Below are 72,089 nucleotides of genomic sequence, written 5' to 3' on the forward strand. Positions count from 1 at the left end.
AAAGCTTAATAAACGACATAACCTTGATCTTTATTGACGTTGCAAACAATCTGGAGCTACTTATTGAGTTCTTTGTGTATTGTCTTTTTAGCACTTTGTCTGATGAATAAAAATTTACATTGGTGTCAGAATATATTACTTACTTGAAGAACCAGCCAAAACCTTAGGCCTAAAACTCTTTGCTGACTTAGCCCAGTCAGTAAAGGTTTTGTGCCGTAATAAATTAGAGACTGGCAAAACTATATACCACTGGCTAGTACACAAAAAGATGTACACTTTATACAAAGTCCCCTAAAATCCCTTTGGTGCTTCTCCCCCTCCATGCAACTCAACGTTAGGAATTGCAAGGTTTTACTAAATCACACTTATATCCAAAATGGTTTATTCGATTACCATATTTAATGAATTTACCATATGGGGAAAAGCTATTACCGTAGTACTCATGGTAGTCCCTGGACCCGGGATCGATTTACCTTTTCGTTTTGAGGTCCCTAGAGGCCAAAAACACAATCCATTAAAATTCATATACAGAGTGATCAACTCAAGGAGGCCACCGTTGGGATATCGGAAACGGTTAGTGTTAGGGCCTAAGCCTAAAAAAATATTAATTCAGCTATTGAATTTCCTTTCCATCCATCCCAAAAAATGTGGTGCTACCAATTTGAATTTGCCGCCAAGATACAGCTGATACTCAACGCTACCCCCTCCCTCAAGGACAGGACGACGCCACTTGCACTCGGACTCCTTTACCTTTACCTTTACCTTTACCTTCTGTCGTGAACTTTTACCAGAGAAGACTGGATTGTTCATGTCAATAAAAAAATTAAAACATCACTTCATACATAAAATTGAATATGAAAACATTTAACTATCATTAATATTTACAGAGTACAAATGGCGAGCAGGGAGGAGAGTGAAATCGGCAAAAAACTCGTCAATTGAGTAAAAATGTTGCAGTGACTGGCCGCCCCCACCTACACGCTAGTGCCCACCGGCACTATGATTTGTCATTGCCTATGTACTAAATATATGTTTTAATATACAAGTTTACATAACAGTCTAGCCTATTACATTTCCCCGGCATCTTTGCCCTCACGCTGACCCAGAACGAGACGCCGGATCCACGCTCCACGCTGCTACCAAGGAACCCCGCTCGTCTTGAAGACATCTGTAGAAGGTAGCACCACACCAAACCTATCTAAATAAATAATTTTTAATTCCACCCCCAAATTTTTTTTGCATTTTGCATTTTGTTTGTGTCGAAAGAGCCGAAGCCCCTCAACTGCAACCCGATAACTATAATAAACATACCCGGGTCCCATGGTGTAGGCCGGAGCATACGCACCAACCTTGGCACACCATAGGCGGATGACTTAAGGTCCTCAGGCTCACTGGCTGCCGAAGCAACCCTTCGGAAAGAGGGTTACCCCTCAATCGTAACGAGGGATACCGGCTACTTGGTTAAGCGTCACTCCACCTGGAACCAGCAGGTACAAAACCTGAAGTCCCATAATGAAATGCCCTGACGTATTTAGTGCAAGCAACACTCGGGACCTATCCAATCCCTGACAGGCCAAAACCCACCATCAAAGCGAGGAGGAAAGGGACCGCCAGCAAGCTGATGGGGGAACCCCAACCCCCCATTTCCACCACTACCCAATCGCGGCCTTACCCAGTTGCTGGGAAACCAGAGGTGACCAGGGCGATAGATCCCCGAACACCCCCAGCTGGCTTGAACCCAGCACCCGATCTACTTCGTTTGCCCATCTAGCCCAACATCACTGCCAGGCCATCAGGGTTTCCCAAAAGGAGGCAGGAATAGAAGTTGGTCTTACCAGGATGAACCTATCCACCAAAGGTGGCGACACCCTTAACTCAATTGAGGTTCCAGGGAGAACCCCCCACACTCTAGATAACCATACCTTCCGGGCTAAGAGACAAGGATTGGCTGATGGAGTGCGTACGATAACATTGCATTAAATGGCGGCACGGCAGGCATGACCGGACTGTGGTGGGGGGAGCTGTCTGTAACCGTACCAATCGGCTGCTACACAGCGCGTATTCCATTGTGTTTATATATCGATAAGATTGATTGACAACAGGTTAGTAACCTCATTTTATGTCAGAAAATTAATCCTGGACGCAGATTCCGTACACAAAAAGAATGCACTAAGGGTATCCCAAACTTTTATATTGATTTATTCTTCAATAAAATAAGGCAACACGTAGAAGAACAATTGTTATATTTACAGGACATAACTTTAGGTGTTAGAGAACATTTTGCAAAGAAAGAACTCACTCTTAGCATACAAGTGTGCTGCACAAAATTTCACACTTCTGGGCAAGTCAAACGTGTACAAGTTGAACAGCATTGGGCCTAAACAACTACCTTGAGGAACACCACGCAGTTTGCAAAGCGGATCTGACGTCTCACTCACACTTTAAATAACATGCAGTCGGCACTCTAAATATGACCGGAACCAACAAACATCTTTTTTACTGCAACCATAGCACTTCATTTTGGCCAATAATAATTCATGATCAATAGAGTCAAATGCTTGAGAATAATCTAGAATAGCTAATTTGCTGTAGAGTCCTTTATCTTTTAATTTTTTATTTGACACTTTTTTAAATTTAATCTATAACCGTTAGGCATACAACAACGCTTCAATATACTAAATTATCTGTTTTTTTAGCTCTACAAAATGGTTTGAAATGAAATTGAAAAGTTTTATGTTTTTAGGTTTAAAAATTAGAAAACCCCATTTTCATCCCATAAAACCCCCCATAAGCCCCTCTTGCCATAGTCCGATCTTACTGGTTCGCTAACTCGTTTGAATAAACCTAGGTTTACACGTTTGATTTTAATTTTAACAAAATCGGATTATTTTTTCTCGAGTTATATATATATATGTCCATTAACATGATAACTCGAGAAAAAATAATCATATATATTCAGCTAAGACCTATCTCTGTGTTTCCTGCAATGTCAAAAATAATGGAAAATATAGTAACTAAACAGATTGTTTCATTTCTAGATGAGTATAATATATTGTCATTGACTATATTGTCCTATATATATAGCACCTATATATATATATATAGACCTATATAGTGAATGTAGTCAATATACATGTATATAGTCAATATACCTATATATACCTGTAGGTATACATAGTCAATGAAATTGTGTTAGCTACAGTCAGGGTTTAGGAAAAAAACACAGCACTTGTACTGACTGATATGTTTGCGGATCTATTCGAAGCCAAAGATAAAGGACTCTACTACAGCACATTAGCTATTCTCGATTATTCTCAAGCATTTGACTCTATTGATCATGAATTATTATTGGCCAAAATGAAGTGCTACGGTTGCAGTAAAAAAGATGTTTGTTGGTTCCGGTCATATTTGGAGTCCCGACTGCAGGTTATAAAAAGTGGGAGTGAGACGTCAGATCCGCTTTGCAAACTGCGTGGTGTTCCTCAAGGTAGCTGTTTAGGCCTGGTGCTGTTCAACTTGTACACGGTTGACTTGCTCAGAAGTGTGGTATTTTGTGCAGCACACTTTTATGATGACGACTGCCAACTTCACTTGTCGTACAGGCCAGACATGGCATCAGAAGCAATTCGGCTCATCAATACTGATTTGCACAGCATTTTTCAGTGGTCGTTCACGAATGGGCTCGGATTGAATGTTGACAAGTGTGTTGTTATGCATACTGGACTACACAGTCTGATAGAGGAATTGATTAAATCTGCTATAGAAGTCACCCTTGATGGCATGAGATTGTCTCTTTGCAACACTGTCAACACAGTTGGTTTTGTACTTGACAAAGACCTCTCTTTTTCTGACCATATCACATCTGCAGTTAAAGGTACAGTGGGTAGACTGAGAGGTATTAACAGATTTAAAACTTTACTGCCAGAATTTGTCAAAATGAAACTCGTGCGATCCTTGGTCCTTCCAGCATTCACACATTGCTTCCCTGCATGGAAACAGCATCTCTAAGGAGGATATGGCAAGAGTTCAAAGAATTCAAAATTCTGCCTTAAGGTTCATTTTTGGCCATAATAACTTTGACCACGTGTCCCAAAGGATGACATGTGCAGGAGGTTTACCTGCTGCCTGGTCCACAAAGAGCTCAGGCTGGGAGAGCCTCGGTACCTCAGCGGGATGCTTATTTACAAGGGGGAGATCTGTCTGCTTGGTACTCGTTCCGACCGCAGGCCCCACTTTACTAAAGTGAGGTTTGAGATTGGAAGAAAGTATTTTTTTATTTCGGCCCGCAGTTGTGTAATGGCCTCCCTCAAGACATAAAGACCTCCAAATCCTATTGTTCATTCAGGGCTGCAATGAAGAAAAAACAAAGGTTAATTTTAAATTGTTCATGTTTTTCCATGGTAATTTTTGTATATATGTGTAAATATTAGGCTAGTTTAGATTTAGTTTTTGACTTGAGTTAGTTTGAAAATAATATAATATGAAACTTGCTTGTACATAAAGGTATTTTTATTTATTATTTATATATTTATTTATTGTTTGTCTGACCTTATGACAACAGCTAACTCACCAGCAACAAAAAGCTGTGATACAAATTGAGAACTGTCTAAGTAGGATGGTTTATAGATATGTTTTTTTTTTATTATCTATTACATGATTTGCGATATTTTGTGAATGTGGCACTGAATACTACAAAATACACTGAATAGGCTAACTTTTGGTACATTAATGATCAAGTTAATGACTTAAATGGAAAGAACTAATATCGTAGATGTGAAAGTTCGGATTATATCAATAATTTTTCCATGAATAGGGCCAATATACAACAGGCTTATGGGACAGAGTAATTTTTTATTTTAATACTAGGAAAATTCGTAGGACACTACCCTGACGGCTTGCAAAGTTTTAATGGTATTTTATGAGTACACTTAATATTATACAATCCAAATTGATTAATACGTGTTTAAAAATGATTTCGTTCGTGCTTTACCAAAATTGTGGACTTTTATTTATGAGTTATTTACTTTTTATACATCATATTCATAAAACAAATTATTCTCTTTAGCATTCTCTTCCCGTTGCGAAGCATGGGTATGGTGGCTTGTAAGCAATCCATGTACACCTCCTTATGAAACATGGGAGCTTTCAAAGCCACTGAAGCACACAAACGTAGTGTTCGCGTATTAATGGTATAGATTTAACTAAAAAAAATATAAAGTCAGGCACTTTTCTTATTTTAATAATGGTACAACGGGATTTTTACTGACGTAAAACTACAAATCAAAAGCTTCGTACTTTTATAACGAGTACAATGGTGGAAACCACATTTAAAACGAATAAGTATCAATAAAGACATGACAGTTTATGGCTATTTGCACACACACCGATTTTGGACGGTCGGTAATAAGTTGGTCGATATTTTATCGGATCTTGGTGTTTGCACACATACCGGATTTTTATCGGCGAAACGATCAGTCTCTGTTGTTGTATCGAGAACGAGACGAGATTACTAAGATATTATTCTAAGAGATTATTCTAAGTTCAATTAAAATGCATATTATATTATTTTGACCTAACCTATAAATGTAATTGTGTCCACCTGGTTCAATAAACGAGTTATTGAGTTATTATTGAATACTTAATCCTAAAAGAGTTGTTGCTATGTAGTTATTGTATCGACGTAGGTATTAAGCGCTGTATGATTAAACGTATCTTCTGGATTTATCCAATTAATAAAAGCAGAGAAAAAACGGGAACATTCCACACACTTTTTTAAGAACTATGGCTTGATAGCAGTAAAATTTTCAACTACCTATTTCAAAATGTCAATAGCATCCTTATCTATTAAGTCACCTATTTAAAACGTTATAAGCACGCACTACCAAAATTAATTAAAAATGTCAGAAGAGCAGTGGCTTGAAATGGAGGATGGTGTAGCGAGAACTGCCAGACGGTCGGCAAACAATCGGTGTGTGTGCAAGCTTGTATTTAGCTACGTACGCCACTGCGTCGCCGGCACATCCCCGGCACCGGCGGTATGCAGTGGCAGTGGCCGGCAGCTCATCGGCTTTTTACCGGCGCCGATCACCGGTCGGCGTGTGTGCAAGGTCCCGTTCCCGCCTGTGGTTCACTATTGGAATTTGGACGACCGGTAAAAAACCGGTCGTCCAAAATCGGTGTGTGTGCAACGTGCCTATGTCAATGAAAACACGGTCTCCCCGTGCAGCAGCAGGAGCAGGAGCACTGTTGCATTGTTGTGGCAGACTTTAGCCGCATGGCTCCTCAACTAACCTCCAGCGGTCACGTATCACTAAAACAACTGCCATATCTCAGTTATTATACGTCCAATTGTAAAAATTAAGGTGTCAATCGGTTTGTAATAAAATTACCTTAAATAAGTTATTCTTGTAAAATTGTCATAAAATCGATGGTTTTTGAGTAATTTAAGAAACAAAATTTTAAATGGACGCCATTTTGTTTTATGTATTCGGAAAATTGTCATAATTTTTCTGTAGCTTTGTCTAGTGGTCAGAAATGTTTTTGCAAAGTTTCAATTTCGTACGTTTAACCATCTTCTTTTAAAAAAATATTAGAGGAGAAACAAAATGGCGGCTGTTTGAGTAACTAAAGACTTCCGGACTGTTTGATTATGATATTTGGATATGTTTCTTACACAGGAATAATACCCTAAAATATCCGATACTAATTCTGAAACACCCTGTATATAAAAAATTAAACATTCACTAAACATCATGAAATAATAAAAAAAAAAAACCGAACGTTTTAAAGTTCTAAAAAAAAATTGAATAATTTTAATAAAATAAACGTTTGTTACATTCAAACTCACTTATTCCAAGTCGGCGTGGCTTTCACACTGCAACTATGAATAAAATAAAAGATAGGGAGTGTATTTTGAAAATCAATAAAATATAGCTGGATGACATAAATATATAAAATACCCCCGCCGCAGCAAACCTGCAGACTAAGCGAATTTCCATTTCCCTGAATGGATTTATACTAAAATGTCTCCTTAAAAATATCACATTTATTCCCTATTTAAAAAGAATCAGTTTAAAACATACTTAGGTTTGCTGCAACAGGGAGGGTAAAAGTGTTATTTATGTAAAATGTGAATAGTTGGTAAGTAATAAAAACATTTTCCAAATTTGGGCAAAATATGTTAATAAACAAGCAAACTACAACAGTTTAATTATCTATACTATTATAAAAAAGAGGTGGTTGCTGTATGTATGGGAAAAGTAAACGCGAAAAATACTGGCCGGATTGGGCTGAAATTTGGCATGATGATAGCTCACATTCCCGATTAACATATAGGCATATTCGTATTTCAAAAATCCTTTCGGACTCCGCCCCAGTGGCTCTGGAGTTTCCCATCCCATGTTAACCTTATGAGAAATGAAATTATTGAATCTTAACAGCTGTTTCAATTAAACAAGTTGGTTCTGTTCTGTGATGTTCAATAGCATTAAAGTTACAAGGATTACCAACAGGGTGCAGCACTAGCACTATTATTTCTTTTACATTTATGACAACAGCTAATTTGCAACCAAAAGGTGAGTGAGCGTAGCGAACGAACTTCAACCTGGAGGCGAGTGAGCGTAGCGAACGAGCTAACCTGAAGGCAAGTGAGCGTAGCGAACGAGCTAACCTGAAGGAAAGTGAGCGCAGCGAACGAGCTCCAACCTAAAGGTGAGTGAGCGTAGCGAACGAACTTCAACCAGGACGTGATTGAGCCATGCAAACGAGATCATCTTGAAAATTAAGAAGTTAAACGGGGCAAAGCCCGCGGGTTACAGCTAGTTCTCTATAAAAATAACATGGAAATTTTAAATTTACAATTTTTTGAAATTTTCTCCGTAACTATTAGGCGCATTCTAACGCTTCAATATACTAAATTGTTTGTTTTTTTAAGCTCTACAAAATAGTTTAGAAAGAAATTGCAAAATTTTATGTTTTTTGGGTCAAAAATGGGAAAAACCCATTTTTACCCCATAAAAGCCCCCATAAACCCCCGTTCCCATGGTCCGATCATGCTGGTTCGCGAACTCGTTCGAATAAACGTAGGTTTACACGTTTGTACCAAATTTCATCAAAATCGGATCATTTTTGCTCGAGTTAACGCGCTAACGGACACACATATATATATAAATAAAAAAAAAAAAATATATATATAATATACTAGCTGTACCCGCGGGCTTCGCCCCGTTTAACTTCATAAGTATTCGCATGGCTCATTCACGTCCTGGTTGAAGTTCGTTCGCTACGCTCACTCACCTTTAGGTTGGAGCTCGTTCGCTGCGCTCACTTGCCTTCAGGTTAGCTCGTTCGCTACGCTAACTCGCCTCCAGGTTGAAGTTCGTTCGCTACGATCACTCACCTTTTGGTTGGAAAGTAGCTGTTGTCATAAATAAAAAAAATAATAGTGCTGCACCCTGTTGGTAATACTTGTAACTTTTATGTTATTGAACATCATAGAACAGAACCAACTTGTTTAATTGTAACAGCTGTTAAGATTCATTAATTACTTTAAAATATGAAAAATCATAAGATTAACATGGGGAACTACAGAGCCACTGGGGCGGAGCCCGAAAGGGTTTTTGAGATAAGAATATGCTTTAATGTTAATCGGGAATGTGAGCTATCATCATGCCAAATTTCAGCCCAATCCGTCCAGTAGTTTATGCGTGATTGAGCAACACACACACAAACACACACACAAACATACACACAAACATACACACAAACTCACAAACTTTCAGATTTATAATATTAGTAAGATATATATATAAATATATATATATATATATATATATATATATATATATATATATATATATATATATATATATATATATATAAATTTGAACGGATGGTTTTTTGGCCTCTAGGGACCTCAAAACGAAAAAAAAATCGGTCCCGGGTCCAGGTCTTACCATGAGTACTACGATAATAGCTTATTCCCTATATGGGAAATTCGCAAAAAAAAAAACATATGAACCGTTTTGTTGGATATCAAAGGAAGTATTTACTTGTATTTAATGTTTACTTCTGAATGAATGCATAATAAAACTAACACACACAAACTTTCTATTTGAATATGAAAAAATATTTTGATATTGTGATAGGCAAGAGAAGCTGATTTAGTATTAAAAAGTTCTTTTTCTTACAGTCGCCCGACAAAGTTGGCTTCCTTGTACTGTTTATAGTACAGAAAGCTGCTAATTGCTGCATATTTATACTTTGCCGTACGGTTTATACTTTGTCGTACAGTTTATAATTTGCCGCACATCAGGATTCCAACGAAACAACACACAACAGCGTGGTTCTATTATGCACGTAATCCGAGTACGCTTGGAAATAGCTTGGCAACACTTAAAGATAATAATACTATGAGCAGCTGATTGACTATTATAACTACGATTTAACCTGTCGTTTCGTGTTTATAATTTCGGTATTTCTGAACTTTATGGAATTTTCTTTTAAACGTTTTTAAAACATTCTTACGATCTTAATAAACAAGAAAATACCTTTAAAGAATTTTTTAGGCACGGAAACCACTTCAAATTACAAAAACATACGGAACTATATTCTCAAAACGTGGAGCACATTTCTTGCCGAGGAAAAATAGCGGAGTGATACGGATCGCGGGTACTACTTTCTCTAGGGCACCATTTGTGTTGCCAGCTGAACCTAAAAACGTATTGTATAGTGTTTGAAAGACTAATTATTTATATGATTTATAGTGACTGTAGGAAAAATATAATGTGTAACACGAGTGAAAAAGGCCTTTGCTGCACTCGAGATCATTCGGCTCGTGCGTAAACATTGCTCTCGTGTGCAGCAAAGTGCCACTTTCACCACTAGTTACACAAATAACTATTTCTAAATTAAAAAACATTTAAATGCATCATTTTTAAAAGATATTTGTTAATACCATCATAAGATTATAATTTATTATCGTGTAAAAAATAACTTTTTGAAGGTATGTGCCGATGATAGGTTACAATGATAAAATAACACCCAACGCATAACTCTGGAAAACATAATGATTGACACCTTTATTGATAGTTAATCTCCTGCAATGTGGACATCCTCTTTATATGTTCAGTTTGTTGTGTAGCCAACTTGAAATTCGCGAGGTTAATTATGAAAAAAGTTTACATTTAATTATATTTTTACTTTCTGCCCTTATACCATTGTTGTTGTGTTGGAGAAAGTATTGTTTTCGTCAACATTTTCGAGTTTGAGTTTTGAGTGGATGTATTAGTTTTGGGTCCCCCTGGACCCAAAAAAGTGGTTTTCGAAGTGATGTCTGTGTGGGTGTGTGTGTGTGTGTGTGTCTGTATTCACCGAATAGTGGCATCCTTCACAGGCACACGGCCGTACTGTGGCACCTTCAAAAATTGTGGCACCTTTTTCAGGGTGCCACAGCTAATTCCATCATTTTTAGGTTTTCCAGCATTATTACGTCGTTTAAACATCACATGCCACAATTGAGTATTTTTGAACTCGTTGATGTGAGTTTAAGTAGCGCAGGTACACACCGAATTGTGGAACACGAAACCATACAGGTAGCTAGCGCGCCTCGCGCCGTCCGCCGGAACTATAACTTTCCTAATGCCACGTTGCCAATTCTCGCGCCAGCTAACACTCTAAATAGTGGCACCATGCCGCAATTCGGTATATATCAACAGTGTGTGTACAGGATGCCACTTAATGAGTTGTAGCGCTTGAGCAGTGTGTAGAACAGTGCAACAAGCAACTAATAAACTAATAATACTGTACTGCCACGTACTATAAAACAATTTACATACCATAAATAATATGCTTTTGCTCCGAGTGGTGAACAATGTTTTACATTAAAAATAATTTGTGTAGTTAATAATTATTTAAATTGTTTTTATGCCACCATTAAAAAATGTATTTTTGTTTACAAACATAAATTGGTAACGTAGTTACTTTGTATCAATTGAATTTTTACATTGAAACAATAACAATGTTTTAGGTTAGAACACTATATAAGTTGTCTATGCTGGGATTTTTTATCTTACAAACTATTTCGTGCTGACATTTATTTTATTAACATTTTAGTCATGTTGACAAAATATTTTACAATTAGGCCTACATCACTCAGTAAAGGTAGATTTCGATGCATCATTGCTGAAAGTTATGTTTTGCTTCTCACTCTCAGAGTATTCCAAAGACATCTAATGTTTCAATCCATGTTCAAATGTTATATGAGGTAAACATATAACCGAATCAATTAAAGTACGGTACTTAAATTAAAATACATATTATTACTAGGGTTGCTTTCAGAGAGGTGAAAGCCAGTTGAGCGGAAAAACGTGATTTGATATTTGTATAAGTAACTAAATGTAAAAACTCAATAGATGTACTAATGCTGGTTTTATTGGTTAAAATTATAATAATTCAAATTTGTTTTACTACATCTTGTTATTCAGATACCTCTTCCAGAAGTGCATTATGGTAGTTTTGACCAGGAAAATATTACAGTAGTTGGAATCTGATATTAACATCCAAATTTAACTGTAGCCCACAACAAAAACATTGGGCTTCATTTTTCACCCTTACAATCGGTTAAAGTATTGAAGTATAAAAAAAACGTAATTATTAAAAAAACTAGTATTAAAATATAACAACAGGAGGGGAAATTTGACATTTAAATTCAACTGTGCAACATAAACAATTGTCTTCATTTCAACCCTTGCAATCGGTAAGCTCAGCTTTCATTGCTGGAAATAATTTATGATTGTTAATACCAAGTATTCTTGATATGATGGAGGATATTATTGTAATGTAACTAGAATGTACGTCTTCTACCATTATTAGGACGATTTAGAGACAGCATTTTAATATTGTTCTTAATAATGGCCATTGGATACAGAAGATTTTGATGAAAAAGGCTTGCTACAAATTTAACATGGGGATGGAATGTCTGTAAGTTGTATTGATAGTCAAAGATAAAACATAGGCCTACGAAAAGCTTAGGGCTATTTTAATGTGAGACTCAAATGTAAAACACCTTTAAAAGACTAAAATGAACTGAATTATCAATTATATATTTCAATGTGTAAAAATGTAAAAAATTCAAAAAGACTTACTTATTGAACAACAAAATAAGATGGCTGAAATGTAGGCCTAAACATAAGTAATAAGTAAACATCGCATTCAGCTGATTTAAGTGAAAACAGAATAACAATAAGAAGGGAAGACATGTCTTAAATAATATACAATGTAGATAATATGATGATTAGAAATTCGTAGCCTACTTCTGGACAGGCCTAGCCAATTATCCATACCGTGGATAAAAGTGTACTTCTATTAGCCCAGGTAATTAATTATTTACTTATTACGGTTGTAACTGGACGTATGTATAGTCCGTGGCTTGGCAATCAAATAACAGTATTTAAATAGGATAGGCTACTGTTATCAACTTTTGAAATTACTGGATTGTTACCAAATTACTGTTTCACAAAATACAGATTCCATTTTCAACCGAGCCATTAAAATGAGGATTTGCCGAACAATTATTAATATTACAGAATAGTATTTAATGCTATACAACTTTTCACATTTCATAAATTAAAGGTCCAAATCCAAAAATGTTCTTTTCATTTGGTTTTAATGTAGTAATTTGATAGAATCATTGACTTTATATCAAGTCAATGCTAGAATACTGTAGATGGCTTGTTAAGACCATAACGCAAGCATTTTTCAAATCGTTTACCCGTTTAACCAAATATTCCAAAAGATGAAAATTATATGGTGCAACACAAATAAACAGCCCGATCACCTACCTATAACCTACACTTTACCTCCCTAATCCAACCTTACTTTAAAACACTTAATGTAGTCACGAATACTCATAAACCCCGACCTACCTTCACCTACCACCTACCACATGCCTAAATTAGATCAGTGTTTAATCTGCGTTTTAAGTGTAATAACTTACTGCACCGTCGATGTAATTCAACATAATATAACCTGTGAGGTATTATCGGATTAAATATCGATTTCGATGCGGTTAGATATATAGCTTATTTTTTTATCAGAATTTATTTTACAATCGGTTCAAATATGAGGACAATAAGTAAAACATATATCAAAACAATGTCAGGAAACATTAAACAAGCACCTGTTCATCAACAAGCATTGCCAAAAATTGGAACAATCATTTAAATATTTACAGAAATCTGTAGCTTAGGTCCAGCACATGCACAACACTTTTTAATCTGGTAATGCACTGACTATTGTCCAGCAGATTAACAGCAAGACTGTTCGAAATCCTGATTTCTAACATTGGCTGTTTCTAATCAGCCGGCAACACAAATAGGTTCCGAGGAAAGTAGTCACTGGTCCGTATCCCTCCGCTCCTTGTTAAATATTGGAAATTTTAAGTTCGATTTAAATTGCATTAGCATTATCTAATTGAAATTTTTTTGTTTAAAAACCATCTCACTATTAGTCTAAGTAATTTTGTTAAGTTTGGCTGAAATGCGTTCAGCCGTTATTGAGTGATGTTTCTCTATTTGTTGCATTGAAGTTGATCCCAAAGAGCTTCGCTCGCTCCGCATTGACAGTAGCTGTTTAAATAGTATTTTCTCTTTGTACCATTTTTTACAGCCAAAATGTCGTGTTATTTTCAATAATGTTACCAAACCAGTGCGCTAAAGTCCGTAATATAGGCAGGTGCAAATAATTTGTCAAGGTGGGTACCATTTTAGACAAAGTTTCTATGTTTGGATTTTATTAGAAACGATAAGAGCAGATATTTCTACATAAATATTTGATATGTGTAGTACCGTATAATATGATAAAATATAGGCAAAAGTGGTGAAAAAGGCAGACACCAACCCGTGCAAGTGATATAAGATAGTTCAATAAGAAATAATTTAAGAATTGCTGTGATAAAAGGACTTTCCACTGATTTCGTAATGGGACGTTATATTGCAAAACACGACATGATAAAGAAGAAAATCAATTTTAAAATCTGAAAATAAGATTGCAAATACTTATTTGGTAGAATTCAGTAACTCCCAATAAATGTGTGTTGTTTGAAATACAATTTAAAAATGAACAGCTGTTTCATTAAAAAGTATTATTCACATGGCCAAAATGTAAACAGCTCTGTGGAGGGATCTTTAAAGGCTTCTGGGGCAGAGTCCTAAGGGATTTTGATTAGTATTTCTTTTGATACCTAACTCATCTACAGACCAAGACGTTTCTTTGGATACCCCTACCAAGTTTGGGTCTCTAAATCCAACGTACAAAAATAGTATATTTCGTACCTAGGGCCGAAAATGAGGTTTTGCCGACTCGAGATCGGGTTTTTAGTTCGAGACGAATTCGAGAACGTGAAACTATCGAGAGCTGCAAACCCATTTTGGCTCGTGGTACGAACGCTATTTTTCACCCAAGTATGTTTTGCAATATAACGTCCCTCTTATTTATGTGAAATATTTCGAGGAATCAGCAAAATCAAAAATAACAATAAATAGTTGTCTAGGCAGCTGTGACAAAAAACAAGTCTATTGCAATGCCATGGATACAGCTTGTGCATTTAATATACATTAATGTTTTAAGTAAATAGGCGAACAAGTGATTTTGCGGCCCTAGGGATGTAAACCCCTGCTCGGTCCCCATATGACGATGACAGCTGGCATGGCCAGCAAAACGTAACTTTCAGCCACCAATATAAACCAGCTAAATGTATGTAAAACAGCTAAAAACATCATAGTGAGGTGAAAAATTCGTTACGCATACTTTTACATTACCAAGAATTAATTATATGCATACAGAAAAAACGGAGTCATACTTATTGCGTATTTTAATATAAACTAGTGGCTTGTAGGGACATAGTCCCTATAAAGCTTAAACGGAAAAGGAATTATTGTTGGAATATTTAAACAAACTCAGAATCAAATTATCTATATGTCAGGATAGGCCTAGATATCCCACTACAACATATCTTTTGTGAAAAAAAAACAAAACAGTTTGTTGTTTGTCTTTGTTTGCTTTTGTTGATAACGTTATGTTCAATAAAGAATTTGAATGATTCCAGAGGTTTAACTGCTAAAGGCAGCAAACATGTTTATGAATAAATATTGGTTTAGTAAGGTAGCTTTGGTTTTTTGGTTAATGCTGATAACAAGGCTTCCCCGATTGAAATACAGTATTGGAAATTGTCTTCGTCAAATAGGAAAAGGCAAAAAATGGTGTGTTGAGATACCCTACCCAGTTATTATTTCTAAGTCTATGCTCATTTTGTAAAGGTTTAACAAAATTATTCTTAAGTAAAGGCATCCCATTGACAGAACTTGGACCTAAATTTGATTGTGATCAACATTAAAAAACCACTATTAGCCTAGTGTAAGTATATGTGGTGTTAATCCTCCTAAAGGTGAGATTGATTTACATATTCTACCAAAAAAGGGCCTAGTCAACGTCTAATTACTTATCTATTTTGCGGCTAGTTAGGGTTCCATTACCCAGTTATCGAAACTAATCACGACATAGGCTAAATATTTTTGGTTCGTTTAAATACCTGTACGAACCTACTTCATCTCTATTCCCAAATTGTTTTCTAAGAGTAACCGTTGAGGTTATTCCACTTCATACAAAATATTGATTAAACACTACAATAAATCTCAAATATAAATGTTAGTAAATTAAAAAAAAAATTGGAATAAATCTTTTACATATGTTTTGAAATAAAAACAAAGAAGATCTTCTTTTAATCTTGAATCGTTTCTTAAATCTTGAAAACAATTTATTTCAACTTTGACATAACTAAAAATTCTTGATTATTAAAGGTAACGTTATCCCTTTATATAGTTGGTTTTATATAGTATACATTACATTGCAGAATTGACTGGCAAATGAGTAATCCAAATTGTAAGCTTACTTGCTAATGATAAAATCACGATCAGCTGGATTGAAGTAAACAAAAATCAGCAGTAAATGCCTTCTAATGCTATTCTTATGGAGAACATTGTACGTTATATCTAATTTTGTGTTAAGATTTTGGGAATTTCACTATTTTTCCCGCCGTCACGGGATAAAGACCTTTAATTTGAGCCCTCTCACGTCGTTCTACGACTTCCCAGTCGCCCACAATTTTGACGCAAAGAATCGGCTTACGTAATTAATATATAGATAGAATAGATTTCTTGTATATTCCCATGAAACTGATGATTTACCCAGCACATTAAGGCCTTTATTCCAAGTATCTCAGTTCGTAAACCATACATACAATGTGACGATAAAATATCAACAAAATAGCATGTAGTTTTATGTAATCCTCACGACATTTCATTTGGTCCATTGACTTTAAATCTAATAATTGTAAAAATTATTGGAGCTTTGAAAAAAACTTCATATAAAATCCTTACACTAATAAAATACGACGTCATGAGCGCGGGAAATGAGCTACAGCGGCTAGGGCATAGCCACATGAATACAGAACGGAATGAAGGAACTAGAACGGAGAACTGGCAACAGCGCACGCGAGAAGTAGGGGGGGCGCACACACCGCTCAAGCACTACAACGCATTAGTGGCATCCTGTCCACACACTGTTGATATATACCGATTTGTGGCATGGTGCCACAATTTAAAAACTGGAATGTTAGATGTTAAAATGGAGTGTTCATTAAAAATATCGATGCAGACATGTTTCTACCACCTTCCTTCATCCACTGGTGGCCGCAGGTTGAAAGATGCCACAATTAGGTGTTTGCGAGTATTCGGTAAAACCCCGTACGTGTGTGTGTGTGTGTGTGTGGATGTGTACAGAGCTAGGGACTACACCTATGGTCCGATTTCGATGAAATTTGGTTTGTAGGTTCTAATCCATGGTATCTACAGGTATTTTTTCATTTTTTGAAATTTTGATTTTTAATGGGGATTTTCCCATAAAAACCCTAAAAACCGGAAAAATCGGATTTAAACAAAAATGGCCCGAACGATTTTGATAAAAATTTTGTATGTTGTAGCCATTTAAATTTTGAATAAAGTTGTAAAAATCCCATTTCCGTATATTTACTCTCACCGCTTACACATGATAAAGGTTGTTGACAAACTTATGGGAGAAAGTATGTGTCAAAATGCTGATACCGTTTATTTTCATTTTTCTTTTTTTGCATTTTAAGTAGTTTTTTTACAAAAATAAATTATTCTTTTTGAGAATAGATTACATGAGACTTCTAGACAAAACTTTTTTTCCTCCATAGCCTTCATTAGTACAATAATGCTATAGTATGAAAAATGGTTAGTTTTCTAGCTCCACAAGATGGTTGTAGTTAAAATAGGCACTTTTATGTCTTAAGGGTAAACAATTAAAAACATTTAAAATTTTCAAACCCCATAACCCCTTGTTTGTGATCCGTGCAAACTCACCCACGTTAAAACTGCCACCCTACACATTCGTGCTAAATTTCTTAAAATCTGACCAAAAATCACTCGTTATCATGCAACGGACAAACAGACGCATTTATTACTATCATCATCATCATTTTATATATATTAAAACGTGACAAGTTTTTTTTTATATTTCACGATTCTGAATCAATTACTTGACGGATTTTCACGATTTTTTGTGTTGAAAAAAGATAATTTTTAGAACTAGGGAATGTCGAAGCCATAATTTTAGTTTAGGGTATAAGTTTTTAAGAAATTAAGTTTTATTTTTTTTTTACTCTAACAGCTGACGTAGACATTCTAGACTAGCTTTTGCTATAATATCATTTGCTTTACGTAACAGCTGTAAGCATTCAGCGTTCGCAACACAAAATCAGTATTTGGATAAAATGAAATTGCATACGTAGTTTTGACTTATTTATACTATGTGTAAAGCTATAATCATTTATACCTTCATTTATTCGGTAAGAGGATGACAGATTATTTAAATGTACATAGTAAAATACTAGATCATCTCATTTATTTTTGTGAGCAGTCTTTAAAATCATTAGTTTGTTTTAGTTCAATATAATTTTTTATAACTAACAGCTGGTTGAATATAAAAATATTCTATATTCTATAGAACTATGAGGTGATTTTATTTACTCTGTGATTTTGTCATTGATTATAGGAAATAAGTAAGATTCTATAACCATTGCTGTATACGAATCGAAGCTCACGATCTTTCAAAAGAAAGTTTATGAAAATATATTTTTCCTACAGTCACCCGTCAAAATGTGGGCTTCCTTGTACTGTTTAGAGTACATAAAGCTGCTAATTGCTGCATATTTATACTTTGTCGTACGGTTTATACTTTGTCATATGGTTTATACTTTGGCGCACATCAGGATTCCAACGAAACAACACAAAACAGCGTGGTTCAATTATGCACGTAATCCGTGTACGCTTGGAAATAGGTTGGCAACACTTAAAGATAATAATACTATGAGCAGCTGATTGACTATCATAACTACGATTTAACCTGTCATTTCGTGTTTATACTTTCGGTATTTCTGAACTTTCTGGACTTTTCTCTTAAACGTTTTAAAACATTCCTAAGAAATTTAATAATCAAGAAAATACTTTTAATGCATTTTTATAGGCGCGGAAACCACTTCAAATTACAAACAAATACTGAACTATACTCTCAAGTCGCGGAGCAAATTTCTTGCCCAGGAAAAAAGCGGGGTGATACGGACCGGGTACTACTTTCTCTAGGGCATCTATTTGTGTTGCCAGCTGAACCTGAAAACGTGTTTCATAGTGTTTGAAAGACTAATTATTTTTATGCTTTATAGTGACCGTAGGAAAAATATAATGTGTAACACGAGTGCAAAAGGCCTTTGCTGCACTCGAGATCATTCCGCACTCGCCTGCGGCTTCTGCGTAAACATTGCTCTCGTGTGCAGCAAAGTGCCACTTTCCCCAATAGTTACACAAATAACTATTGCCACTCAAATTTTCGAGGTAAGGTTGGGAAATAACAATGATCACATGTGTTAATTCATCTTGGCAGCTTTTTCTTTACAATAGATTTTGAACTGCTTAAACTGTGCTTGAATTATATAGCCTATACAGTTTTAATTGACTACTCCATTCCCGTACGTAGGACGGGCCGACAACTCGTATACATTTAAAACAATTTTAATGAGTAGTTTTATAGTTTTTAATAAGCAATATTATTAGTCCTAGGTTTACCAAATCTTTCATACGATGATACTTAATAATTGTTATAGCTACTTTCGTTTGGTAAAACTCATCGTATAAATAGCTTTGACTATGTTGAAAATTGCAACATAAGGAAAAAAAGGGGGAAAAACACGGCTTTTACAGCTTAGGCAAATTAGACATAATAATGCATCCCAAAAAATCGTCTAGAACTATTGTCTGTCATCGTTTACTTTATTATTATCACCATTGCCATTTAAGATGGTACCGCCTCCTAAGTGCGTATTTTAACCCAAATGCGGAGTGAAGGATGACTGTAGAATGGAGTGAGATGCCTTGTGTAGCTTTGTTACTGACCAAGATCAGCTGTATCATAAGTCACGACCATTTTATTGAAAGCCCAATGATCAAGTACAGCTGGGTCCAGTTTCGAACCATCAAAAAACAACACACTTTTCTCAGGAACAAACCGGCGACCTCTGGATTACTGTTTGAGCACTATACCCCAAAGATACCCATCAATATATAATATTATTTTATAAGGAATCGTAAGACAAAAACTGTAAAAAAGTATAACATTTTGGTAATGCTAGTTAAAGTAACACATCTTAGATAAACTACTGCGACTAAACTGCTCAGCAAACTTTGACATATTTTATATCAGTCACACATAATTTATTGCGCTTGAAGAACTGACTAATAAAATGACCATGAAATGTGGCATTTGAGGTTAATAAGCGAAAAACCTCAAATAAGTGCAAAACGTTCGCAGTTTTTCTACTCCCAAAACGTAATCACACGTCAAAATCTTTTGCAAACTCAACTCTTATTTTGGACCCCCAAAAGATATTAAATACTTTCTAGTTTTAGACGATTTTCCGGGAAGCACGATCTATTTTTGGTCTAATTTTCCTGGACTATTATCCTACAGTTTCACTTGGCATCACGTTTACCTCAAAATCATTTATGACTTTTTTACAGATTAAGGCTGCAGCCGAATTTGCCAGACACAACGTACACAATGGCATTGTTTTAGCTCTATATGCTGGCGTCCTTGTTACAGAACGATTGGATCCCATGACAAAAGAAATCCTTGATAGACCTGGACGCTTTTTTTATTTTGAAATGGAAAATAAGGTATGTCCGGTTTTTTACTACCATAGCTTTAATAGAGTTGAAGCATACAATTCTTGCAACTAAGACAAATCCAACGACTTTGTGTGTATGTGGTATATGATGTTTAAAATATACAATTCATTATACTTTGAACACATCAGCTGTGTGATCAGCATCAGCTCATCTTTAGCGTTGATTGTATACTTAGATTAACAGCTCTTGAAAACATTCCCTACTCATGTCTCTCACTCAACTGACAAGGTTGGGAAACCGTAAGTATGAAAAACCAATGAATACTAAGCAAAATCCATCCTCACAGAAATTTTTAGTCCACAACAACATTGTTGTTATACTTTCTGTTTAATTAATTCATCATTCTGTGCCTTATCCATATTTTATGCAATAAACTTCTCTAAAAAGTTATAAACATTAAGACCAAGAAGTGATCTTCATCCAGGGAGGTCTGCTTTGTGAATAACAAAGCATTGTCCAATGGAACCTCTTAACAACAAAACTGCATAGTCTAAATAGGATTTTTGACGCGGAACTACATACTGCTTATGCAGCATATGTATTCCAATAGTAATAACTGTTTAGAAAGGGTCTAAAGGTGGGAAACCATCGCAATCAAATTAAACGCGTTCTTATCCAACAAATAGTTCCCTAGTTGACTGAGCGCGATAAGACGACTACTGTTTTTGGAACAAAAATGCTGACCGTAGTATCACTCCATATTCGCAAAACATTCAATTCCTTATACAATAATAGCATCACACCGAGCCAGACCTACACTTTACATAACAGACTGCATCAAACTCGATCATACCTGTATCTAGGGGAACGCAGAATTTAACCCATAGTATAAATTAGCTGTACATTTTAACATCCTTCCACTATCTATGAGGAATCCATCTCGGGGGAGCGAGTCGTTCTAGTGGTAGAGCCAGACCTTTGGTCCCTGAGGTCCGGAGTTTAAATCCCACCAGATCACCAATGGGTTTTATCTAATAGATAATGCCACAACCCTTATGTCTAGCCTAAAAGAAAACCTCCTTCCAGAAAAGTAAATCAAGAAAGCAACCAAATCCCCTTCAAGAACAATCTGATATACTGGATACTAGTAGAACCCCCTCTACGCTGAAACAAAGTTAGTTTACCACAACTTATATTATAGTAATTATTGAATAAATCTGTATTACTTTTCCTATGGTATTAAAATACATCAATCTAATTTATCTGTAAGTTCCATGTGACGCCTTTAAGCTATTTTACATGAAAACATAAGTAAAAAATAATGGTTCTTGTCTATAGACGTTATTGCGCAAACAAATCTATAAAAATGTACCGTATCTGATGAAAAAACGATCTAAAAAATATAGTCTGCATTAGTGGGATTTGAATTAAAGGTTTACTAATATGAAATTATCACATAGAAAACTCTTTACAACCTTGTAACCGCGGTATATAGAGTATAGTTTATTAATTAGTTAATTATTCCCACATTAAAAAATATATTATATTTAAATCGGTTAAACCCTCAGAGAAGGTTTGACCTTTACAGTAATACTAAATTTTGTCTGGTGACAAGGAAATATGAGGTGATGTTAATATTAACCTTTACCTTTTCCTTTACCTTTACCTTTACCTTTTCCCTTTACCTTTACCTTTACCTTTACCGGTTCTTCATCGTTGCCCAGCCATAGCTGAATAGATTGCGTTAAATGAAAAAATTAAAACTTTAAAACTTTGTCTATATACACTATATACAAGGCGGTGGATCATGATGTCCAAACTGAGTCAGGGGTTTCAAAAAATTTCCTGATAGAGTAAAGGGGCCTAGTCTTCAACTCCCTAGACATGTGCGCTACGAACGCTTTCACTGGCGGCCTCTGATCTCAACACTGAGACTATTATACAGCTTTATGGCCATAGTGGGGAAACTGTTTGCAGTCTTACAGAGCCGATGGGATGGAAGGTCAAGTTGGCTACGGTTACGAGTATTGCAACTATGAAGGTCACCCCTTGAGCTAAAATTATTTAAGTTTTTCTTTATGTGTACAACACTGTTTAAGACGTACTGGCTGAACAATGTCATAACTCCCAAACCACATCTAGTAATCAATCGATATTTATTACATGACCATTACTCCTGTGGCAATACATGCATTGAAATGTTTAACGGGACTTAATTACAACGTTTTACAGGTTATTAAAATGTGCACCTTTCTCGCGCCGAATTTTACACATTCGCACTTCAAACATCATGGACGAATCGTAGCACTTTAATTCACGTGATATTTCAAGTTGACATATGCATGATGAATTGTTACCTTTGCAGAATGAACGATAAACTGGAAGTCACGGGTAATGAGACAGATGCCCTTCCCGATATTCTATACAATCATATTTACAAATTACATCGTACGAGGCAATTGCCCCTTACGACTCGATACGTGAATTAATCTAAAGAGGGTTTAATTGACATGGATATATTATCGACATGTGAGATATGTGCCTTACGCGGATTAAAACGAACAAAGTATCCAATAGACCACCGCACTTCTAAAACAAAACACAGAGGAAAATAGCTCAAACTTACGACTAAACGCCTATTCGGACAGATACGCTCAAAGGTACGGTGATATCACTACGCGAGATACACCCCACGCGGAATATTACGCGTAACATGACATGTTATCCACGGCCGTACTCAATAGATACGAACTTGTTATCACACAATTTGCCTATCAATTGTTTGTTTAATGGTTCTGGAATTCTGTTTACTGGGTATTGTATCTATGATGGTGCTAGGATAACCATTTTTAACTGCAAATGTTTTAGGATTAAATATTCATTCTTGTAATTATTTTTACTTTCTCCCCCTATACGGAGAAAGTATTGTATATTGTTGTATATGAAGAAAGTATTGTTTTCGTCAAAATTTTCCAGTTTGAGTTTTGAGTGGATATATTCGATTTGGGTCCCCCTGGACCAAAAAAGTGGTTTTCGAAGTGATATCTGTGTGTGTGTGTGTGTGCGTGTGTCTGGATGTGTACAGAGCTAGGGACAACACCTATAGTGAGATTTTGATGAAATTTGGTATGTAGGATCTAATCCATGGTATCTCCAGGCGTTTTTTATTTTTTTTAAATTTTGATTTTAAATGGGGATTTTCCCATAAAAACCGATGAAAAACCCGGAAAACCCGGATTTTCTAAAAATGGCCCGAACGATTTTAATAAAAATTTAGTATGTTGTAGCCCTTTAAATTCTGAACAAAATGGTACAAATCCCATTTCTGTAAACATTACGATTCAAAAGTTATTGTAAATTATGTTATTTTCCTATTAAAACCCTATAAAATAATGAAAAATAGGATTTTCCCAAAAATGGCCAGAACGATTTTGATGAAAACTTAGTATGTGATAGTCCTTTATATTCGGAACAAAATGGTACAAATCCCATTTCTGTAAAAATTACGGTTCAAAAGTTATTGTAAATTATGTTATTTTCCCCTAAAAACCCCATAAAATAACGGAAAAATTGGGTTTTTCCAAAAATGGCGAACGATTTTGATAAAATTTTTGTATGTCCTTTGAATACTGAACAAAATTGTACAAATCCCATTTTCGTAAATTTACTCTCACCGCTTACACATGATAAAGGTTGTTGACAAACTTATGGAAGAAAGTATGTGTCAGAATGCTGATACCGTTTATTTTGTTAAAGGAACCTTCGATAGCCAGTTTACAAAACTATTGTAGGCAGCCATTTTGTGGGAATGGGGATGGTTTGACGTGGCTTGTATCGTGTGATCAGTGGCCGTCGGTTTCCAATATATTTTGTATTTGAAGCTGCTATTGTCTTTTAATAACGTCAGATCCAAAAAAATTCATGGAATCATTCTGTTTGATCTCCAAGATCTCCTCTGTCTGATTTTCCCCCTCCCCCGAGGCCAAGGTCAACGTCTCCAGGGTATCGGCTAACTTTTATCAGTCAGTCAGTCAGTGTACCGGTCGGTGCGAAGTAGTTTGTGTAGGCTGGCCTAGATATTAAATTTTTCGTGTAAACATTTGTGTATGTGTATGTACGGCACTGAATGTCCTGTGATCACTTCCTAGAGCTCCTTCCACTCTAAAGGTTATGGCGGGGGTTATCTATCTGACGGTGGCGCCTGACGGACTCTACGACAGATCTTAGATGTACTTATCTAGCGGGAAATTTGAAATTCACTGTCACATCTTAACATTGACTTGCTACATTTATATATTTGATAAAATCTTATTTTGGCCCAATTTATCCCTATAATATAGATATAGTTAAGGGAAGTTAATATCTTGTATGCTAAAAATAATATTAGAGAGTTCCCTACAAATGATTTGTAGAACATATCAAGTAGGTTAATGAAAATATTGTGATGAAAACTGTATTACGTTGCTATACATGTATTTAATGTTGATGGTAATAAATTGATTTGATTAGATTTGAGAAAAAAACTCCAAATTACTATGGTACCGCAAACAAAAATTAAAATAGGGCTATTCAAACTTTTACTATCATGCCTACAGTTTAGTTTCATAATTATTTATATTAATATTATAATTAAGTCAATTATTTTTTAATCGCTTGTTTACAGTTCCAAATTATCGATGTTGCTGACAAGGTGAGTATATATATATTTTCTCAGTTTGTATACTATGCGTTTGGTAGAGAAGTGAAAATTAATTTTAGTGCATTTGAGAGAGAATCAGCCATAGCACCGATTTATATAGTGCCGAATCATGTTTTAGTCCCAATATACCGAATATCACGTTCGTAGTTGTAGTATTTTTATTCCTAGAGCGCATAAAAAATGTTTGCGTTAGGCCTCTCGCCCACTATGCGATTTCGGTCGTACGACACTGTGTCGTACGATATTCTTATCATATGTGTGGTCCTCGCCCACTTTACGACACTTTGTCGGATAAATGACCAATTTGTCGGTAGCCCTGGAAGAGTGAGATGTGGGTGTGTTGCGCAATATCTTAAAACAGTGGTTCTGTATCAAATAGTAAAACAATGATTCCGTTACGTGTTGTTGCAATGTGGCTGCTGCGGCGTAAATTAAGCGATAGTGACCAATGTAGGCCTACAGCATTAAAGAAATATTTATTTTTATGTGTAAATTATTTTTTAAGTTAATATATTTAAAGACATTTTCAAATTATATTAGTCCATGCCTTTTACAAGTTTTTAAATTTACCATAACTATCATAGGGTTTTTGGATAGTCTGGTAAAAAGTATGTATGTTAAAAATTTTTGGATTAGTTTTGAAATATTAATGATTTAGTTTTATTAATATAATCTACAAAAAATTTATTTATAGGTTTTAGTGACACTTTTTTACACAATATAATTAATAATTAAGATTATAAAATAATAAATTATAGCCAAAGTCGCATTTTTTCAATAATTATTTTGGTATACTTACTCATAAGTGATGCAGTATTTAAACATAATATAAAGAAAAATATGAACAATTTGTCAAAAATAAATAGGAAGATCAAAATTACGCAAAATAATGGTAAAAAAATAAAACCAATTGATATATCAAACATTATAATAAAAAAAAGTATGAATGAATTGTAAAAAATATTTATTCACGATAAGAAATACGCAAAGTGATATAACAACTATAATAATGATGAAGTATGAGTTAATTGTAAAAAGTATATATATAAGACTACTGGGGAGAACGCACGACATACGATAAAAATCGTATAGTGGGCGAGCGCCCATTTGATCATACACGCCACTGCGAGTAAAACAGTCGTACGACAGTCGTGTATCACAGTGGCAGTGGACGACTGCTTCACGACAGTTTGTCGTAGTCGTGAGATTATCGTACAGTGGGCGAGCTCTCATAAGATCCAATGGTTCACTGGGGAAATGTTGTCGTTCCGACACAGTGTCGTACGACCGAAATCGTATAGTGGGCGAGGGGCCTTACAGAACTGTAATATTTTTAAAAAAATACAACACCATCGAACAAACACTAAAAATATTTGTCAGTACCGAATTTAGAGTCATCACTATAGCTCTCAAAGAAAAATAAATTCTGCACTACCAAATCCAAGCTTCGGCTCTATAGGGCGTTTGGAACTTTCTTTCGGCGTTGTGGCACGTTTTGCAAACAAAATCCTTACCAGCCGACCAATAGAAACCCCACTACCTTCTCCCATTACCTAATCAGACCGACTTTCAGATGGATGATCTACATCCAATGAAGTTGCGAAAATGCACCAGCGGCCGCCGCTTCCATCAAGACCACCTAGTGGTGACGCCCAGGAGAATCGGTGTGATCACTGCGGTCCCTTGTGGAGTTCTCTGAAACGTATGATCTGGGCATCCGTTTAATATCATCTTTGCGGCCAATTCAGGAACTATAGTAGTTCAGTGAAGTGAAAAAATTTAATGGTTTTTACCAAGAACGAAGCTCATCTCAACAGACCCTTATGCATTTTCATTTTTCGCGTAAAAGGTTTCTAAAAGTTTTATCAGAAATAATTTTCATTACAATTAAAAACAAGATCAAAGCCACCTTAATAAACCAGTATTTACTTACAAACAATTATATGTTTAGTGTAATTAGTGGAATAAAAACTATAAGAGTAGCCTAATAAACTTTTTTTAACTACCAAAATCAAAGCAACAATGATATTATTTCCTACATAAAATATTTGGTGTATAGGGGTGTTAACCCAAACACAAAGATTATTTGCTTCGTGGTATGTTTAAACTAGCTGTTGTACCCGTGGTTTGCAACCGGAAGAGGGGGCGGAATAGAAACATTTTTATATTTACATCTTTTGTATAGAACACTGACAAATCCGCGACTCTTAAAGAAAAAATATCCAACTGAACCGTCTCGTTTGATGAATGTTTGTGGCCTTTAAATCAGATAAGTAGTGAAAATCGTAATTTTAGTTGGATTTATTTTTAATCTTGCAATATTTCTCAATATCATTTTCATAAACTTGAATCCCATTCATCTCCCTCATTTACTTTTTTCTTTATTTTCCCAATTTTTTATTTAAATCTTTAAGTTTCAAAGCTAATAGCTGTTTAATAAAAAAAAAAACAAACATTATTATACGTACCCACACCAATATCCTTTAAATCAAATTACAAATCCTTTATTGTCCATTCTCCACTCACAATAAATCATTAAAACCCAAACATTAGCTGATATAAACTACAAGTAAGTTAATTTGCCTTATCAACAGTGTTTTTCAATATATTGTAGAAACAATATTTACTATTAAAAATTTGAAATTGTTAATTTACCTCGTATAAGTAATAATGCCAATCAGGATTAATTTTAAAATTAAAAAAATAAGAAAACTCTCATATCTCTGGTACATATTAATAATTAACAAATGAAATTGATCATTGAAAACGACAAACAAAACAAAAACATATAAAAATAACATATATTTTACATATAAAAATAAAATAGCATATATCTAGTTCATCACTGTTGATGGAATTACACAGCCCTTACTATTGTGTTGAGTAGCAAACACATCCCTAGGTTCGTTCTATAGAATTAGGGGAGGGAAGAGAAGAGCAAACGCGAGTGTGAATTGTGCCTGGGCAACGTAATCATATTTGTTTTGTTTGTTGTCTTCAATGCTCAATTTCATTTGTAAATTTATAATAAATTAATAATATGATTAATAATATATACCAGATATACAACGATGAAATTAGTTGAAATTAAATATTTACTATTAATTGTAACTATTGTGCCTGTTGCTCGAATTCGAGCAATTGCGAAGCATTACAGGCGACTCTAAGATTATGGAAATACTCACGATCTACTCAACAGTTAGATATAATCAAAATCCTTTGTAAATATCTTATCTTTTTTCAAAAAGCTGATCTTGTTTTTTAGTGTGTTTAGTGTAAAAATATACATTATTTCTATTTCTTCTACTTGGTTGTGTTCTATGACTTTTTCTATGTTTCCATTGTTTGCAAATCGGTTATTTCAATGATTGCTCAAGAAATTTAGCACAGTGTTAATTCAGTTTTATTTTTAGCCTATATCAAATTGTCCAGGATTTCTCGCTCTTTTCCATTGCAATTATTACCTACACCAACCCAAGTATCGTCTACAGATGCAATATGCCAAAGAATATCACCTACGTACAATCTCCAAGAAGTGGTAAAGAAGGCAGAAATCAACCAATAAAATAGATATAAGTTAACTCCATAAGAAATAATTTTAAAAGTTATTGTGATATTAGGATTTTCCACTGATTTGGTAATATAACATTATATTGCAAAACATGACACGATGCAGAAGAAAATCAATTTTGAAATCAGAAAAATCCATTGCAAACACTGTACTTCATTTTGACAAATTCAATAAATCACAATTTAAATACTAACAGCTGTTGCATTAAAAAGTAGTGTAGAATTATGCATATGGTCGTAATGTAAACAAATCTGAAGAGGCAACTTTAAAGGCTTCTGGGGCAGAGCCCCAAGGGAATTTACATCTTTCCTCTTTTGATGGCTCATCTACAGGCCAAGACCTTTCTTTAGAGACCCCTACCAAGTTTCTATGCCCAGCCGTTCTCTCAAATTAGCTGTGACAAAAACCCCGTTTTCCTCCATAAGAATAACATTGGATGGGAATTTAAAGGCCACGGGGGCAGAGCCCCAAGGGAATTCACCATGTTTCTCTTTTGATGGCTCATCTACAGACCAAGACCTTTCATTAGACACCCCTACCGAGTTTCTACGCCCAGCCGTTCTCTCAAAATAGCTGTGACAAAGAAAAACAGTTTCAAATTAATATATAGATTTACATTCGTACATATTACAATGTAAAAAATCTAGAAAGCCTGGACAATTTAATATATTTTACCATATAAGAAAAATGAATTTACATAGTACTGTATTTCTTGAGAAATCATTGAAACACCCAATTTGTTAACCATAGAAACATAGCAAAGTCATAGAACGCCACCAGGTAGAAGAAATAGAGATTTAAAAAAATTTACTATCGTTATCAAGCTATATTATGAAGAACACCTACAGCCACAATATGAAGATTCTCACAAACAATGAACAAGGATGTTAGCCGTAGTGCTACTATTTTTTAGGAAACCTGGACTAAACTTTATGATGATTGGCAAAGGAAAAGTGTGAATTAAACTGGTACGACAAGGACATTAATCATTAATTATATGCTTTCATAAAAGTCAAGTGATTTTAAAAGAAAGTGATCCAAGAAAACATAATAAAACTTTCATTGAAGGATTCTCATTATTCACGTTATTATTTACATTTAAGGGGGAAAAACATCTGAACGACATTAGGCCTTTCAATTCTGCATTTTTTCAGGTATGTATAATTTACGATATAACAGTAACTAGCCAAATGAATGCCAATTGATGCAAATAAAATTGCTACAGAGGGGCTATGCAGAAAATCAGGTAATTATTAGTCATGTAAACAAAATGTTATCGCTAAAAAAATGACTAAAATTTGTAAAAGTACTGGCGACAATGGGTGGTACCATGCAGACTACATTATCATTGACGAAGATCAACATGGATAACCTAATACGGCTATAAGTAGGACACATTTAAAAAACCGGATCAGCTTTTGAAAAATGATAAAATATTTACAAGAAATGTTGATTATATGAAACTGTTAGGTAGGTACGTAATCTATGAACTGGGTCTTTTAAACTCATCTGATATTATAATGACTTTTATTTGTTTTTAAATAACTACTTTACTTCTTTGCAATTGCTCGATTTCGAGCAACGTGTACACTAGTTATTACTTATACGAGGTAAATTAATAATTTCAAATTTGAAATGGTGTATTTTGTTTCTTCAATATATTTCAAAACACTATTTATAAGGCAAAACAACATATCTATAATAAATATCAGCTAATGTTTGAGTTTTAATGAATTATTGTGAGTGGCGAATGGACACTGTTGTAATTTGATTTGAAAGAGATTGGTGTATGTACCTATAATAATTTTTGTTTATTTAAATTAAACAGGTATTAGCTTTAAAACTTTAAGATTTAAATTTAAATTGCTTGCTAATTAATACATAGGATTCACATTTTAGTATAATTATAATGTTGGTATTGTATAACTAGCCGCTATATCCGTGCCTTTGAACGGGGTCAGTATGCAAAAGAAGCAATGCTGATTTTAGAAAATACTTAAAAAAGGGTTCGCACCCACCATTTACTCTAGAAACGAAATTGAACTGTATTACTTAAATTAATAATAATAAGTTATTGTTAACTCAGACTGTAAACAATTATTGAGGCTACCTATGATCCAAAATCAATGATAGATGCTTAAGTTATAATCAAATAATACGTTGAGTACTCTTTACTGTTTACGAGAAGCTGTCACACTAGTTCCAAACCTGTCAAAAGTGTAATATTCTTACATTTTTAAGGATACATTTTAGTGAAAATATAATCAGGAAAACGGAAGTTCACTTTGCCTGTAGGTTTGTTGTGGTGGGAGTATTTTATTACTTAAAAAATTAAACTCAGGATAACATCCAAGGTAGATACGGCAACGGTATTGGAATATAACTTATTTCACCAATTTACATTATCAAACACTTATTCGATATGAAATGCTAAGTTATTTCTGTATAATTTTTTTTTTTAATAACTGTGTAATCAAATGCATTTAACTATTCTGCTTATTTACTTTTTAACATTATGAGTTTGCTATTCGTTACCAATCTATTTATCAATTTTAGTTTTTTATTTATTTTATAAACTAAAATAAAATAAGTAAATGTAAAACTAAATTAACATAAAGAATTAATTTAATATTTTTTAATCCCATTAGGTATCATTACAATAGTTTCGCATATAACATATAAAATATGAACTGGGGTGGAAGGTAGGCGGTACTTAATTGACTCATGTAATTAAGTGAATCACAAGAAATTCAAACTATTTAAGAGAGGATGGACTTAAGTAAGATGAATGGTTTATGCTTCTAAAGTTTTTTTTTTTAGAAAAAAGTAACCTTAGACAGTGAATGTTGATCTTAACTTATTTTTAACAGGATATTTTTAACGGTTAGGCCTGGAAACCTACATAAACTCCAGAAAATATAGAAAGATGGTATTTGGTGACTCTTAAAAATTCTCATGATAGCGAACCTAGAGTACCATATTAATATTCATCTGAAATTAGAGCCTAACCACAGTTAATTCAACTGTTGTATATCTCTTTGGGGATTGTAGGACGAATTGGAGAGGAGACATGAACAATACCAAGGTTCACTCATATATACTCTCTACTACGACGATGATGATTTTGTCCGTGTTGGGAAGGATGGCAAATTTCTGGAGCAACCTCTAAGTAGATTTATGGTGAGTATTTATAAAACTACTCAATTAATAATAAATTAATAATAATTCATAAATAAACAATCTACAATCCTCTTGACGTACAATAGTCAGTCCATAATAATAATAATAATAAAAACATGCACAAACCCCATGCAGAAAACACTACAGTATATATAAAATAAGTAAAAAAATATTGATACCAAACATGCCATGCAAGAACAGGCTGCTATATAATAACTTTATTCAAGTCCAATCGTCATTGGTGAGAAATCTGCTTCATTATACTCACTTAGGCTATAGAAAGGGGTTTCTAGGAGCCAGTTTTCAATGATCTTAGCAAATTTTTGACTTGGCAGCCGTCTTACCTGAATTGGTATTCTATTATAAAATCTGATACCTACAACAGTTTCAGTACTTTATCAAGCCTGCATTTAGATACATGCAAATTACCACAAGTTGTAGTGGAATAGCTGTGCACATCTGAGTTGAGAATATAAACATGCTCATTTGATTTAATCGCTACAAGACACTAAAATATAAATACATTGTATACAGTCAGAATCTGACAAGCCTTAAATAGAGGCCTGCAGTGTGCAAGATGATAAAATCCACACAGCACGCTGAGTGCTCGCTTTTGCAACAGCAGAACTTTACATACCCTTTGTGAGTGACCCCACAGCTTACTGTCGTAGAGTATGTGCGTCTGGAAAAAGGCGAAAAATGCTAGCCTAACAAACTCACAAGGAGTGTCCAATTTTAGGCGTCTCAGAAGGTATTTGATTCTGCTGAGCTTCATACACAGATTGTCTATATGATTCACCCAAGTAAGCTGAGGGTCCAGTGTGAAACCCAACAGCTTTACAGGCTCATTTCCATATAAGTTTGTACATAAACTAAAAACAATCTCCTAAGTTTTAGATTCATTTAGGGACGATTTGTTTTTTCGAAACCATGCTATAGTAGTATCTAGCAGGTTACGAACAGAGGACTTAGCTGTTCCCCAGTCTGAATGACTTGAAAAAAGAGTTGTATCATCAGCATAAAATAGAACATTGCCTGATACCTTCTAGTACAGATCGTTTATGGCTACAATGAACAAGAAAGGACCTAGTATTGACCCTTGAGGCACTCCATTAATTACATTCAAAGGGAATGAAAAACAACGATTCCAATCTACCACCTGCTTTCTTTGACACAAATAAGATTTTAATAGATTCGAGGCAGTGCCTCTGATTTAATATCTCTTAAACTTTTCGACTAACGTTTTATGAGAAACTCAGTCAAATGCGCGTGAAAGATCACATAGGAGAACCGCTGTGGAACACTTCTGCTGAAAGGAACCCAACACGACCTAGAGGAGGGAGTCCATTGCCGAAATAGTGGACCTGCCCCTCCTAAAGCCGTACTAAGAGACGGCAAGTTTCGAAATATTCACACAGCTGCTTCAACATTACTGATTTAAGAATCTTTGCAAAATCAGGTATGATAGATATGGGCCGGTAACTAGATACCGGCTTTTATTTCTTGGACCCTTTTTGAACACCGGTACGGTTCTGGATATCTTAAGAAACTCAGGGAAAATCCCACTACTCAGACACTCATTTATAAGAAATGTAAGAATTAGTGCAATGATATGACTGACTCCCTTAAGGAATTCCACAAACATTTCGTTGTAGTCTCTGCTTTTGGAGGATTTAAATTGATTTATCAGTTTAACAATATCAAAAACATTTACCTTTCTCCATTCAAAGGAAGTAGGACCTATAAGCCTTATTGTCAGCCAAAATAAAATCAATCCAAGCAATGTCTAGAAATGCAGTTAATCTGTTTGTCTATCTAGTTGCCAATGTCGTTGAAAATTGCTGTCCTATATTTTTTGACATTTTTCAGAGAGATCAATATTTGGATATTAGTCAGATGTACGCCAAAATGGTATTGCTCAAAGTACGAACGTCATCTGTTCTTAAAGGTGACACTGAGATCTTTCAGAAAATATGCAAAGCAAAGGGAGAGCCAAAGCACTATCCTGTGGTGTACTTTGAGTCCTACAAAAGAGTAAGTGTTGAACCTATAACTCTAAACTTGAGTATGATTGTAACCTAAAGAGTGGAATTTAAGTTGGAAATTTTTTCTAATGATTCATTTGTTGTTTTTCTATGGGTAAATTATGTACTCAACGCTTCCTAAGTTTTTGAACCGATACCGTAGCTCATCCAAGGACTTACAATTCGATCTATATAATTTTAATAATTTACGAATCATTGGAAAAACTCAACTGAAACCATGCGAAATTACAGTCCTGTTCTATATGAAAGCTTGTTAAAGCAACTGCTTTTTTAAAATGCTGAAAAAAATTTGTCACATTCTGTAAATGCGTCAAAAAATATCCTCTAATCCTGGTTGAGATAATTCATAGGGCAAAAAAAGGAGTCTCTTAGCTTCTTTTTATACCCAGGCTTGATAAAAAATAGTGTCCTTATGATCATCAGATTTAGCAACTAAGAGGACTATTAGGCCATAATGTTCACCCACAATACCTGAACCTTTTGTTTGAAACATTTTCACCGGCCTATACCCAATAGGAACATCCGCATAACTGTTGGGAGTGTCCTGATCCCATTGTCTATAATGATGAGCCTACTTTTGATGGACTTGTTGGACAGAACAACATTGATATTTTAATTGATAAACTAAAGTGTTACGCACTTGTTATTTTTTGATAACTTATTAACTAAACTTTCCCATCTAAAAAGCTTTCCATGTACAGTTGCATTCTTTTTTATAGTGGGCTTGACCTAAATTTGTATTCTGCTCACTGGTGAGGAGTAGTACTTCATCAGGGAAAAAGTAGATTACCAGGGGCGATAATAATTGTTCTCAACCTAAGAGAGCAAGAGATTGACTAAATAGTACATACTGATAGGATGCTTCATGTTAAATCACTTAGTTCTGTCATATACATTAGTTTTAATAATTTAATGGCTGTGAATTGTTTCTAGTGCCATAGACAGTTTTATGTTCATAAACATGGTTATAACGACATATTTTCTCATTATATAATTTCCAATTAGTCCGCTAGGTCAACTTTCCTAATACTCTCCCACTATTATAGCTAGAAGAAGTCCAGAGTAGATCATCAAATATGATGAAGGCATTCCGAAAGTTGATATTTTCTCAAATGGGTATCTGTGAAAATTAGACGCCAGTAATCACTTTAATGTAGTTTAATTTGGAATGTTTCAACCAACCAATTAGTTTTCTGGGTAAAATGGTATTGAATAGAAAAATTCAAATGTCAATAGGTGTCCCAAGACTTTAAATCCCTTGTCAACAATTTTATTTTATTATTTTATTTAATTTTTATGAGAGTTAGTTCGACTTAAAATCAGAGTGTAAGAAGTTTAACTAGTAAATATATATTATTAAAAGGAAGTTTATTGATTCTAGTAGACATATGTATGTATGTAGTAGACTTTGCATTCTGCTTCACATTCCAAAAATACCATTAAATATGTAAAAAAATTGTGACTCTATTATTTCAAAAATGGCGGCTATTTTCCAAAATGGTAAAACACGTTAAAAGTGGAAAACTGTGTATTTTATGGTCTTTTAGGAATGTAGATGCAATTTTAAGCCTTATTTACACTTCGCATGTTTGCTCTAAACTTACTCGTTTAGGGGCTACATCATGTGAAATGTACACCGGAAGTCATATTTTCATTGGCTGTAACTCATAAACGAGTGAATTTATGGAAAAAATGTCACGAATAAACAGTTTTTTAAATTGCATGTTCTATCTGAAAAAAAATAAAATATAGGGTGTTCCATAAGAAGTTTTAATGTTGGCCACCATATTGTAAAATGGTGGCTGAATAAAAAAAAACTAATTCACATTTTTAATTGTCACAAAAAATTTAGGAATGTGCCACATTTAAAGTTTTCTCTAATTCTATCTGTTGGGGGTGGAGCCCCCCAAGGGGAGGTAACTGCTCGGTGTTGGAATCGGCATTGCAAGTAAGCCATAGTTATGGACGATTGGACAAGCCAGCCCCTTAGGGTAGAGTTCCCAGTGACATTCCTCCATCCAGGTTGGCGGGGTGTTTAGCTCTCGGAGAGGTGGAAGTGCGCCATCAATCTCCCATCCACCTGTGACTATGGTTCTATGGGTTTCGGCCCGCTTGCTGTGTGCGAGCAATATATTGTGTGGCAAATCCTCGACTTTAGAAGTAGCCTTTCCTGGAGGTGAAATCGGGCGAGTACCCGTAAGCTCACGGGGACATTCAAGGGGAACAGAACTTTCCGCAGTGTGAGGGCAACGGCTGGGAGCACTCCATCAGCCAATCCTTGTCTCTTAGCCCGGAAGGTATGGTTATCTAGAGTGTGGGGGGTTCTCCCTGGAACCTCAATTGAGTTAAGGGTGTCGCCACCTTTGGTGGATAGGTTCATCCTGGTAAGACCAACTTCTATTCCTGCCTCCTTTTGGGAAACCCTGATGGCCTGGCAGTGATGTTGGGCTAGATGGGCAAACGAAGTAGATCGGGTGCTGGGTTCAAGCCAGCTGGGGGTGTTCGGGGATCTATCGCCCTGGTCACCTCTGGTTTCCCAGCAACTGGGTAAGGCCGCGATTGGGTAGTGGTGGAAATGGGGGGTTGGGGTTCCCCCATCAGCTTGCTGGCGGTCCCTTTCCTCCTCGCTTTGATGGTGGGTTTTGGCCTGTCAGGGATTGGATAGGTCCCGAGTGTTGCTTGCACTAAATACGTCAGGGCATTTCATTATGGGACTTCAGGTTTTGTACCTGCTGGTTCCAGGTGGAGTGACGCTTAACCAAGTAGCCGGTATCCCTCGTTACGATTGAGGGGTAACCCTCTTTCCGAAGGGTTGCTTCGGCAGCCAGTGAGCCTGAGGACCTTAAGTCATCCGCCTATGGTGTGCCAAGGTTGGTGCGTATGCTCCGGCCTACACCATGGGACCCGGGTATGTTTATTATAGTTATCGGGTTGCAGTTGAGGGGCTTCGGCTCTTTCGACACAAACAAAATGCAAAATGCAAAAAAAATTTGGTGGTGGAATTAAAAATTATTTATTTAGATAGGTTTGGTGTGGTGCTACCTTCTACAGATGTCTTCAAGACGAGCGGGGTTCCTTGGTAGCAGCGTGGAGCGTGGATCCGGCGTCTCGTTCTGGGTCAGCGTGAGGGCAAAGATGCCGGGGAAATGTAATAGGCTAGACTGTTATGTAAACTTGTATATTAAAACATATATTTAGTACATAGGCAATGACAAATCATAGTGCCGGTGGGCACTAGCGTGTAGGTGGGGGCGGCCAGTCACTGCAACATTTTTACTCAATTGACGAGTTTTTTGCCGATTTCACTCTCCTCCCTGCTCGCCATTTGTACTCTGTAAATATTAATGATAGTTAAATGTTTTCATATTCAATTTTATGTATGAAGTGATGTTTTAATTTTTTTATTGACATGAACAATCCAGTCTTCTCTGGTAAAAGTTCACGACAGAAGGTAAAGGTAAAGGTAAAGGTAAAGGATTCCGAGTGCAAGTGGCGTCGTCCTGTCCTTGAGGGAGGGGGTAGCGTTGAGTATCAGCTGTATCTTGGCGGCAAATTCAAATTGGTAGCACCACATTTTTTGGGATGGATGGAAAGGAAATTCAATAGCTGAATTAATATTTTTTTAGGCTTAGGCCCTAACACTAACCGTTTCCGATATCCCAACGGTGGCCTCCTTGAGTTGATCACTCTGTATATGAATTTTAATGGATTGTGTTTTTGGCCTCTAGGGACCTCAAAACGAAAAGGTAAATCGATCCCGGGTCCAGGGACTACCATGAGTACTACGGTAATATCTTTTCCCCATATGGTAAATTCATTAAATATGGTAATCGAATAAACCATTTTGGATATAAGTGTGATTTAGTAAAACCTTGCAATTCCTAACGTTGAGTTGCATGGAGGGGGAGAAGCACCAAAGGGATTTTAGGGGACTTTGTATAAAGTGTACATCTTTTTGTGTACTAGCCAGTGGTATATAGTTTTGCCAGTCTCTAATTTATTACGGCACAAAACCTTTACTGACTGGGCTAAGTCAGCAAAGAGTTTTAGGCCTAAGGTTTTGGCTGGTTCTTCAAGTAAGTAATATATTCTGACACCAAAGTAAATTTTTATTCATCAGACAAAGTGCTAAAAAGACAATACACAAAGAACTCAATAAGTAGCTCCAGATTGTTTGCAACGTCAATAAAGATCAAGGTTATGTCGTTTATTAAGCTTTTATTGAATATTTCCATTTCTTCCCCAATCTTTACAAGTTTAGTAAAGCAAATTATAAATACCAACCTGATGTATTTTTTAATACTGTAACATTATTGATACCTGTCACTAGTCAAATTTCGACAACAACTACACTAGTTAAGTTAAACTGTTTAAAGAACAGGATTCTTGAAGTTGTTTTACTTACTATACATATTTTAGAATGTTTCTTCATATTTACCGAAGACCAAGAAATTTGTTTGATCAATTCATTTCTTAATTTTCAGCTGAATGGAATACTTTACTTAAGCACACCTGCTGGAAAATGGGAACATGTCTGGAATAAATGTCCAATCCAAGAAGAGAGGAATGAGTCGCTCCAAAAACCTTTGGATTAAAATAAAAGTTAATCATTCTTAAATTGTTACTTTACATTTTCTTAATCCCTAAATAACAAATATACTGTATTTACATGACTTTAAGAAAAGCCGTAACGAAACTTATTTCAATCCCCGTCTGCCTGATTGCATGCAGCAGCCTAATCAGGGAAAATTAGAGCACTGATCAAGATTAATTTTTTTTAACTGGATAAACTAAATTGGTCCAAATGCCTTTCGTTAGGTACCAAAATATGGCCTAACGTATTTGAATATCAAATAACCAGTATTCAAAATCCAGTTTTGGGGGGATAGTAGATATAATTTTCTTTTAGGATTTACATACATCGTTTAAGAAGTACCAGTAAGGTTTTTAAAGAATACGTAAACTATAAAATAATGATTTGCTGTTTGGAAAAAGACTAGCTTATTGGCCCGCTCTTACCTTAGGTAAATTTTTGAACAGACGATGTGGTGTTCACACAGGCGTCCTATAAATATGAGTGGAGTTTTCTATATAGGCAAAATTTTATTTTGTCATTGACTATCAAAGTTCATTATTATTTTTACCTATCACTTTAAATTGAGACAATATCTTTGTAGGGATTATTACTACAAGAGGACCGGTTCACGAATTGCGCAATTTAATATGGTCCAAACTTGTTCCCGAGGCAAAATGAATCCAATGCAATACCCATTAACCCTTTCAAAACTAAGTTTGTCAGTACAGAAACAGTAATTAAGTGAATACAACTACTAATTTGCAATACAAGTGTTGATTTCAGATCCATACTGTTAAAAGTTATTTAATACCTCAATCAGATCACATCAGTCAAAAAGTAGAATATTTAAATATATCACTACTGTACTATTATATAAAAATCTAATGATATGTGTTTATACGTGTATTACTAATAGGCAAAAAACTACTGAACCGACCGGGCTAAATTTTACAAAAATTTAGCTACCATACACAGAATGGTAATATGACTGATATGATGGTACACTTTGATACTGACCATGGGCTCTACCCCTTTGGCTTTAAAAGTTCTGAGGAGAGGATTTAAAAGTAAATGTCGATTGGTCTCCATGGCTGCAATAAGAACACTCACAATTTTTACATTTTAATGCTTTGTCATTTAAATGTTAACAATACGAAATGCAAAATTGCTTATTTCACAGTTTCAGACAGATGAACCAAAGAAATGTATGTGGTAGGTTTATTTAATCTAAAACTTTATAATAGCTTATTTATTCTAAAACTTTGCCAATGATTATAGAAATAAAAAAAATGGCGTCGTTTGATAGGGAATTTTAAATAATAAATAAATGTGTACTTTAGCTATTTAGGTTATAAAAATTTAAATGGCCGCTAATTGAAATTTGTAATTGGGAAATTTTTCTTATTTAGACCTTGTTTATGTTAACAAGGTTTATCATGTTTCATAATCATTATTTGAAAAACTTCTTAAGTCATAAGTCAGTTATTTGGGCAGATTTCCATATATGCATTGGCTCAGTCAGAAATTTCATTAATAATACAATCTGTTTACTGTAAAATAACTTTAAAAACTAAACAATGTTTAACAATTCGTGAAAAAGCGTGCGGGGTGCATGCGACTACGGCACAATAAAATGAAAAAAAAAATGTTCCAAAAATGATAATAAACAAAATAAATTCAGTAACACACTAACCTGATGCCTTAGAACTATACCAGGAATGGGGAAAATCTTTAGCTGACCAGAATTTAGGAGTGTAGTGTTGTGGTTTATTATACTAATAGAATAAAATATTTAGACATATTTTGAAAACATGATGTGTATTCTAAGTGAGTAAAAAACAACTGAACTATAAACATTTCGACAATTAATTCATCTTAAAACATGTGACAATAACACCAGCTGGTACACTACATATCTCCCCTTCTTCTAAGAGCTGACTGCCGTTCGCAAATGATCTGCATGACATCTCCGGTTCACACCATCGACGTTTACAAGATATGAATAGGGTCCATTTACTTTTACTATATTGCCTCGCTTGAATCCTGATCCGGACGTATTTAACACCCAGACGTGGTCATTCTCTTGAAATACTTTTAATTTTGATTCGTGTTTGTCCAATCGTTGTCTAACTAATTCTTTATTTAATTTAGTATCTGCGTCGGGGATCAGTAGGTCTAGTTTTGTTCGTAGTTCACGTCCAAACATCATGAAAGCCGGTGATTTTCCAGTTGACCTTTTTGGAGATGTCCTGTATGTGAACAAGAAACTTTTGAGCTTTTCTTGGACGGTTCCCACATTGTTCTGTGATGCACTCATACGTTCTTTAAATGTTCGAACACACCGTTCTGCTAACCCATTGCTTTTTGAATGATATGGTGTTATACGTGCGTGCTTGATATTAAGGTTTTTGCAGAACGTCTGGAACTCATGAGATGTCAACTGAGGACCGTTGTCACTGACGATAGTTTTGGGATAGCCTAATCTTGAGAACAATTCTTCTAAGGCATTGATAGTGGCTTTTGTAGTTGTTGTCGACATGGGTATCACTTCTAGCCATTTTGATCGTGCGTCTACAACAATCAACCACATTTTACCTAAGAATGGTCCCGCAGAGTCTATGTAGATTCTTGACCAGACTTCTGTTGGTACGGTCCACGAGAAGAGAGGCATCTACATGTCTTTAGGCCTGTTCTCTTGACAACCAACACAATGTTTTGTATGTTCTTCCAGATCTTTATCCAGCCTAGGCCACCACACTTGAAATCTCGCTTTACCTTTCATGGCGACTATTCCTGGATGTCCCTCATGGAGTACTTCCATTACTCTTGGTCTCAGTTTTGAAGGTATTACTATGCGACCGAACCAGAGTAATATTCCGTTTTCAAAAGAAAGTTCTTCACGCTTGTTGTAATAAGGTAAAACTTCTTTGTTGTTGGTAACATGTTCTGGCCATCCACTTCTAACGTAGTTTATTACTTTAGCGAGTATTGCGTCTTGTTTCGTTGCTTCTTGCAAGCTCTTTGAGGTCAATGGTAAATCCTGAGACCTGAGATGAAATAGATGAGATCCGTTGCAATCTCCTAGGCGTTCTTCGTTTGATTTGATTTTTGATTCAAGAGGAAATCTTGACAGCAAGTCTGCAGTTGTGTTTTCCTTTCCTTTTTGGTAGGTTATGGAATAGTCCTAGGAACTCAATGTTAGAGCCCACCTTGCGATTCGGTTTGAAACAACCTTAGGGATCGGATCATGTTCTCCAAAAAGCTTGATTAAGGCTTTATGGTCTGTCCGTATTTCAAAATGTCTGCCATAGAGATACTGCTCAAAACGTGTTACTCCAAAAACTAATCCTAGAGCTTATTTTTCTATCACACTATAACGGGTTTCAGCAGAGTCGAGTCGTCTTGAAGCGATCATCACCGGCCTCTCAGTCCCGTCCGAATATCTGTGGAAGAGAGCAGCACCCAGACCAACCTCGCTTGCGTCAGTGGCTAGTATCAGCGGTAACGATTCGTCATAGTGAGTTAAAGTGTCCGCTGTAGTTACCAAGTGTTTCAGTTTTGTTGCTATTTTCTCGTGTTTATCTGTCCATTGCCATTTCTCTCCTTTCTTTAATAGACCATGTAAGGGAACACACAATGACTGCAAATGTGGAACAAATTTACCATAGTAGTTGATTGACCCCAGAAACGATCTCAATTCTTTGACATTTTTAGGGGACGGCATGTTTTTCATCCCTTCTAAGTGCTCATTTGTGGGATGTATGCCAGTTTTGTCAATCATGTGACCCAAGTATTTGACTGAATCCTGTAACCATCTGCATTTTGACATTTGTGCGCGGATACCCATATCTGTAAAACGTGTTAGCACCTCTCTAACTCGACGTATATATTCCTCTCGTGTGGGAGCTGTGATTATTACATCGTCGAGAAGACATGCAACTCCTTCCAAGTCCGCCAGTACTTGATCCATTTTACACTGAAATGCCCCTGAAGCGATTTTAATCCCAAAAGGAAGATGGGAATATCTGAAAACCCCTTTGTGTGTGGAAATAGTTAAATATTTTTGTACGCAAGTGTCAACTTCCTTGTAACTTCCTTGTGTACGTAAGTAAGCATCCTTGAGATCGATGACTGTGAACTCTTGTCCTCCAGTAAGTTTCACTGTAATTTCTTCAAATATGGGCATAGGATAGTTGTCTGAAATCATATACTGGTTGATCGTGTTTTTAAAGTCAGCACATATGCGTATTGCTCCAGAAGGTTTTACAACAATCACTATAGGTGAAGACCATGTAACAGGCTCCTCACTCGTATTCACTGGCGCCAAGACTTGGTTTTCAACTAACCGCTGCAGTTCGTCTTCCACAGCTTTGCGTAAGGAAAAGGGCACAGGACGTGGTTTTAAAATAACTGGAACTGCGTATTGGGTCAAGTGGAATACTACGTTACTGTTTTTGATTGTGCCTTGAGAAGGATGAAACACTTCTGGAAAGTCAGTAACAATTTGTCTTACCAAATCCATACTATCCACACGAGTGGTATTGCTCGGTTGCAGAGTAACTGTACATACTTCAGCACCTGGTGGTAAAGGAAGATTGAACTTAAGTACTCAGTCCAACCCAAATAGAGGAACATCATTTTTCTTGACTACTATAAGCTTTAATTTTTTTTTAACTACCAAATGCAAGAACACTAACCGATGTTTCGCCTAGTATTTCAATTTGTACCCCCATGTAGGCAGTAAGATTTTCACAGGGGTAAAGTGTTGGTGATCCCACCGATTTCCACAGTTTTTCTCCAATAATGCTGTAAGCTGTCCCTGGATCGTAAAGCACTTTTACCTTACGTTTGTTCATTTCAACATTGATCATTACTTTGGAACCCTTTTCCAAAGTTCGTATTTGGTCAATGTCTTCATAATAGAATTCAAACAGGAAATAAATAATTTGAGTAGATAAGGTTGGCACACCGTGTTATCAGCTGTTCCAGTCATCCACGTAACTCATGCAATACCCAGGATTGAACAGACGGTCGTCAGTTTTCAAGCCGTGCACGCCTCTAAATGTTTTCGTGTATTCGTGTTTTCGTGTGTCCGTCCTGTATATATATGTGTATTATTTATTCAACCCCTGACGCAATGCAAATGAAGAAAGTTCGTGTAAAATTTGACAAGACTATAGTTTAGTGTACCACTACGCACCTGACGATGGAGTCATCTCCGAAACGGCCGTAGTGGAATATTACCCCTGATTGCGTTGACGGTAAGAACCATAGATATTATTATTATCAAAACTCAGAAGACAAATTCTCCGAGATACTTCCAAGCAGACAATTCTGCCAGCCTTGTACCATAATATATCGGTATAGAATATCTGAATTGAGCAAGGCGGCAAGGCATAGTAAAGTGAATTTATCCTTCATGTAGAAAAATAAGACTGCACTCTTCTTCTTTTATATGGTAAACAAGGGACGGATACATAAATTCTGACTCAACCTCTTAGTTTTGATTAAAATCACTCACAACCGCATATTTATATAATTATATGCCCTAGACCAAGTTAAAAATGGAAAATTATGTGTGTGTGGGCCTAATTAAAATAAATAAGTTTGATCAGTTATGTAAAGTAAATATAATACACGAAGTTTTGTAATATTTTTTTCACCCCACTTTGATGTTTTTAGCTGTTTTACAAGCGTTAATTGGTGGCTGAAAGTTGCGTTTTGCTGGCCATGCCAGCTGTCATCGTTATTTGGGGACCGAGCAGGGTTTTTACATCCCTAGGGCTGCAAAATCAGCTGCCCACTTACTTTCTTAAACATGAATGCATATCAAATACACCATCAGTATACATAGAATTGCAATAGAATCGTTTTATTGTTACCGCTGCCTAGCAACTATTTATTATTATTTTTGCTGATTCTTTAAATGATTCCTTTACATAACCTTAAAGTTTTAGTCGTGTTGACTATCAATGTGCATTATTATTGTGGTGAATAGAAGTGTTAATAGGGTATAGTGTGGTGAAAAATAGCGTTTGAAAAAACACGAGGTTCAGTAATATTACATGGTACTGTTTACATATTAAACGTGATTCGGCTATGGAGTGTCATATTGACATTATAGCCATAATTAAATCTCTTTTTCGATATTTGTTTCCGAATTATGTTTGTTAGATTATATCGTCAATTGTGCAATTTCACTATTAGGGTGTAACTTACTAAATTACAGTTATCAAAAGTTGAATAATTTATAATGTAGCGTTGCAATTACATGATTGTCATTTTGTAATTTAATTTAGATGAACATTATGGCATTACTGTCTAGTGTAGTTTCCTAATTCATGGTGTAAAATTGGAATATTAGATTTTTAATCAAATATGTACCTTTTTTATGTTTAAATAAAACCTTATTTGTGTAAACGATTAAAAATCTGTGTTATTTATTATAACTATGTTACTTGTAAATTACTTAAATTTATTATTAGTGACGATATAAAATTTGAATGAAGGAAGCTTTGCACTTGGTAGAGTACACATTATTTACCATAGGCTTGTTAAACTTAACTCTCCACTTGACCTTTAACTAAACACTTTGATAACTAGTTAGCAACTTCTGAAATCCCCAGGGGATCATAATAAGCTCCTTGTAATGATGAGAAACAAACACTGGCTATAGCCAAACTAGAATTCGCTCGTATTCAATTCTGAGAAGTATTGAATCATTTTTGTATAATATTAGCAATGGTTACATTATCTTGTTGTTAAGTTTTTTTTCAAATTTCCATTGGGGAAGCGAACTGATCTAGTGGTAGAGCAGGGGATTTGGGGCCTGGGGTATCGGGTTCAAATCCCGCCAACGAGAACTTGATTGAAAGTTATAACGCCGTAACCTCTAGGCCTAACCTGAAGTAATGTGAAAAACAACCCGCATCTAGAGCATTGTAATATACTCGTGTATACTAACTCAGTAACAGCAATATGTTGTTACCTGTCCATCTACACCTGTCATAGCTTTGTTTTTTATTAGTTCATACATTATGTATACGCTTACTAAAACTATTGAGGATTATGTCAATGAGTTGTTAATAATCCATCAAAATCCGTTCATCTTATTTATTGTTTGGTCCTAGCGTAAATCTTTGAACTATTTAACCAAGGATTTCATATTATAGTAGATTTAAAAGATATTTAATATGAAACACTAAACTCTCTGTAATTTTTTTGGGTATCTCGTAAAAGAAATACGGACTTAGCAAAGCGCAACAATTACTGCCCAACTTTGCAGCCTTTAAAAAGTCTTGGTATGGAATATAGGCATAAGGTATAAAGGTATTGGTGCTATTTATACTAAAATTGATTTTTTTTACAAATAAGTTAACCAGGAATTGTGCAAATTGAAATGTTAATAGAACCAGAAATTACATTGAAACACTCAGATATATCTTAGAGAACAGAGACCCTTTTAAATTTTATATATAATACAACTGATTACAGTACTACTATTTATATAATATAGTGTATATCAATCCTCGAGCCCAATCGTGATTTAGTATTAAAATCTTTGATCTTGTGTATGGGTTTGTGTTGATATCTACTGTTAGTATCTGGTTAGTAACATGAAAGGACGCATTTCAGTTAAATCAGTTCAAAACTGTTAGACCGTTTTCTAGATTAAGGTTTTTAAAATAAGTGTAAGCTTTTTTCATTAGTTTTCATCAATCCAAAACAGCATACAACTACGTATAATTGTATAGTTTACATGTTTATTTAAATTAAAGTTATTGAGCTAGTAACTGTAATAGGGCATGTGTAAACTGTTATAGCTATATTACAATACAAAAGTAGTCTAGACATTGTAATAAGAGATTATAATAGCAGTTATTAAACATCCACACTACATGAATTCACAGCAGTGTAGATATGTTGTTTTAGTCGTATATTTTAAAGCGTGTGTTAATTAAATACCTTACCATGATGTCTACTGTAAAACAAGCTAATTAAACTTTAAACTCTGTTAGTTAACTGTATATTTTATAAATATTTTCTTTAAATTAAGTTTCTAATTTTGTATTCACCACTCTTTCATGTTTACTACGATTCCACCTTCTTAAACTCTTGTCATAGGTTTAGACAATTAATACAACTAACATATACCCGGAAACCTGACTTCCTTTTTTTATAACTACCAAACATTATGTATTACTGTTTTATGTATTACAGTGCCAAATATATAGGAACGTTCCATGACATAATTTTATTTAGAAATTTTTAGAAAACTTTGCCATCTTCACTGTACGGTATCCATCTTTTACAAATTATAAAAGTTTCAGTTGTAATATAATATAATAGAATATTAAAATAAGTTTTCCGTAACTGATACTTCTATAATAAAACACGGTTCCAAGAAGAAAGCTAACAATGTGTGTACGTAGGCGAGTGTAAATGCTAGGAAAATGTAGTACTGCACACTCTACATTGCTTTTTATTCAAGGAAATAAAAAAAAACTCATACAGCTGACCTCGCTTAATGTGAGATTAGGGGAATGAAGAGTTTTAAGAGGGGTTTTCTTCTTTATTTTATATAATAGGATGATACTACAGAGTCAGATTTAGATGACAACCCAACTTCAAATGTCACTTTCTTATATAGCTCTGGGACGAGTTCTAGTGTTTGTCTCTGTCTTATAAAAAAAATCAAATTATACATTTTGGTTCAACATTAGAATTATCGTTAGACGATTAATGCAGTAATTGCAGGTAACGCAAACCATTTAAGCTTACTCATTAATGATTTTTCGTTCTACAAATACACACGATAAATTATAAACAATACTGATCTTTAAAACTTAAGTGTAATCTACGTTTGAATTTAGTTTATGACCCCAATTGTGATGAATTCTCATTAATATACTTAATTTTTCTCTCTTTGTGTCTGATGTTCTAGCTGTATTATTAAAGTGAGTACACACTTGGCTAATTTCGTTTTAAAATATCCCCTGATATTAATTAAGTAGTATGAATGACATACGCGTACTTTTACCTAAGTAAACCAACCTAGCTCAAGCATTTTCATTTTATAATGTTTTAGATCTCATAAATTCTATTTTTTTAATTGTTATACTAGATACGGTTATTTTCAGTAGTTTAATTAACGTCTATAATATTAACGTTGAAATGTATGATACAAATTTTCACCTTATTTTTCAAGCAGAAATAGTGTAGGTTTTGGTATTACTTGGGCTTACATAGAGCCACACACGGTAACATGATAAATGTTTGGAGGATACTGATAAGAAAATGCAATATTCTCAACTTCAGAGCTCGTTCTTCAACTTTATCTTTTGACACTACAGTTATTTTATCGTTCCAAATTTATCTACTCATAGCTGTAGGAATTCCGAAAATAAAAAAGTGATTCCCAAATATATCAAAGGAAAGTCACACATTAGCCAAATTTTCATGGTACTTAGAATATAATATTCCTAACTAAAAACAATAATAAAATTACTGACATGTTATTTTCAAAATTGAAAAAAGAAACTTTTTGACATTTATGTGAAACAAAGACAGCAAGATAACAGTGTTTAAATGAATTATTAACAAGAGCTTTAAATTTACATAATCAGTATTGTAGTTAATACCAAGGGGTTATTTAAAGTATCCTAGTTGTAAAACAATAATCGGCTATAAGACTATTAGGTGTCATACCTCTTGGAGGGGGTGTTTGGCAACTATTAGTTCTGTACATCGATCTCGATGGATTAAAATGCAAACTTTTTAGCATACTTACCCTATAAGCAGTAACCCTAAAAACAGGCCAAGGGTTGGTAAGTTTGAGCTAACATCATAAAGATTAAGAGATTCTCATATTAACTTAATAAATTCATATAATTTATTAAACTGCTTTCTGTTCCATTTTTAGATTAAGATTATTTTTTTTATTGATCTTCTTTACCTGCTGACCTGAAATCCTTATGTCAGACGAGAAATATTTTGAGATTCCTTTTAGTGCTTACTAATATCATAGTCAATGCTAATATGTTCCCTCGACTAAATGTTTTGATTAAAAATGATAAAACAATTTCTTATCTTTTTTTAAATTGATAAAACTAAACTTTAATTTTGAACTTCAGTATTGTAATCGATTTTTACAATTTTCTGGTCTGAAAATCCATTTTTTAGGAGAAAAAAAAAATACTTTGTATTTTTTGTTCTCCTTAAAATGGATTTCCAAGCCAAGAAAAAAAGTACTTTGTATTTTTTCATGTATATATATACCTAATATACGGCAATACATGGCATTACGAATATAGAATTCGAATTAATACTACGTAACGAAACTTTCCAATTAATTAAGCTTTGGATGGACCAACAATCATATCCAATCATACAGTTGCAAATTACTTCAAGTATGTGTATACTGTATTATAGATAGCCAACTAATGGAAATAAAATAATACTTCAATGTAAATATGCATGTTTAATCTTAATTAAACGAACCTAACGCTAATGCAATGTGATAACTGTTTTATTTTAATGTAAAAAATGCCATATCTAACAGTGATATCTTGTGGTTTATCTATATCTTAACAGTACAATTTATACGGTTAAAACATTGGAATTGATTTGTAATTTTTATTTCGATGTGATATCAATGCGTTTGCTTGGATTGACTTCAATCCAAGGAATATTGACGACATATTTATAGAGTCTATTTATTATTTCATTTAGCCCTAGTCTATTAGCGATAATTTTATTACTTACCTCTCGATAAAAGTTTACCTCCGAATTTAAGTTCTGTGTGCCACTTTTATTTTATTTCGGTAATTAATCCCCAACCATAAGATTTTAAAATATTTACTTGTTTTTAAAATATATAAATCCTGCATTTCATGGTATTGGGAGATACATTAAAGAAACATTATCGCTCGTTCTCTAAGTTAAACGTTGATAATTCTTATCCAAAATACATTTTTGAAATGTTTTGTACAAAATTTATGTTTTCCACTGCAAAAGGTTTTCCAGTTTGCAAAAACTGATACTAAGAGCTTTTGTGTATTTATGAAAAGTTTAAGCGATAATATATTGTTCTCAAACAAAAGACATTGAAAGAGTCAAATATTCAATCGTATATTGTAAAGGCAACTTAGTCAATAATTCTAAAGACAGTAAGCTCTAAAAAAAATAGTCTGTCAATAACTATACTGCCAATGGCAGTTATTATGTCTATTTCAATGATTTAGACTTGTGATACAATTGTACAATTCTTTTTAACAGGGGTTTAGTACCTTGTAATGTAATCCACAATGTACTGACTTTTTGAGTGGTAAAAGTAAAAGAGACACTCAAACGACAAATGTTTCTTAAATGTTAATAGTTTCTAACCACAAACTCAAGATTCTCCATTTTTGCACGTTATGTTATTAACAATGTTCTCAGCTGGTAACAAATCTCCTGCACGTGAGCTAGAGGTATAATTAACAAGTTGATTAAGAGAAGGTGAATTGAATAATGATAAATTGGCTATGAAATACTTTCAACTGAAAATTAGAGGTAACTGTTAAAGGGTTGTAGGACAATATATTGTAGACAAAATTGCTACGTTAAATCAATCATATTTTTAACATTTGCGAAATGACCTAATTGTGTTCGGAGATGTATTTTATTACACATAAATGGTTCATTTGACTAAAACATGCATTATGAATCTCAAACCTACCTTTATTCTATATTTACAAACAAATTTGTCTTAAATATTTACGTCATGTTTAACCAAACAACCCCCCAAACATCTACATAATTTATTTGCATAATTGTCTTGTGGTATTTTAATCTGTTAAAGCTTTACTCGAAACGAAAAGTAGAAAATGAGAACATGTTTGGTATTTGTTGGAGAATGTGGTGGTAATGTTTGTTTTACGGCAACAACATTATGAACAATGTTGAACATCGGGTTGCCGTAGCCCAAGGGATAGCAGGTTTCCAACATATGATGTTATCATGTTTTGAATCTCCTTCGTATATTTTGTATTTTGGCTCTTCAGTTTTTATTTGCGACATAAATAAAACAATGCAAATATTTCGTTTAACAACGAACAGTATATAGCCATCAATTATAATTAATCTTTCATCATACTGCAGCAGAAACAGCCATTTTTAATAGATACGTTGCGGGTCTAAAGTGTCATGTTACTCTATAGGGAGTAAAAAACGTGTATAGCCCCTAGGGAGTAAAAATCAGATGTTGTCACCTCACTTGTAAATATTGATTGTAAACATTTGCATGTATCAAAAGTATGTATCGATAGTTTTATCCATTGGCATTAATTGTTGCCTAATCGTAAGTATTTTGACATATCTATATATATAATGAAAACTAAACAATCGTAATAGACGAAACGATTGAATCACTGATTTCAATCACACACAGCTGGTGGCTTCCATTAGCAAATTAAACTGAAAACAAGTTAGAAGTAGTTTTAAAAGGTTATATTTAAATCAAAATATTTCGGTTTTGAAACATAGTTTGTTCAAATAATGGTGCATTAGAACGAAGAATTATAGTTCATCACACGGACAAAAAGTGTCTATTTAATCCTCACTCATTTTACGACAATAGTTAGCTATCGAAGTGTAAGAAAAATTTCAACCCCCGCAGAATTTACCTATTTGCTGTGAAAATTTGTTCAAAGGAAATATTTGTATTTAGGCCTTTGAGTATACATGAGCTACGGATTTTTTATTCAAAAGGGAAGTTTAAATATAAAAGGTAAATTATGTTTTTCTTTTTCCATGTTTTTGATAGTTTGTTAGTTCAGCAAGTAAAGATTGCTTGAAACTGTAGATCCTATTTAGTTCTGAACTCTAACATTCATAAGAAATACGTGACATCTTATTTGGGTAATGTTTGAAAATTTATCTTAGAAAGCTTTAAACACATTAATACAATACGTAATACAATTCAATATGTTAATCGGCTCAGGTAAAGAGCTGAGCTGCATTAACATCTTGAATAAGGTTAAACATTTAAATTATTCATAAAACTTACTGAATATGAAAACTTTAATACGAGCTATAACTAAACCATATGTTTACTTATACACCGCAAACTAATAATAAATAGCTTGTTATTTGTTACATTAGTAATTACAAAGTGCACCATAATAACACCGTTGTGTTTAAATTCAAAGAAGGTCCAGGGTTCTCAAAATGCATGTTTATTTAGTGGGTCGTAGAATCTTACATCTGAGTCCAAAGCTTTGTTTGCAGAGTTCTTACATTGTCTATATTTTGCGTTATGCCCCAGGGAGTTTGGGGAAGCTTCCAGCTACATGTTAGATTCACGAATCCTTTATCATAGTTGTCAAGGTTGTAGGGTTAAATTTTGCAGCTAATTTTGTGTTTAGACAGATTTGTGTAACAAAATGCTAATAACACTTTCTAAGTACCGGTACAAAGTACCATGCAATAAGCATTACAAATTTTTAGTTTTTCCTCAACATTAAAAACTTACTTCCTCTTGCTGCCATGTTCCGTAGTTAAGACAATAGGTCATGAGTAGTACCTGTATATATCGTAGGGCTTACAACACAATTGATTGTCTACTTGAAATAAATCTAGTACTTACTCTGATAGCAGGCACAGATTATTGCTTTAAGTATTATATGTATAGTAAAGAAATTAATCATTACATTTAAAATAAAATTATACAAAAAATTAAGACATTGCAATCCACCTAGAAGATCTTTTGGAAGGTAATAATTGACCTTACGATTCATGGTCCGAAACTGTACGTTACAACTACCATACGGATGTTTCTACCATTCCACATTTCAAAAGCCAATTGTACCTACCTCCTCGACAAAATGATGGAAGATATACAAATGCTTGTTAATACGCAGTAAAATAAGTATGCTATCTCAGGGGCGTTGTATTGTAAAGACTGCAAATAATGTTGAAACTTACAACAACCTCAAGTCGTTACAGCGCTTACAACGTCATTACTAAACGAGTTGGTTGTTTGAGGATGTATTTGATTCTTGGCTACGGCTTAATTGATTATTTTTGGATCATGTGTTTACTTTGAGTTGATATAACTTCTATAAGATGGATAATTTGGAGTTGGCCAATGTAAAGATTGCTTTTTTATGAAATTAAATTTGATTGATTGCAGTTTTAAAAATAATATCGGTCACACCCAAACGCAAGAAATGAGAAGAGTCGTGATATAATTAAAACGCCGATGATGAAAATTCTCAGACTGTAATAGTATATTTCACTACTAATCACAAAAGTGACCCATGTAAAACGACTCACATGTAAAACACTATCTTGCTCCCAAATGGGACTTTTGTGACGAGTGTTGAACGATATTGAACTACTTCATTCTTGTTACTTCAGTCATTCAAAACGCCGTTTAACCAAATAAAACGATCTAATCATAAATCTCATTCTCTAGCAAAATAACCAAACAGAAAAGCACATATCATGAAATTAACTCTAAAATAATAGAAACCAAATTTCGTCGACACTAGCAATCAGTGTCACCAGACATTAACTAGACTAAAATACTTTGAATTAAAATAACATTATAATATATTTAACTAAGCCAGAAGTCCCACTAACGAAAGAGTATGTTTCGTATCACAGTCTTTCAAAGCAGGGCGTTTACTATTTACTATGAGTCTTAATAAGTAGTAGGCCTATAGCCAAAAATATTCTGTAGACATCTACTCACGCAGAAAGTAAAATTTCTATTGTGTGATACTACAAAAAATTTCAAAGATATCTTTAAGCTAATAAATTTAAGAACAAACTCTTTATTTGTCAGAGATAAGGATTGGAAAGAGAAAGCGGCTCTTTGGAAGAGGCTTAGTTTATGTTACTGCTGGTTCTGAAAGTTTTGTTTTTGTTGTTTGTTTTACAACAGTTGTCCTTGACTATAAATATTCATTCATTATAACAACTGAACTCTCATATACAAGGGATGAAGTTGTCCTGCAGTGAATTAAGTGAGACCTCCTCATGGAGTATGTTTAAAGTTTATTTTCTAATTTTTTTCACGACCATAAACGAATTTCTCTTAAATGTTTTTTTTCGTCTGATTTGTTGTAAATTATATGTCAAGAAAAAGAATTTAGTTTAGTTTTACTTAACTTACATTTTTTCCCGACCATAAACGAATTTCTCTTAAAAGTTTTTTTTCGTCTGATTTGTTGAAAATTATATGTCAAGAAAAAGAATTTAGTTTAGTTTTACTTAACTTACAGTTTATCGTCTAAGTTCATTTCGTAATCCTTTTGTAAGTTGAACTCTTAGGAACGACTGAAGTTTAACATAAATATACTTTATGACGCAGAGGCTTCGTGTACATACTTAAAGATAATACTTATAAATAAACCTTAAAATATATCATTGATTTTGGATCTTAGGTAGCCTAAATATGTGTTTTCATCACTCTATTTTTAAAAACAGCCCATTTCCATAAGCTGAGATCTTCAAAAATCTTCAGTTTCTGTAGATAAAACACACAAGAGAAATAGTGATCAGCTGACTTTTCCTTACATAAACATTACTTTCGCTACATAAACATTACTTTCCCTGCACAAACAATAATTTTGCCTGACATCAATAAAGTTATAATCAGCTGAATTTTTCACTAAAATTAATTGTACAGCCGTATGGGGTTAAAATTTAGTTAGATTGGAAAAATTAGTACATTATGAAATATCAGACAACTTTTTAAGTTTCATGAAGTAGTTTTTTTTTCATCGTGATAGAAAGTATCTTTCAATACTCGTCACGAAAGTGACCCATGTAAAACGACTCGCATGAAAAACACTATCTCGCCCCCAAATGGGACTTTATTGACGAGTATTGAACGATACTTTTTATCGTGATGAAAAAAAAAAACTACTTCATGTAAATATTTCCTGTCACACTGATAATGGTCAACATAGAGTCGGACGTTAAGGAGAACAGACGTCAAGTAGTGCATTAAAGTAATATTCACTACTGGGAAAACACAGTGTCATAAACGATTTATCCTAGCCAAAACGGCGATGACAAGATTAAGACCTTACGAAATTACAACTACGGACTTATAATATATCAAAGCAAGGTATCTTTTCATCATGCAACGCAATGAGGAGAGAGATTTCGTAAAAGCAATTAGCCATAATATTCGCACACGGAGTTAAGTAACAAAACGTTGTCATACTCAAGTCCACTAAAGTTTAGAACATCTTACAAATTCTCCACTTTCCTCTCTTGATGACCTTACGGGTATGGACAGTTTTTCTTTTAATAGTAAATGCTTCATGTCATTTAAGATCTGAATTTCTATATGGATTAGTTCTTTGTTATCCTTTATTAGTGAATTTCCCATGTTAAGAATATTATATTACCGCTAAGTCGCATGGTAATATCTGGACTTGGGACCAATTTAATTTTTTCGTCTTGAGTTCCACAGATGCTGAAAACTATATCCGTTCCAAACCAAACATAATATATGAATATTTATATATCGTGTCTCTATTAGCTTCTGTATACTGAGGAAAAATCATCTAGTTTGGATGAAATTTAGTACTAATGTGTTAACCTACTTATATTCGAACGAGTTTTCAAACCAGAACCCCGGAGTGGGGTTTTATGGCGTAAGTATTGGGTTTTATAATTATTTACCTTTAGACCAGGACATTTTCCGATTCATTTTCAAACCATTTTATTAAAGTTACAACATATAATAAATTAATTTTAAGAGCTTTTCTAAGGTCTCTGGTTATGCAGAAGAATAAAAAAACCAATTAACCGGGTACCTGAGTATAGCGGGATGGTAAAATATGATGTTTCAGATTTTTTTTTACATAGAAAATTGTATATTTGGCTACAAAATAACGACACATTTTTTAACAATTTAAGACCCTCTTATAACGAATGTTATGTAAGATTAACCCGTTGTGTTAACAATATACGTTATCTTGTAGTGCTATAACGAAACCAAAACTTTAGTCTAAATTCTTAATATATTTATTCAAATAGTCTATGTATACAAAACAGGTTCGGCTAAAACACATAGAAAAATAAACTGTGTTTCTTACAAACATTGAGACTACAAAATATTATTATTGAAAATAAAAATGTACACAAACACACATTAACAAACACCTGCACATTTATACCTGTATAATATACTCATAAATCTTGCTATATAATAAGGTGAGTACCACAAGTTTTATCTCACCATAAAGAAACACATAAAATACCTGCAGACTATATGTTACAATAAGCTTGAGGTAATGGGTCATTTCAAACCTTCATGTTCCAATGCCCTTACGATCTTGCGATGCAGTGATTCTACAGTTTCAATAAAAACTACACATCGTGTTTATGGGAAAGAGATTTTTTACCATTTTAATTCACAACGTTTACGATAAATACCAGTAAATACTCGTAATTGGTGTTATTTTATTAGCAAGTGAGTCATTGGCTCAGTTGGTAGCGTCACGGACTTCGGACCCAAGGCAGTGATGTCGTAGGTATGGATCCTAGTCACTGCTACAAACATTCTATCAGTACAGTTCACCTTTGTACTGTACCGGCTCACCGCCAACCTAAAAAAAAAAAAAATAATAAAGTGGCATATGATTGTTTAAAGCATTTTTTGTGTCTAAGTAGAGCTACATAACAATAATCGTTTAAATATAACGTTTTTCAGCGCTGTTTCTCAAAATAGCCTTAAATTAAGAATTAAGGGGGTTTTAATTCCTTTAACACAGCTATAGTATAATTAAATGATATTATAATCACATCGCATGGATTTAACATTTTAGTAGGGATTATTAAATAGATTTTTTCATCCATTTTATTTTGTTCAACATTTTATTCTTGTATTAGTTTTTTAATTAAATTTGGGTTTTAGTTATATTCAGTGTTTCAGTACAACTTAATTCATATGTTCTTTGAGTGGAATAATAATAGGTGTATGTACAAACTAGTTAAACGAATTTTTATTACCAAAGCAAATTTTAAGTAAATAAAAAAACAAAAGCAAATATTTTCAATCTCACTAAATGATATTGATTGATAATAGGACACTGTTTTAGTTCTGTATCAAACCAAAGCACAAAAATGATAGTCCAAGTGCCAAAAATGCAAAAATGCCTAATTACCTTCACTTTCCAAACCACGCTTGAATTGTTAATTACCGCTCAACGCATTCATATGCAACAAGTTTCAAATATTTAGCGCTAAAGAATATCAAAATGTTGTATAGTAAAATAAACATTTGAAAGCCATTTACTTTTCAAACTAACATCGATACTGCTTTTTTATTCTATTCTTTGTGTAACCATTTTTCAATGCTGTAAAATCCAAAATGGTGGGAGCCAATTTGTTTAAACTATGAAAGCCTTAGGAAATAAATAAATATCTGTCTTCTTGTAAAAACATTTGGCCTGGTAAAAAAAAGGGGAGTCAGTAGGTAAGTTTAATGTGTGTCGGTGACTCAGTCGGTAGCGCAGTAGACTTTGGGTCCAAGGCAGCTATTTCGTAAGTACGGATCCTGTTCACTGCCACTACTTTTTATCGGCATACTTCACCCTTGTACTCTACCGGCTCACCCCTTGCTTTGCTGGATGCGTTCCACGCACAGGTACATGGCCTATGTGGATGGGCAAATGCAAGGTTAAAATAGGCAGTCAACAAAAAAATTAATATATAAATAAAAATAATGTCTATTATTTTGTGCTAACTGGCATGACATAAAAATTGTCTTTGCAATCACTACTTGAAAATACTATTTATTCAATTGAAAACTGTACTAGAAAATCTAAAATAGCAGCTTTCATTTTAATTATAATTTTATAAATAAACTTGCAGTGTTATAAGATAGTTTTGGACACAGCTTGGTAATCTTTTGGTCCAAACATTCAACGAGGCTTTTTCTGAAATCCCTGGCGAATCATGTGCACAATTCGAGTCAGTCTTACGAATGCCAATCTACATTAGATGAAACTTGCAACAAGTATAACATTTATTACATGGTCATATATACATAGTTTAAAATACCGTTAAATTAAGTAATGGACGTCTGCCAATTGGTTGTTTTAAAGGGATTTTATATTCAGCTATATCTTCCAAGAGTAATAAGAAAATATGAATAATTTTTCATCTTTATAGAGATAAGTAAAATAGCCTTAATACTTTTGTTGCCATTGCACGTGTTGCCCCTTTACTTAACTAATCGTATACAGTATTAGGCACCGATTCATTCGGTAATTGGACGACGGTATCTCGAAAAAAAAATAGTTCGAAGTAAATATAAAATGTTATAATTAAAATTAAAGATTCGAGGAAAACACTGTATATTTCTCTCGAAGCAGCGTTGATCTATGCTGTTTACAGTTCATGAATAGATATGTTGATTTTGTGCTCCAGCTTACCATATAGCCTATGGATGTGAGTCTCTCAGCATATGATGCAAACATGTTCTACATCATTATTCCTAGAACTTACATACAGGAATTTCTAGGAAAGAGTAATTTACAACTTTTGTTACCTCGAAAAATCTTAGAATTATTTTAACTTAAATGAATGGTAAAGGCTAAATGAAAACTGTTATCTATACGCCATATTTAGTTTATTTGTCATTTTCCTTGATCCGTTTTTTAATAAAGTTATACATATTACTTTTTTCGTGGAAGCTTTAGGTTTAATCATTTGCACTTTGGAAACATAAGTAGTTTTTGTAACTAAGTTTTTTTTATCACATATATAGCTTTTCCATGGCAGTTGTCCACAATAGAACATAAAAACATGTTTTCCAGAACTCAAAAGTTTAAGTTTCACATAAATATGTAGGTGTGCTTAAAATGTATCGAAGCTAAGCTTATCGTGTGATATATTCTATCACTGTGTATTTGTTTCAGTACTGTCGTCAGATATTTATTCGTAATGGAAATTTATACTATTAAACACTTTTGAAAATACATTGTGATTGTTTTAAATACATTGTTTTCTAAGAGGATTTAAATCATTAAGTTGGTATATTATCATGTATGTAAAATTCGTTAAGTATCGCAACCAAACAACAATAAACATTAAACTATGTAATTTTTCGTGTATATTAATCTGCCATTAAATTATTCGACTAAAAATTGACAAACATGGAGTAAAAGCCTGTGTACATCCGTTTTATTACAATAACTCTAAATGTCAATATCGAAACGAGTTGCTTTTAACACAAATAAAACATTATGGCCAAAAATGAAGTTTCGTATACGCGTATTGAAACGCCTAAAAGGTTTTTATAGGACCATCAAAGATGTGTGTGTGTTTGTAATCCTCGATTCACAAAGGAAGTCTGTTTTTGCCTGATGTGGAACATTACCTGTGTGGTCAAAGCTGTGTTTGTTGTATTTTCTCTCATATTGTGTACTCTATACCGCAGGAAGTTCAATGTCTGTTACAATGTAAGATTATACATTTTATACATTAGTTTATAAGTGAACAGAATTATATGTTTTCACATATGTTGACTTTTTCTCATGATTGTAAAGTTTTGCGTCATTTAAGGTCCTCACAGATTGGTAAATCTTTTAATGCTTAAATTGAAATATATTCCAGTATCAATAAACATTTTCAACATGACAAATATTGAAACTTTGAACTAGAGATACATTAGGTACGGTTCAGGTGTAGGTATATTCAAGATTAGGTATATTCAACCCCCTAACATACAAAATCTCCGCCATTATTAACGATTTATGTATCATATAAGTGTGGGGTACACTCTGCTCAATACGCCTCTAGTGTGGAATGTTGGGGCTCAAAACGCCTCTAGTGTCCAATGCTGGGGCTCAATACGTCTCTAGTGTGGAATTCTGGGGCTCAATACGTCTCTAGTGTGGAATGCTGGGGCTCAATACGTCTCTAGTGTGGAATGCTGGGGCTCAATACGTCTCTAGTGTGGAATGTTGGGGCTCAAAACGCCTCTAGTGTGGAATGCTGGTGCTCAATACGCCTCTAGTGTGGAATGTTGGGGCTCAAAACGCCTCTAGTGTGGAATGCTGGGGCTCAATACGCCTCTAGTGTCCAATGCTGGGGCTCAATACGCCTCTTGTGTGGAATGCTGGGGCTCAATACGCCTCTAGTGTGGAATGTTGGGGCTCAAAATGCCTCTAGTGTGGAATGCTGGGGCTCAATACGCCTCTAGTGTCCAATGCTGGGGCTCAAAACGCCTCTAGTGTCCAATGCTGGGGCTCAAAACGTCTCTAGTGTGGGGTGCATTGGGTCGGGCCCGAAGGCCTAACTGACTGGAGACTACCAATGATGCTCCTTCAATAAATGTGAAAAGAGCTAAGAAGGTAAAAAGAGGTACTCTGTACTGGCGCCCAGCGAAAGTCCTTGGCACTTTCCCCTCTGCACTTTCCCTGAGTACTTTTCTTTGGGGAATTCACTGAAAACTTTTTTTGGTACTTTGACGTTTTTCTTATATTGCCCATACATGACAAATATTAAACATGACATACCATATATTGCTTTCAGGATCACATCATTACAATATAAAGGACAATGGAAAACAGTTGTTTTTTATACCACGCTGTATATTTTAAAACTCCTTTAAGCATTTAAATGGCCTAAGTTGTCATAGCTGCTTTAGCCATTGTTGGATAAAAATGTTTTATACTATTTTATAGATGTATTGGAAAAAAATTTTAGTAGTACTAACTTTACTTTTTTATGAATTGGCGAATTTTCTTAGACAGACTGACTGATTGTTTTGATTGCCACTCGCTTTAAGTTACAGGAAAACTATTACACGTCGAAGTAATCACGGCTATCTAAGTTTCAAGGGTAATTTGCTCTTAACATCTTCGGAAAACTTCTAATTTCTCGAACTAAGACGGTTATGTTTCTAACTTAGCCCAAAAGTTACAAAGCAATTTTAACCTTAAGTGCCGTCTCAATTTAGGTTATATATTAACCGTAAAATGAGCCTATCTTTCCTTATAACAAGGTAACGGTATTTTTTATAAGTACTAAATATGTTAACATTCACGAATTTCAGTTCAAAAGAGTAAAACTTAATATATTTTAAAACTACACCTTCTTCTAAATAACAGTTTCTAAGTACATTTAACCTTTTATTGCATATTTTCCTGCTTTGAATTTTGTGGTGATTCAAAATCCAACCTAATCTGATGGTTAATTATAACATATAATATTTACCATACATTTGGCAAAAACCCAGCTGTGAGAACAAATATAATGATATAAATAATATCTAAGTTATATATGAAAACGCCATTGAAATATCAGTAACGCACGTTGGACAATACCAATTTACCATTATTGGGTATGGGGCCACGTCACTACTTTTATGAGTTTATTTTTTTATATCACCCAAATTAGAATCATAAAAAATATTGAGGGGAGGAATTTGCTAGGTTTTCGTTCATAATCAAAATTTATCATGATCAATAAAATAAATTAATAACATAATTAAATTGCCCAGTTTTACTTTAAACATAATCGAATAAATAAGACATTAAACAAATACCATTGCTCGTGTTGGGTTTGATTGATTTCAAAAGAAATACGTTAAGTTTCTTGGTGATACAAAATACTGTTTATAACCATAGCTATAAACAAATATTGCTTATATAATTACAGATACAAAACGTTATTTATATTTTAGAGTACAGTTAATAATTAATTTCTATGGTGTACCATTTATATTTTAATACTTACATAGTTATATTTTATTTTAGAGCATTTGATTATCTATTATAACACTTAATGCACAGAACATTATTGATAGATCCGAGCAATTAAGATTTACCTACTATTTAAACTAGCAGTGCTTTTTCCTTAAAAGAAATTACAAAGGATTAAGAGAAACATTTCCAATTGGGTGTATAAATTAGATTGCTTCTCTAAGCTTCTTATTTGAAGTAGATTTCTTTGTTCTTTTAAAACCTTTTAATTAATATACAGGATAATAAATTTGATTCAGTTCAACCACTCCATGTATTGGCATGAATGATTTTTTTACCAATCGTGTATATACAGTTATTTTTTTAATTTTTTTTACATTATGTATACTTATATAATAAATTGCTCTTAAACATATGGTAATGTTATACAGCTTAGCAGAAGAATATAAATACCATAACCATAAATACAATCCAAAAACTAAGACATGCTCTCTATATTAGCTTAACTTAAGAACTTTGATTGTGATATTATTGTTATTGATTTTTCGTTATTATTTAGTATTAAAATGCAGTTAGATTTCTCATTACTTAAGACCTTTGTGTTAATAAATCATTTGGTCTTTACTATGCCAAAGTATTTCAAATACCTTTCCCCACTTACAGAAATCTGAAAAACCTTGATGTGGACCTCTTTACCGAACTAGCATCAAAGTGTGACTGGGATGAAATAGCTTCCCTCAAAGAAGTTGATGAAGTTGTTTATGCTCTAAATAATAAAATTTTGCACATTTTCAATTCTTGTGCACCGGTTGTGAGAAGACGTGTAACGAGGAAAAGAGCTCCATGGAGAGACGATCATATTTTGTCTCTGACAAAAATTAAGAACAATTGCCATAAAGCATTCTTGAGTTGTAGGAACAGCTCGACCAGATCTGCTTACACTAAAGCAAGAAACACATTAAACTCGGCCATAAGAAGCGCAAAAAGCGGTTCTTCTCAAGTCAATTAAAGAATAAGGACCCAAAAGGTTTTTGGTCATCGTTGAGAAGCAATGGCGTACTGGGCTCGAGCAGAGAAAATGAGTGTACCTTCTCTCCTGAGGACTTGAATAAATATTTCTCCACAATGGGCGGCAAAGGTTGTTTAGACAGGGGCAGGATTGAGTTCTACGCTGAGAACAAAAGTAGCCAAGTGAAGAATAAATTCTCATTCAGTCTAGTGACAGAGAAACGAATCAGGGATGTCATGAACAGCATCACAACCCGAGCTGTTGGTGTGGACGGCATTTCTGTTGATATGGTTAAATCGTTGAGTTATTATTGTGATTCTGCTATTTGTCATCTTTTAAATTTATCCATGACTACTGGCATTTTTCCCAGTGCCTGGAAACAGAGTATTATAATTCCGCTATCAAAAAAGACCAATGCTTCATGTGTTTCTGATTTCAGACCCATTTAAATTCTTCCAGTGCTTTCCAAAATATTGGAAAAAGTGATTGGAGAGCAATTAGTCTCGTATCTTGAGTCAGAGGAAATTCTTCCTAAAACACAGTCAGGTTTTCGAAGGGGGTTCAGCACTAGTTCAGCTCTTCTGAATGTCATGGATGAATTGATTGGTGCAAGAGATAGAAATTGGGGTAGTATTGTAACTGGTTTGGACTTTTCACAGGCATTCGATTCAGTTAGTTTCGATCTTCTGTTAGCCAAACTGAGTTTTTACCAATTTGATAGTCGATCTGTGCAGTGGTTTTCCTCCTATATCCGTAATAGGTCACAACAAACTCGAGTTAATGATCAGGTTTCACATTTTTTACCAAAAGTGTCGGGGGTTCCCCAGGGCAGTTGCTTAGGTCCTATCCTCTTCCTGATTTACACTGCCGACCTTGAGTCACAGCTCAGTCACTGCTCTGTCCATTCTTACGCCGACGACTCGCACCTTATTTTATCTTACCCTTTGGCTGAGTTTCCTGAAGCAGTCACTCGCATGAATAGCGACTTGATAAGTGTTAATAAATGGTCTAATGATCATGGTCTTCAGCTGAATCCTGACAAGTGTTCTGTTTTAAGAATCGTAAACTACTCTGTGCAAAGCCAACACAACAAGGATACTGATTGTGAAGTTCTTCTAAATGATAAGCCGTTGCCTGTTAGCGATTCATTAAAATTCCTTGGTGTCAAATTGGACTCTAGGCTCAATTTTTCTGAACATGTGAGACACATCTGTAAAACTGTTGTTGCTAAATTACGATTATTTAATAGGTTTAGGTTTGTTCTACCAATGTCAACCAAACTTGAAATAGTTCGTGCTATAATTCTTCCATCTATTTATTATGCTCTTCCCTCTTTTGGTAACAGCCTTACTCAAGAGAATATAAATATTCTCACAAGACTTCAGAACAGTGCTCTGAGATTTGTCTTCAACTTAAAAAGGTCGGATCATATCAGCGAGTATAGGTCAAGGGCAAACATCTTGACAGTTAAACAATGCTGTGATCTTCAAACCGTTCTAATTGTTCATAAAACTTTGTTAACGGAGTGTCCCCAATACATCAGAAGGAAACTGGTTTTCAGGTCTGAGGTGAGCGTTCGCCTCACTCGGCAGGAAGGCTTGCTACACTTGCCACGGGTCAGAACGGAATTAGGGAAGAAAGCCTTTTCTTACTTTGGGCCCCAAGCCTACAATGCCCTTCCAACTGACCTCAAATCAGTAAACCTCTCTAGGTTTAAAAGGGGTTTGAAAGATTTATTTTATACCGATAATAATTAGCCAGTTGATCTAAAATGTATTGTTGCAATAAGTCTAGTATAAGCTGACCAATTACGTTTAGTTTGACAACAGTTGTATTGAAAATCAAAGAACTGTACTTTGAATAACGCTGGCTAAATAAAGACGTTTTTCATTTCATTTCATTTCATTTCATTTCATTTCATTTCATTTCATTTCATTTCACTTATTTGTCAGGTTATTATTTTTTCATTTAGTCTCTTATTGTGTTTTACAGAGATATATCAGGTGTGTAAACATGAACGAAACTTGTCTCTGATGATTTTCTTTTAGTTATCAGGTGCAATGTGGTGGAAACGTGATTGGAATAGACTTTACTAAATGAATCCAGAAGAAACCATTGGAAAACATGACGGAATATGTATGATCATCGGCACTTAAACCTATTTACATAAGTATGTTAAATTGTATTCTCTTGGTGTCAAAATATGGCGGGGTTTTACATAAGCTAATACCTTTTTGGTTTCATTTACCTCTTTTAATTATTAAGTTAAGGGTTACGTCAAACTACTGCGTCAAAAGTGTTTTAATTCTTAACATATCTTATGAATACTTTACAATATTCCAATACTTGTGATGTGATTTTCTAAACAAATTGATGTCTTATAGTCTTTTAAAATATGTTTTAGTAAATAGTGTTGTCCCTCTGCAAATCGAATCTTTTTCTAAACCTTTAAGTAACTGTTTATTCTCTTTCATTAATGACGATATGGGCGATATGGACCAGGGTTTAAATTCGTACTAGAACACTTATAGTTTACTAATACTGAACATTATAATGATTTGTTTATTATTATTAGTTTATTGACGGCTTGAACGCTATACTTACAGTATGTATTAGGAGCAAACTTACAGGGTTGCCGTGTTAAATGTATATTGTGGTAAAATCGTACATAAATATCATGTAAAAAAACTTATTTTGATGCTTTAGTTGACAATAGACAACTTGCTAATTCCCTACGCGTGATCTAGATTCTGATAAATATAAGTTTAACAGCATCCAGAGAATTAAGAAGAATTTCAATCGGGTTGTGACCACATAAAATCGACATCTCATGACAGGTTAGAAAATAGTTGATTTCGTTCTATCAACAGGTTCATGCATAACCAACCATTCAAACTATTCTCAACACTTCAAACAATAACACTACCTAAAAGTAGAACTTGCTGGAAAAATTATCCTTTATTCCAAAAAAATATTAAGTTTACAATATTGTTTTTTTTTATCCAATCAATCTTTACTCTTCATTGTACTGTTGTGTGTATTGAGTTTTTGTATAACTTAAGCTCGGAACCCTGAGAACCGATATAGCAATAAACACATTGGAAAGTGGCATGTATCTTTATCTTTTAAATTTGCACTTTTCTTACTTCCCCTCTTTTCCAAATCTTTATGCAGTTAAATGTATAAATATACCAATAGTTTGTTATACCTGTTTTTGGTATTTAATTTCTTTGTCTAAAAAACAAGTAATAATAATGCTGGTCTACATAAAAGCAAAAGTTTAACTTGAATAATCTTGGGAGGGATTGAGAGAAACCGATTTTTACAAAACCTCAATTAAACTTTTATGAGCGTATCAAACTTTTATGTTTGTCAAAACATCAATAACTACTGTTATAGGCAATAGTCTGGGCCAGTGAACTCATGAAACCTACGATTTATACCAACATTTCTTTAACCTTACCGTAATTAAGATTTCTTTTCATGTTATAGGTGTTGGAAGAGATAAGTACAACCAAGCCACCTTTTTATTTTGCACTGTTAAATTTAAATAAATGTTTTCTGTTGTGGGCAATATAACATGTATTAGATGATAGAAGTGAACTTATGAACAACTACAATCTATACAATTAAAAGTAATACAAAGTCCAATAGAATATAATAAAGTTTAAAACTACAAAAAATTAGTTTATATACATTTAGTGTTGGAAATTATACATCAACTACACTGCAAGAGAAAAACTCTGTCTAAAGTTGAAAGGTACATAGATCAGAGAGTTGATTAAATGAATGTCTCTAGTGTTAAGAACAGATAGAGAATAGTACTAAATTATATTTTTCCAGCCCTGCGTCAAGCTGGAATTCATTTTTCAAGTTTCTACATACCATAATTTAACACATATCAACAGGTTTTTCATCGATCCCTGGTTTCTTTCTATGCTGCCAAACTGTAAGCTGTCATGCTTGATAGCTTTTTTATTTTAATGATTATTTCCTAAAAAAATATAGCTTAGCGAAGCTTGGGTGTGTTAAACATAATACATTAGTGTCTAGGTCTTCGTTGTTAGGGAACAGGCTTAGACCGACTCCCTTAGAAATGTTTGTATTGAATACTCTCTCTTTCCCTCTACAATAAATTTTAGAATCTTGGCGTAAACAAGAAAAATAAAAGGCTTGACACAGGAAGCAAATAAAAGTTTTGGTTGCAGATCACAAAGACTTTCTGTCATTATATATCTTTAAATATGTCTGTTGTTTGTTATGCACTCCTATTTAGTTTTCGTCTTAAGCAACTTATATTATTCAGCTATTTAGATCATTAATTGGTAATCATATAAATCCGCTTCTACTGTAATAGCTGTGTATTTTTGATAGTGTAGTTACTTTGATAGATAGGTTGTAGTTGATAGATAGTAGAGAACATACTTATTTTCAATTACGAATTGTCTCAACAAAAATTGTTTAGTGCGGGTTTGTTATTAAAGTTCTAATAACCAAACAGCCTTAATTTGCACTTAACGCAATATTTTTTCATTAATTCTAAAGAAATACAAAATTTGCTTATAAAGAATGATTTTTTGTAAACTGATGCAAGTGTGCTGCAAGTAAATCTGCATATTTCTAAAACAATCCTTTTACCAGAAATGTTATTCACCATTCAGTGAAGACGACTTTGATGTTGTTACAAATGGAATGGATCAGGATGTGCTTTATGTGACAACCTTCTTTTGTGCAAGATCCACTGCAGTACTGTTATCTACTGTTCCATACTGTTCGATTTTCCAAAAATAATATTCAATTGGTACATGTTTCAAATTGACCATAAAAAATTTCAAATCTTTAAGTCTTTTAATTAAAAATAAATATCAACGTATAGGATTTGTTATATGTACTTATTATATATGTTTTATTCTGATTTAGTAAGCAACATTACACGTTGAGTGTAGTAGTTACAACGTGTTTATACGTCTTGTATTATATGCAAAAAACTACGCATAATTCACAAATTGACTTTAACTTTTATTGATACATTAATTATTTCTTGAAATGTGATAATTTTTATAGACTTGATATTCGCAAAAATATTAATTCTATATCTAAACATGCAACATTTTCTATTAGGATATGTTGTTAACTTTGTTTCTCTTCTATCTCTAGTGTAAGTTTATACATTTTATTATGTACAAAAATACAGGAAACAAGGGGTGGGCTCAGACACTGTTCGGTAGGCAGATGCTACCCATAGTGCTGCCTGACGCTGCACTCGGGCTAGCCGCATCCTATATACCTCCTTATTGAGAGCATCTGCCTACACCTCCATACCGTACAAGAGTATGGATTAGACCGAAGACATTAACAGCCTTCTACGACTGGACCGAGACCCTCCGACATTGGCCATCAACCGGCTGAGAGAAGAAACCACACTAGCTTTAATTTATTAGTCAAATCATTAATAGCAACAATTTCAACTAATGAATTTTTCTACGCTTTGTATTTTTATTTTATAAGAAGGTAAAATCGTGTTTTAATCACATTTTAAAATCCTATTTGTAAATATTAGAATTATTATCAACCTATAAACTGACAAAAAATATAAATTATTTCTTGATTTCTTTACGTTCTTTTCCTACATTAAATTGGTAAATGGAGTTGTTCCAAGTTGTGATATTTAAGAAAAAGAACCATATATTTTAAAGCTATATTTAATCTGTGATTTTTATTTATATTTCAGAAATAAGCTCGTAAATAATGTGTAGAGCATTTAGCATATTCCTATAGTTTATTAGCTTTTACCTGTACAGACATAAAGTGAAGATTAGGGGTTGGAAATCCTGATTGCCGTGTTTTAGACGTTGACTCTGTGTCTCTACAGTTTTTTAAGTTTTTAACCGAGTTAAATGAAGTATTTTTAACAATGTGCATTACTACCCGGTTACTGTCTTAGATGTGCTTTGGTTTTGATGTTAAGATCTCCGACTCTACCTGTGAGTAAATGAATGTCGTGTAACTAACATTCGAATAACGAGGACAGGAAGGTTTAAGAAGCCTGTTCAGACTTTGCACAAACCAAGCATCAGACTGGAAGGGGTAGACGCTACGGCGGTTGCCTAGTAACGGACCACGTCTACCAACTGCGTCCGAGTGGCGCCAAGATTTCTCGGGGACTAACCATTGTACTGCATGCCGGCTACTGTCATCGCAGGCGAGACCTCCGTTTCGTCGATTTTCTGTGCGCCTTCAAGTTTGCAGCAACTATTTGCAGTGCATTACTGTACTGCGTTTACAGCATTGCAGGAGTTCCAATAATCAATACATTATGGTGCATACTCGAGCACAGCTGTCATCACAAAGCAGTATAAAGCCAAGTACAAATCTTGATTATGTTGTTGAAAATGTTTTACATGTCGACAATACCTATGAAGACCAAATTTCTGCTATTTGCTCGCACCTAAAATCTTTGCAATGTAACTATCCAGATATCAATTTTGTTGCACTGGAATCTACTATTAGTGAACTTTTATTGAACTTGGATTCATCATTAGCAGAAATTGCACGTCTGAAGGAACATACGGAAGAACTAAGATTGAGTAATGACGAGCTGATTGGCAAGATTCAAGAGGAGAAATGTCAGCGGCGATCGCAGCTAAACGACTCTCTGAATGCACAAGAAGCGGTTTTGGAAGAAAAAGACTCTCTAATGAAAGACATTAGTTTTCTTAAGGCTAATTTAAGTGATTATAAAATAAAGTTTCAACAAGTAAATTTGGAGTTCAGTTCTTTGCAGGATTTATGTAATGAAAAAGAATCTTTGATTGTTAGCTTAACTAAGTCGATCTCTGAGCACAAAGAAAAACAGGTTAATCTTAATCAATGTGTAACTAAGTTAAAAGAGGAGATGAAGCAAGCAAAGACTGCTGCATGGGTAGAAAGCAGATGGCTAGACGATAAGGTTTTAGAGGCTTACTTTGTTAGTTTCAATGAGTCTGTAAACAATGGTTATGGTTCAAAATTTACTTTTTTCAGGCCCACAAACACACAGTTTATAAAATTTGGTAGCTCTGATGACGTCACTGATTTGTTACTGCATATTAAATTTGTTGAATCAGATTATGGGTTTTGTTGTGTGAGTGATAGCTCTGTAACTGTACAGGGTGATTCGGTGTCCCATTGGAGTTTATTGTTTATTGATTTAAAGGAAAAATGTGGTTACCATTTTGACTCCCTTCCTGGTTATAATCATGAACATGCAAAGGTGATTGCAAATAAGCTTGGTTTATGTGATGTTGTTGAAATGCATTGCTCAAAACAAAACAATGGATTTGAGTGTGGGCTAAGAGTTTTGGTCAATGCTAAGTTTATCCTTGATTTTTATTGTAGGCATGTAACAACAAACTCAATGTTACCTTTCTTTGAGTGGTACAAGAGCTATGGTACAAATGGGGCCAGAACTGAGACTCCAGCTGCTGGTGAGACGACACCCGCACCCGCGCCTGTGAGCGCAGTTCACTCACCTGTTGAGGCTGTCCCCATTGTATGTAATGACGAGAGGACTAATGTTAAGGTTAGGAGGGGTGTTAAGAAAACTAAAGCAAAGAATGTAAATCAATTACCTCTAATTACATGTAAGAATAGGTTTAATGTTTTGAATCACCAGGAACAAGGTTGTGACAGTACAAAAACAGTTAAAAATGTATCTGGTTTATGGTGTGTAAGCCAAAAAAAGAATTCACATGGAAAAGCGACAAAAAAACACATTGTGAATAAACAAAAGGTAGTAGTTTCAACTCCATGTAAAACCTCTTTGTTCTGTCATGATCCAAAATTGCAGGATGACTGTGGTCCAAATACTTCCAAAGTTTGTATTTCTGAGGAGAAAATCAACAATAGCATAAACTGTTTGGTAATTGGGGATTCATTGTTGCGTTATTCTGGGCGCAGATTGGCGGAGAGCGGGGCTGTTGTGGAGGTCCTTCCAGGTGCAAAAATTGTAGATATTAAGCATTCTCTTCTTAATAAGTATCTGTCTTGTCAACCTAAGACAATTGTAATACATGTAGGCACTAACAATCTCGCTCTCGGCTACAGAGGTGAAGCTGGGTATAATGGGGGGGTGGGGTAAGCGTGAGGCATTGCACAGTATGGCAGATCTATTGTCCACTACCAGACGATCATTTCCGGACTCTCGAGTAATTTTGAGTGGTGTAATTGTACGAAGCGACATAGCAAACTACCACCTGAATCACTTTAATGAGCAGTTGTACATGATGTGCATAAACTTTGGCATTTCATTCATAAATGCAAACCGTGTCTTGAGAAGATCAAATTTGGCACAAGATGGTAGACATTTGAATAGGGCTGGTAGTTTTAGGTTTGGGAATTTTATTTTTGGCATGCTTGAGGGTAAAACTGCAGACAATCTGAGCTCATCCAAAATACATAAGCTTATCCCACAAAAACCAAAACAGTCGGGAAATGGGAGAGACCATGCAACAAATACACGAGGATAGCCCATGTTAACATACGCTCTTTGGGCACAGGTTTTGAAGAACTGAAATCTGTGGTTGAAGACTTTGATTTTGATGTTTTAGGTGTAACAGAAACATGGTTGAACCCAATGTTGGCCGACGACTGTTGTAATATCAATGGTTATTCTCTATGGTGAAAAGATAGAAGGGATGGTACAAATGGTCTACCATCCAGTGGAGGTGGAATTGCACTTTACGTTAAGAATGGGCTCACTTTCAAACAAATTGATTTAGAAAATGTTGACACCAGTGTGGAATATATGTGTGGTACGGTCCGTTTGAAGAGCACTTTATTTAATGTCTGTATTGTTTACAAGCCACCAAATGTTGCATATTCTAGTTTAAGACCTTTGTTCCAAGCCTTATTTATCGATAAAAAGATGGAGGTCGATGAGGTCGTCTTGCTTGGAGATTTGAATATAAATCTTTTTGACACTCATGAAGGTGGCACAAGGTTCATAAACAAGATGCTTGATGAAATGAGTCTTGTTCAAGTTATTAAGGAACCAACAAGGGTTACTGATACTTCATCTTCTTTGATTGATCATATTATAATAGAAGATAAACTGAATTATAGGTCAGCTGGGGTTATTGACACTTCGAAATTACTGGATTACAGAGGAGTCAAGATCACAGATCACAGACTCATATATTGTGACTTGTATTTGCCCAAAAATAAAGCTCCTGCAAAATTTATTACGTATCGATCATATGAGATGTTCAATTTGAATGCCTTTATAGATCTGGTTGCTAGTGTTGAGTGGAATAATATGAGTATGCTGAATGATGTTGACGCAATCGCAGAAGCATTATCATCTAAGATTGGAGAAATATATGACTCATGCGCCCCACTTGTCACGAAAAGAGTGACAAAGTGCAAGGCCCCCTGGAGAAATGACGAAATTAAAAACCTAACAAAGTTAAAGCGTAAATTTAAATCTAGATTTCTGCAATCAAAGAGCACACATGATCAATTGATGTATGTTAAATTTCGCAACTTGGTAAATGGGGCAATAAGGAAAGCTAAGCGATTGTATTTTAAAGATAATATAGATTTCAAGGATTCAAAATCCTTTTGGAAGGTCTTGCGAACTGGAGGGATAGTGAAAAGTAATGAAAAAATAAATTGCTCGTTTTCCCCTGATGATCTAAATACATATTTTGTCAGCATGGGCTCTAGGAACAAGGCTTCTCAAAGTAAAATTGATTACTATAGACACAACTTATGTGACAAAGTTTATTCAGAATTTATTTTTAAATCTGTAAATGATAACGATATAAAGAAATTTATGAATGATATCAAAACAACTGCATGTGGAACTGATGGAATTTCCATTCAAATGTTAAAGGCAGTGAGTCCATATTGTTTGGGGGTTATTACTAAGCTAGTTAACTTATCAATTATGACTGGGCGCTTTCCAAAGAGTTGGAAAAATGCATTGGCATTTCCTCTGCCAAAAACAAAGCAACCCCAATTTATGTCTCATTTCAGACCAATTTCTATTCTTCCA

The 72,089-nt window shown here is 34.4% G+C and overlaps 1 protein-coding gene across 1 annotated transcript; it reads left to right on the top strand.

Annotated features, from left to right (window-relative positions):
- Window positions 1-4,101: 4,101 nt before the first annotated feature.
- On the top strand, window positions 4,102-38,361 carry LOC128992991 (uncharacterized). The gene is made up of 4 exons (XM_054416740.1): window positions 4,102-4,242; window positions 31,577-31,705; window positions 33,575-33,739; window positions 38,235-38,361. The coding sequence occupies exons 1-4, from the start codon at window positions 4,102-4,104 to the stop codon at window positions 38,343-38,345; spliced, it is 546 nt and encodes a 181-aa protein (XP_054272715.1). The 3' UTR covers window positions 38,346-38,361.
- Window positions 38,362-72,089: the final 33,728 nt, after the last annotated feature.

The sequence above is a fragment of the Macrosteles quadrilineatus genome, unplaced genomic scaffold (assembly GCF_028750875.1).
Source record: "Macrosteles quadrilineatus isolate MER2022 unplaced genomic scaffold, UCM_ALF_1.0 Scaffold_4__1_contigs__length_99947679, whole genome shotgun sequence".
Lineage (NCBI taxonomy): Eukaryota > Metazoa > Arthropoda > Insecta > Hemiptera > Cicadellidae > Macrosteles > Macrosteles quadrilineatus.

Coding starts and splice junctions, on each gene's coding strand:
- LOC128992991 (XM_054416740.1), top strand. CDS start 4,102: ATGTGCAGGAGGTTTACCTGCTGCCTGGTCCACAAAGAGCTCAGGCTG. Junction 4,243..31,576: donor GCAGGCCCCACTTTACTAAA/GTGAGGTTTGAG, acceptor TGGGGATTGTAG/GACGAATTGGAGAGGAGACA. Junction 31,706..33,574: donor AACCTCTAAGTAGATTTATG/GTGAGTATTTAT, acceptor GACATTTTTCAG/AGAGATCAATATTTGGATAT.